The sequence below is a fragment of the Loxodonta africana genome, chromosome 11 (assembly GCF_030014295.1).
Source record: "Loxodonta africana isolate mLoxAfr1 chromosome 11, mLoxAfr1.hap2, whole genome shotgun sequence".
NCBI lineage: Eukaryota > Metazoa > Chordata > Mammalia > Proboscidea > Elephantidae > Loxodonta > Loxodonta africana.
This window is the reverse complement of record NC_087352.1, coordinates 56,482,009-56,553,898: the sequence shown is the minus strand read 5'-3', so window position 1 is coordinate 56,553,898 and position 71,890 is coordinate 56,482,009. Positions and strand designations below refer to the sequence as shown.

General features: G+C 42.6%; 1 protein-coding gene across 1 annotated transcript; it reads right to left on the bottom strand.

The window, feature by feature from the left end:
• Nucleotides 1-35,778: 35,778 nt before the first annotated feature.
• MRO (maestro) lies at nucleotides 35,779-46,610 on the bottom strand. Its single transcript, XM_010586732.3, is given in 5 exon segments — nucleotides 35,779-36,034; nucleotides 38,060-38,215; nucleotides 41,150-41,332; nucleotides 43,586-43,732; nucleotides 46,512-46,610. Coding segments are annotated over 5 exon segments (729 nt in total). The 3' UTR covers nucleotides 35,779-35,890.
• Between the last annotated feature and the right edge of the window lie 25,280 nt (nucleotides 46,611-71,890).

Sequence of the window (71,890 nt, the reverse complement as noted above, 5' to 3'; positions counted from 1 at the left end):
TTATTTTTGAGACCGGCAGCCTGCCCGCCATCTTGAATAGGCAAAGGGTTGTGCCTGCCATCTTCCGTGATACAGGAACTAACTCCCTGTCTTTAAGCTATCTCTGTATTTAGGTATGCTTCCTGTTTCTGGCCAAGATAAGAAAAACAAGAGGCTGGGGTCTGCAGACCACAGAATCAGTTAAGACCAAATCTGGCCCACCTGACATGTGCAGAACCATTAACCCCCATCCTCTGAGTGACCCTGGAATTTTTCTCCCTCTGGACAGAACCCGACTTTAGCGGCCCAAGATTGGGGGAAGATTTTCAAAAGTGAGGAGTCCGAGCCCAAGATCTGGTTTGAGAGACCCGCCCTTTTTAGACTGAGCAAGCGCAGAAGGGCCAGCCTGCCCCTGGAACGCCTTTCGGGCCACAACAATCAGCAACCTGGCCCCATCTAAAGGTGTTCCAGAAACCTCAGACTCAATTTACTTCACCCATATAAACCCCTTGGCCTATTCTGGGAGCCATCTTGGCAACACAAGTTCCGGTTTTTTCCTTTGCCTCCCCAACTAAAGCTTCTTTGGCTTTCACCCGTTTAGTGTCTCTATGGCTGTGCCCAGCAGACCTGGAACAGCCGGGTTACATTTTGTTCCTAAGCAGCAACAAAGCAAGTTGTATCAAGCAATTTTAATCAGGGCTTTGATATGCAAATCTCAAGACACTGAGCAGAGGAGATGATGGTTGGAATAGTGGGAGTAGTATATTTAGGTGTCTCCAGAAGCTAAGACGGCATTGGAAAATACCCACTGGAACCACTGGCAAAGGGGAAGGGTTAGTGGGGAGCAAAGGAGAGGGCCAATTTTCTGGAGGCTGATATGCTGAGAGGGAGCAGAAACGGAAACCCTGTGACTTCAGTCTACGAGATGGAGATTGCGAGGGGCCCCGGTCAGTATCTGTAAAGTCCATAGTGGCTGGAGTCAGGAAGCAAGGCCTGGAGTCTTGTAGTGCAGGACCAGAAGGAGAGCCCTGCACTGAGACCTGACTGAGCCTAGAGCAAGTGAAAAGATGGTATTGCCCTGCTGGTGAGCTAGCCTGCTGGGAAGCGTGGTTTAGAAGTGTCAAAGGGAAAAATTAATAACAGACATTTTACTTGATTTCAAGGTTTTTCTTATCCATAAAACCAAATATTAGCTCTAAAATCTCCTTACCCAAAATTAATCCTGCCATAGGTTCTTTTCACCCAAAGTTGCTAATCTTTCCTATTTGAAGCCAGGTTAACTTAAATTTCAAAAGGTATCATGGCTGCAGGTGGGTGGAGGGCCAGAGACCACCTTGTGACCAGGTATCAGTTGATCTCAGTAAAAGGGGAAGGGCAGAGTTAGATCAATCATGTTAAGATTAGCCAATGGTTGATCTGCTTTTTTCTCTCTCCTCTTCTTACAAACTTCATAGTACCTAGCCTCCCTTAAGCCATTTGCCTTTTTTTTTTTTTGGCATCAGAATGGTCTCCCTTTATGCTTATAGAATAACTGCTCAGAATAAACCTTATGTTTCAAATTCTTTGAGTTTTGATTATTTTTAACAGAAGGGTTGGGGTACACATGTGGTTTAATGAGAAGACCAGCAGGCCAGAAGAGAGTTCTGGGGTCTAGTCTGACCATGGGCCAGTCCTTCCTCTCTGAGCCTTCACCTGCCTATCTGTAACAATGGGAGTATGTATCCTGTCCCGTGTACACGGCAGAATTGAGATGATCAGATGAGATGTGGGGTCCAGAGTGTGACCTATTAGGAAGTCCTACACATGGATTTTTGCTTTCCATGTGTGGAAGACCTGGGTTCAATTCCCAGCCAGTGCACCTCCTGCACAGCCACCACTTGTCTGTCAGCACAGCTGTGCGCGTTGCTTTGATGCTGAACAGGTATCAGTGGAGCTTCCAGACTAAGATGGACTAGGAAGAAAGGCCTGGCAATCTGCTGCCAAAATCAGCCACTGAAAACCCTATGGATCACGATCCACAACTGCGGCATTTTGTTCTATTATCTATGGGGTCGCAATGAATTCGGGGCCAACCAGACAGCAGCTAACAACAATACATATGGATAGTAAAAAGGGTTACTTAAGAAGGAGGCGTTAAGATTGACACACACTTGGGTAGATGGCTCCAGCCACCCACAGTAGGTTTGCTTTGGGCAAGTCTTTGGCCACAAGAGCCGCAAGACCTGACATGGGTTAACACAGCCACACAATGGACCAGGCCCTGTACTTGCAGGTCTGGATGTAACAGAACAAAACAGACCCATCCCTGCCCTTAAACACCTCTCTGCCAGGGTAGGGGAGTCAGAAATGCCTCCGCCACAGCTGTTCCTAGCCTTCCTGCACCCCTAGTCTGACATAGGCTGAGTTCCAAGTCAATCCTTCACTTGAGGATTCTGGTGCCTTCCATCTGCCACTCCTGGGAAGCCTCAGACCCACAATTGGATCAAATGCCTGGTGATAGAATTACCAGGAAGTACAGGGAATATTGGGGCAGGGTGTGGGCAGCGGGCAGGGACAAGGAGAGTGAGGAGAATACAACCAGCAGCAGCTGCAAAGCCTCACAGAAGAGGATAATGAGATTTGTCTGAAAGGCAAAGGGACAAGCTGGAGGAGCACCGTGTCCCTGTGTGCTGGCCACCTGCTCTAGGCTTCAAGGGGCAGTGAGCAGTCCCCACATGCCCAAAACACAGTTCAGACCTGCTTCTGGGCAGAGTCAACCTTATCCCTTCCTTTACTCCCTCCCTCTATGTGTCTGTCATTGTTGCCGTAGAACTCCTTCATAGGGTTTTCTTGGCTGTAATCTTTAACGGAAGCAGATTGACAGGCCTTTTCTTCCTCAGTACTGCTGGGTGAGTTCAAACCACCAACCTCTAGGTTAGCTGTTGAGTGCAATTTGTGCCACCCCCGAAAAAAACAAACCAAACCCATGGACCTTTAAATGCTTCTACTTAGCTGAGTTCTAAATGGGCCAGCCTTATAGATAGGGTCAATAGGATACAATTTTAAGGACTCCAAAATGGACTCAAATACAAAAAGTAGCCCTCACTCACCCACAGAGTGGGGAAGGAAGTTCCACTATTAGAGAACCCCTTGTTTTTAGGGAGGGAGCTTTGAAATTCTTGTCACCTGTCGAAAGGCCAATATAGTCCCCTTGAAAACCAGTAGATTTCAGCCTTATCCATTATTTTCATTTACGCCTTAGTGTTAATGAGTTTGTCTGAGCAGAGGGGAGAGACCCTGAGGACTCTGGTCTCATCAAAATGGCCTTGGGGAAGAAGAGAAGGTGCCCCTAACCAAAGTGAAAGGGTGAGTGAAAAACTAGAAGGCAAGGACACAGGAGGGGCTAGTGGAGAGTGAGGATGGTGGGAGGGTGGATGAAAAGTGAGCAAGAGAGCAAGAAGGGGCTTACCCTGAGATTAAGGGAGTACGGAGAGGCAGGGAGGAAACAAGAAAGAAGGAAACCAGAAGAGGAGAGTGAGGGGGCCCAGAGAGAGAAGCCTTGAATAATCGCCTCATGTTTTTCCACGTGCCTCACCCAGCACAAGCCACCCAGCTGCTTGTTTTCATGTGGATTAGAATATTACTCAATCTCTCTGTGTGCATGAACCCCATGAGCTATTTATCCTAATGAGTGTCTCTGACACACACCCTGCTGGTTTTCCAAGTTCATAGCCTGCCCCTCAGCAGGCCAAGAACAGGCATATATCTGTAGACACGCAGAATGCACCCACCAAGTAGGGAAGCCAGAGGTTTCAGGACCAGGGGAAGATGTGGAGGGAGCCTTTCAGACACCTGCAACCTGGCCCTGCAGGGAGAAGGCTCTGCCCACCACCTCTCAGGTCACACTTTTGTCAGGAGGCCTGTCTCTGCTCTTTGCTGCACAGTGAGGTCAGAAATGTCCACTCTACATTCAAAACCCTGACCCACAGACCCAGCACGTGGAGCCCAACTCCCATCAGAGTCAGGGAAGAAACTAAATGACCAGGAACGGATTGAGTTGAGGAGAAAGAAATGCTGAATGTCTAAACGCTGCGCTCTGTTGCAGCCATGCTTTGAATTTGATCCTCGGACCTTGTTGTCACAGCTGACACGGACAATAAGAAAGGAGGACATCTGGAAGCCAAGAGACAATTAGCAATTGAGCAAGTGTCAGTCCGAAAATGGTTCCAGTCACTCGGAATTTAGGGCATCCTCTCCTCCTCCTGTGCCTCTGTTTTATGACCTACAGAACCAGAACAATTAGAAATCACTTCCGTGATTCCCTCAATGAACAAATATGTATTCGAGGATCCACAATACACCAGGGACTGGGCTGCCAGCTGAGGAAACAGTAAATACAACAGCCCTTGAGGAGCTAAAGACTAAAGCGCCTCCTTTCCAGTAGAGAAGGACCTCAGAGCTTGCAATGCCTGCATCCACTTGTGACCTCTCTATGAGGGAGGCAGGGAAATTCCAAAGGGAAACTCTGGGGGCTGGGGAGCTTCAGCAATCTGCTCCATGCACGACCTCACAGCTGGACCATGGCTGGACTGGTCTATGGACCCCGACCCCCAGGCTGGAGGCTCACATGGCCCAGATGGTTGAGGTTTAGAAAAAATCTGTGGTGAGGGTGGGAGGCTTTGGGGCACTGTGCCTCTGCTTTGTCTCACTTCTTCCTCAGACACCCTATTTTATGCCTTCCTCAATTGTTCAGAGCCTTAGGAGGCACCGACTGGCTAGTGGACTTCCAGTGGTGAAGAGAACGCTGAGCCCTTGGACAGAGGGAACATGCTCCCTGGAACTAAGCACTTGTGGTGGTTGGGGGAGTAGCCCCATTACCCTCAGGACCTTCCCGGTAGTTCCCCATGAATGGTTCTTCCCTGACAAAGCTGGGTAGAGCCACCATGGCTGCTTCCATGTCATGAGTGCTGGGACAAAGTCAGTCATTCAATCGGGAAATGTTGAGCAGCTTCTATACGGGGACATAATGATGAAGAAAGCAAATAAGGGTCCTACCTGCAAGAAACTTATAGTCTAGACCAACGTACCCCCATTTTTTACCTCACGGTCTACCTAGAAAATTACAAGATGTGTAGCACATACCACGGTGAATGGTAAGGCTGCCTTGGCTAGGGCGCACCAACCCAGATCTTCTGGCTGACCCAGATCCCCCCACCCACCTATCCCAAGGGCTGAGGGGATCAATATCATAGTAACCAATGTGAAGAGGCACACTGACCAGAGAATTTGTTACAGAGCTACAAGTTGATTTCCGGTTAATAACTACTGGGACCGTTTAGCATAACAGAGGACCGCAGTGCTACTACTTGGAGTTTAAGGCCTCTGAAGAGTGAAGCTGTGGCTTTTTTTTTTTTTTTAATTGTACTTTAGCTGAAGGTTTATGGACCAAAAAAGCTTCTCATTAAACAAAACATATTGTTTTGTGACATTGGTTACCAACCCCATGACATTGCAACACTCTCCCTTCTTGACCTTGGGATCCCTATTACCAGCTTTCCTGTACCCTCCTGCCTTCTCATCCTTGCCCCTGTGCTGGTATGCCCCTTTAATCTCATTTTGTTCCATGGGCCTGTCTAATCTTTGGCTGAATGGTAAACCGCAGGAGTGACTTCATTACTGAGCTAAAAAGTTATCTAGGGGTCATACTCTCGGGGTTTCTCCAGTCTCTGTCAGGCCAGTAAGTCTGTTCTTTTTTTGAGAGTTAGAATTTTGTTCTACATTTTTCTCCAGCTCTGTCTGGGACCCTCTATTGTGATCCCTGTCAGAGCAGTCAGTGGTGATAGCCAGGCACCATCTAGTTGTGCTGAACTCAGTCTGGTGTAGGCTGTGGTAGATGTGGTCTATTAGTCGTTTGGACTAATCTTTCCCTTGTGTCATTCATTAGTTTTCTCATTCTCCCTTGCTCCCAATGGAGTGAGACCAGCGAAATATCTTAGATGGCTGTTCACAAGCTTTTAAGACCCCAGATGCTACTCACCAAAGTATGTTGTGGCTATTTTAAAACAAGACTGCAAATTCTTGATACTCCTCCCATGAAGAGGTAGGGTAGGCGGGTCCGAGCACCCTCCCCTTAAATCTGGGTAGGTGTGTGACAGCATCAACTAATACGGTACAGCAGAAGCAACTCTATGTGACCTCCAGGGCTGGGTTTACAAAGTAGAAAAGCTTCCATCTTGTTCACTGGAATATGTGTACTTGGAGAACTGAGCCTTCATATAAGGTCAGCTACCCTTAGACCACCATCCCAGAGAGGCCACATGTAGGTGCTCTGGTTGACAGTCCCAGCTGAGCCTGTCCTTCAGACACTCACAGATGTATGAGCAAAGAACCCTTCAGGTGATTCCAGCCCGAGCCATCCAAGACTTCCCAGATGAAATCCCAGACTCCATGGAGCAGAGAAAGCCATTTCCACGGTGCCCTGTCCAAATTCCTGACCCACAGCATCCATGACATAGTAACATGGTGGTTGTTTTACCCCACGAGGTATTGGGGTGGGCATTAGGCAGCAAGAGAAAGACCAGAACAAAGTCAGACCTGGGCTAAGGATGCTAGCAGGCTGGTCCCCGATGGTAAGGGAAGGCTTGATGATGCAGGTCAGCAGAAAGTGGCTTGAGCTGCAGTCATTCTAGTACCAGGAGAGACCAGTGGGAAACTGAGATGCTCTGGTAACACCAAAGAACCTGGAAGGGTGGGAGAAGAAGGGGCAGGGACAGCATATATGACAACCAGCAGCTTCCTTACCCTGAACTTCTCAGCAGTGGCAGCATTCCCTGGGTGGATCAATCTCCTGGTGGTATTCTGCAGCTTGCTCCTCCAGCATTTTCATGGATTTTGTAAGCATCCAATAAACCAAACCAGTTGCCATCGAGTTTGGCATCATCTCATGGCAGCCCCCACCTATGTCAGAATAGAACTGTGCTGCACAGGGTTTTCAATGGCTGTAATCTTATGGACGTAGTCCACCAGGCCCTTCTTCCACAGTGCCTCTGGGTGAATTTGAACTGTCAACCTTCTGGTTTGTAGCCAAGAACAAATGGTTTGCACCACTCAGGGACCTTAACCATCCAATGTCCTGTACTAAATCCTTTTTTGTTGACAAGAGCCAGGGTGGCTTTTGTTGTTTTCCCAGTACGGCTGCTGTCTTTTGTTTGTTTGTTTGTGCTTTTAAGTGCAAGTTTACAATTCAAGTCAGTTTCTCATACAAAAACTTATACACACATTGTTATATGACCCTAGTTGCTCTCCCTACAGTGTGACAGCATACTTCTCCTCTCCACCCTGTATTTCCCATCTCCATTCAGCCAGCTCATGTCCCCCTGTCTTCTCATCTCGCCTCCAGACAGTAGCTGCCCACATAGTCTCATGTGTCTACTTGAGCTAAGAAGCTCACTCCTCACCAGTATCATTTTGTGCCCTATAGTCCAGTCTAATCTTTGTCTGAAGAGTTGGCTTTGAGAATGGTTTTAGTTTTGGGCTAACAGAGAGTCCGGGGGCCATGACCTCTGAGGTCCCTCCAGTCTTAGTCAGACCATTAAGTCTGATCTTCTTCTAGAATTTGAGGCCTGCATCCCATTTTTCTCCTGCTCCATCAGGGATTCTCTGTTGTGTTCCCTGTCAGGGCAGTCATTGGTGGTAGCTGAGCACCAACTAGTTCTACTGGTCTCAGGCTGATGGAGTCTCTCGTTTATGTGGCCCTTCCTTTCTCTTGGGTCAGAGTGGCTTCTGATACCTGCACCTGAACCTGACTGATACAGAGCCCACAGACCTTGCTTAGACTCCCAGAGCAGACTCGAGTCCTGTCCATTTCTGAGATAGGGCCTCAGCCTTTTCACAGATTCTCTGAGCTACCTGTTATCCTTCCTATAAATTCCCTTTGCTTTGCCAAAACTGATTTCTTTTGTTTGCAAAGAACTCCAACTGATAAAAATTTAAGCTGCAAATTAAATGAATATAATTATCCCCCTTTTAAAGAACCTATTTTTCCAATTAACAGTGTAGGAAGAAGGATTACTTCCATAGGATTGAAAGATAAGAAAGTCTTTTTTTTTAGTTTTTAGGGGTGGCATTTTGTTCAGAAAAGAATACTCAAGGGGTCCCTGGGTGGTGGAAATAGTTAACATGCTAGGCTGCTAACTGACAGATTAGAGGTTCAAGTGTGCCCAGAGGCACCTTGGAAGAAAGGCCTGGTGATCTATTTCTGAAAGATCAGCTATAGTAAACCCATGGAGTGCAGTTCTGCTCTGACATATTTGGGTTCACTATGAGTTGGATTCAACTTGATGGCAACTGGTTGTTTTTTACCTTGGTATTTAAAATTAATATTCAAATTATTACCAAAACAAATCCAAAGGCCTGGTTTTCCCTAAGTTTTTAAGTTCAGCTTAGAAAGAAATAATATTCTTTGTATGAGTCTGGCAAATTTCTAATTTTCTGGGAGACCTTTATAACTTAAATCTCTTAAAATATTTTAAACTGTATTCCTAAATCCAACACACTCAATTTCCTTTTTAAAGAAATTCAGTTGTCTAACTAACCAACAACTTTCCCGAAAACTTAAATACTTTTTATAAATCTAATACATTATGTTTAAAAATACGATGATTAAGTTCTTTTAAATGTTCCAAAGCTATTTGCAGACTAAGATTCTCTTGCAGTTTTCAACTTAAAATCTAAATCATTTGCTCAGTACTCCAGTATGCCAAATTCTCCACATATTTTTGGATAACTTTTGTGTCCCACCTCACATCCTCTCAGCCCACCTTTTGCTCTCACCACTGCTGCAGCAACCAGCTCCACACAGGTGAGGCCTGACGCCATTTTTCTCCTGAGTCTCTTGTTTTCTACCCTCGTCTTGATTCTCAGACAGCAAAGGGGGCAAAGGACCCCTAGAGAAATGCTCTGTGTTTCCACATGTACATCAGGAAGTATAAGGGATTTGACACACCATGGAGTCCCTGGATGGTACACGTAGTTACCGCACTCAGCTGCTAAGTGAAAAGTTGAAGGTTCGAGTCCATCCAGAATTGCCTTGGAAGAAAGTCCTGCAGTTAGTCCACTTCTGAAAAATCAGCCACTGAAAACCCTATGGAGCACAGATCTACTCTGACATATGTATTTTGGAATTGACTATATGGCAAGTAGTTGGATTTTTTGTTTGTTTTTGTTTTGGGGCAAAGAAGCCAGTGCATAAATGCTCTCCTCTACCAGTCCTTGGGCAGACAATTCTGAGGAATATTCCATACTCTTTACAGCTGTCCAGCCCTGAGGGGTCTTAGTTGCCCATAGCAACAGCCAACTCAATTATGCACCCTCTTTTATTGTTTTACTCTTCTGTCTCCCCCATTCCTACTCCTTCAGACCCCTTACCCAAATAAACTACCTGCCCACAAGCCCTCATCCCAGCTCCGCTTTCTAGGGGCAATCCAGAGTAAGATAAAAACCAATATGCCCAGATTGTTGCCAAATTTTACACAAAATAATAACACTATGGGTTTGACCTGCTTCATAATCTCTGTTCTCAATTCTAAATCATCCCCAGAGTTAAATGACCCTTACCCACTAAGGTAACAATTAAGTAATTTTAATCAATTTGAAGATTTCCAAGAACACTCTATGGTTGCCTTTCAGCTGGCTGTATTACAAATTGACCAGAGATTCTGACAGGACATGAGACAGGGAACCATGAGTCTCTAAGACAAGGAGAGACAGAGCCATGACAGTCACCATGGCAATGCAAATCTAAGTCTTTGCCTTTCAAATGGGGCTGTAGAAACAGAGATGATAAACTACAAATTCTTTAATTCCAACTTGGCTAGAAAACGTGGTGAGAAGTACAATCTCCAAGCCTCAGTTAATGGTTGCTGAAAAAGAATTCTCATAAAGTGAGAGATTGTTGATACAGTTACTTTGAGAAAACAAATTCTGAGGTAGCCATTAAATCTTATTAGGTACAAAAGGAAAATAATAGTGAATATTTATATACCTGCAAACAAATAACTTAAACTAATTCTATACATATCCAGTCATCAGAGTTGAAATCCTGTCTAGTTTGCTGAAAAATGAAAAGAGCTTTGCTGTAATACTGAATTTTTTTTTTTTCTTTTTCAATTCCAGGGATTTTGACTTGTATCTTGAGACTAATATGTTTGTTTTATGTGGCTATATTTGTGAGAATGTTTGTTGTAGAAAATGGTGTTTGTTCACTTGAAGTTGTAAGCTACATTTGTCATAGGAAGTTTATTTTTCCCAACAATCTTGGAGACAAATTAGCTCACTATGACATCGTTTACCTGGCTCAGATGAACTCAATCCATAGAAAGTTTTTCTTAACATCAGGAACCTAGCTAAAGGCATATTTCTTCTTGCAATATAAGTAAAAGTAGTTTACTATATAAGTACAATGGTTCCAACAGATCAAACTTAAGTACAATTTGACAGGGTAATATTACTGAGCAGGTTGCTTGAATTCAAATTACAAATTACTTCATTCTTAAATTTAATGACCATGACCCCTGCTCCAAACCAGGCTGCTCAGCTACTTGACCCCTGCTCCAAACCAGGCTGCTCAGCTACTTGACCCCTGCTCCAAACCAGGCTGCTCAGCTACTTGATTGGATTTGACTCTATTTATTTGATTCTATTCTGAATTCCTTTCATTTTCTCCCTAAGCTCATAGATTTTTAAGATGACATTTGAGCTGAGGTTCCTTGGGCACAATCAAACACCTTATGGAATATAATTAATTTCTTGGTTTGGAGGTTTAGGGTCATGGTTTCATAGGACATCCCAGTTAATTGGCCTAATAAGATTTTAGTGCTCCTGTTCCACCTCTTAGTTTTTGCACAGTGCCTTGGCTCTGAAAACCTTGCCATTATGCATCCAACAACTGGTCAATATTCACCTGGAACAACAGAAGAAGAAGGAGAGTCAGGAATAGGAGAAGGAAATTGGATGTGTGGCTAACTGCCTCCATAAACAGCTGCTTTCTTTGCCATGAGACCAGAAGAACTAGATGGTACCTAGCTACCATTACTGAGCATTTTGACCACAGATTCTATAGAAGAATCTTGATCAAAAGGAGAAAAGATATGGAAAAGAATTTCAAATTCTCATGGAATCCAGTCTTTCTGGACCCATTGAGGCTGAATGAAGCCCTGTAACTATTACTCTGAGATAATCTTTAAACCTTAAGTCAAAAATATCCCCTGAAGTCTTTAAATCAAACAATAAAAATAGGTTAGCTTAATTAGTAAAGAATGTCTGCCTTGAGCATTGTGCTCTTTTAGAGAACTATATGGGATCAAATTGACAACAGCAACTTGAAAGGTTAGACTGGAAGCTTAGGGACCAGTGAGTTTATATTACAGAAGGAGGAACAATCGAAAAAGGAAGACAAGAATGGTTGCACAACTCGAAGAATGTAATCAATGTCACTGAATTGTACATGTAGAAATTGTTGAATTGGTGTATGTTTACCTGTGTATATTTTCAACAACAACAACAAAAATAAAGATGGCATTTGATGGGGTTCTGCAGATCTCCCTGACTTTGACTAGCTTAATGGTCATAAACACCAAGGTTGTACTAATGACGGGAGAAATATTATGGGATGGTACCTACTTTCATTGTTGCTATAAGAAATATCCAGGTGAAGAATAAGAATTGAGAAGGCTGGTGCTTACAATGAATAATTAATACCCCTTAAAGAAAATCAGTGGATCTTTGTCAAACATTGTGTATTCCAGCTTTAATCACATTCAGAGGAAAACATATATAGAATTATATTAAATATGTCAGAATGCTTTGTTTCTATAACACTTTGCACCAAAGGATTCCTGGTCTTTGAGAAGTAAAGAAGCAAAGAAACTGCATGTTTAGATTCTGAGCAACACAAATGATTGCTAAGTTAGTGTAAATTATCTGGGCTCTTTCACTTGGCCCTCTGACCAAAGTACACCCACTCCTCACTTACCGACATGGTTAAGTTCCAAAGACCAGGTTGTTATGCGACAATAGGCATTATGTGAGAATGGAAGATGACTATACCAGGTCACAAAATGGAGGATAACTACATCATTACATAACTGGCAAATTACATCATTACATAACTGCCAAACCACTGAGACTCATGGCCCAGCCAAGCTGACACATAACCTTAACCCTCATAGCCAGTGTTACTTTCACCTTGCACCTCGGTGTTACTGCCAGGTGTACATGATTAATGCAAAAAATAGATAGTAGATTTTTTACTATTGTTCTAAATGTGAAATGTCAGATAACGAGATAATAGGCATGTGAGGAATGGCAGTGAGTACTGCTGGCGAAGGCCCCCAGCCTTTGTTTTTGTTTCAACAGCAAAACATCTCTTAGTTGCTGACATGAACCTAACTTGCCAAAAGATCAAGCAGGGGGGAAAAGTGGTCACTTCCAAGGCACAGAGAAACCACAAGGAGATGCTCATAGTTGGATGGGGGAGAGTAGAAACTGAGTAGATGGTCAATAAAGACAAATAATCTGGTTGATTTGTTTGGAACTAGGCAGAGTTTAGGAATCCCTAGGTGGTGCAAATGGTTAACATGTCAACTGCTAACTGAAAAGTTGAAGGTTTGAGTCTACCCAGAGGCACCTTGGAAGAAAGGGTTGGCAATTTACTTCCTAAAAATCAGCCATTAAAAACTCTATAAATCACAGTTCTACTCTGACACAGATGGGGTCACCATGAGTCAGAGCCAACTTCAACTGGTAGAGGCAGAGCCTAAACAAACAAACACAAATGAAAGTACAGGGAGGCTGAGAGAGCTGGCATCTACCCGGAGGGTTTTTTTTCTAGCCCGACTCAGTTACTTGCCTCACCTTTTCTCATCCTGTTTTGCCAGTGCCCCTCCCTGTAAGGGCTGTCTGGGGGCCAGGAGTCTGAATTGGGAGACCCCCATGGCTTGGCAGTTGGGAGTGGGGACCACATTCTTGAGTCTGGCCCAGGCCACCTTCCAATTTGGTGGTGTTGGGGGGACAGAAGGAAATTGGATCTGTAAACTTCTCGGAGAACTTAGGCTGCATCCCCAAACCAACCAGAGGCCCTCCAGGCCTTTGGAGTCAGGTAGCACTCAACATTATCTCCCAGCAGGGGAGCACAGCTCTCAGCCACCCAAGACCCCTACTCCTAACCCTTCCCCTTTCTAGTGGAAGTTCTGGACCTAACAGAACTATCACTGTAGCTTCTTGTCACCTCCTACACTGGCTCCTTGCTGCACAACTGAAAATTGTCCCTGCTCTTTCAAATCTACTGTTGCTGCCAGCTGGACATGGGTGGAGGCTAATGCATCATCCACTTCAGGACTCACTCAGTACTTGCTAGGCACCAGTGGCATCACTATGGTTGGTGTCACCCAGTGCTTTAACTCATAGTGTCACCCTTCCCATGGACTTCTTCCTGTAGCAGACCATACAGAATCCTTAGTAATGTACAAGCACTAATGTTACTTGTAAATTGTGATTCCCATATATTACTCCTTTCCCTTTAATTACTACTTCATTCTCAAAAAAAAAGTTATTGATATAGGTTCACAAATGCTAATTACCATAATACCGTAGGTAAAAACCAGAAAATTTGACAAAAATCAGCAACTATAAAAAACCCCAGCCACACTGAAAACAGCAACGCATGCTCGTAGCGCGTGCAGATGAAACCAAGAGATTCAAAGCATCACTGTAATTGGGTAATAATGACAGCTCTGAACAGAGCATATTAGAAGGTTCAGAAAGCAAATTAGCATAGAATTTTAGCCTTGTAGATATACTGACACATGTAAGCTGGGCTTAAGAAAAATGGTTTTGTTGTTACAATTACAGGGATACTTTTATAAAAAATAATAAATTTCTGCTGAAACGCTGCACAAGAATTTTACAGACAGTCCTTTTGGTGTCACCTCCTCTGACGGTGTCACCCAGTGAGATCCACACCCCCCGCCCCCCCCCAGGGACATCGCTGCTAGGCACTGCGGAGGTTACAAGTTGTCACACATTATTCACAGGAGCTTCACCCTCACAGCTTCGGTTCTGCTCTCTAGGTTAACTTGTGCACATTTCCGCGGCCTACAAATGTCAGAATGGGCACTAGAGGATAACACTCAGTTCACCACTGGGGTTGGGGTTCAGCTCTGCCCAACAAATGTGATTCCCTGAGGGATCACATTCTCCTCAAAGCACTTCTCAAGCTTCTGAAATATGAGAAGGGGTGAGTATTAATTCTCTTCATCTGGGGAAATGCTACAAAAGTCATATCCCTGTGAGTTACGATTTAACCATGCTCAGGCATGGCCACAATGTGGAGGAGCTCTCACCCCATTTTTCCCCTGACTGTCTGGGCCCCTGGCTCCCTTCCAGTGAATCATGCTCAGGGAATGGGAAAATAACAACAGTAGCAAGAACCACTGACCACTACTAGCCAACCACTAGGACAACTACTAGGAGCAGGTGAGCATTAGGGTGCCCAAGTGGCAATAGTGGTATGATAAGCCCCTTTATTAACACATTCATGACATCCTACAATAAAAATCGCTATTAATTTATGGAATTTCAAGTAATAATTATAGGCAATATTTACTATTTCCTATGTCTAATACAATTCCACTGCTTTGTCTTGATTTAGCAATTTTCATCATCATCATTCACTGCCATGGAGTCGATTCTGACTCATAGCAACCCTGTAGGACAGAGTAGAACTGCCCCATAGGGTTTCCAAGGAGTGCCTGGTAGATTCGAACTGCCTACCTTTTGGTTAGCAGCCATAGCTCTTAACCACTATGCCACTAGGGTTTCCTTAGCAATTCTAGGCCTTATCTATTGACTTCCTATCATAGTACATATGAATTTGAAATCTTACACCACACCCCTTTCTGTTCCCTCCATCTCAATAAAGCTATGGTTTTGAATCAAGTCCATATTTTAGTATTTATTATGTTCATTACTGAGCTAAGTAATGTCCTTTGATTACATTTCCTTTCTTATGTTTTGTTTTTCCTGGAGTTAATAATTGTCTTTTTTTATTATTATTTAATCATTTTCTTAAACATATGGCTAAGTCTTCCAACAGCCTCCAATGGCTCTGTAAAACACCTCTCAATCAAAATTTCCGTACTGTCATACCTGTCAGATACTTTATGGTTCTGGTTTTTCCCTCGGGGCATCCCTCTTGTAGCTTCTCATTCTCCTTGTTCCACTCAGAGCAGGAGAGTCAGTGTTCCTGACTCCTGGTCCTGCTGGACTGCTACTATTATCAGATATCACCCTCCTGTCTCTTGTGTTGGAACCCAATTTTATGGGAGGATATCTACTTTGTTTTACTTTTTAATTTTGGTGAACATATTCTCTAAAAGCTTCCTGATTATAAAATATATATATATGAGGACCCTAAACTCTTAGTGAATTGAACGATAGAGTTTTATTACTTGCTCCATTAATTGACTGTTGAGGGTCAGCTGGAAGCTCTGGTCCATACCTCCTCACTAAAGAACCCAAGCAAAAGGAAGAGCCAACATCACAAGCATTGTGGGTCACTGAGACAGAGGGAAAGAAAAACATAGTGAAGTTTTCACTGTAAGTATTACACATCACGTCTGCTTATATTTCATAGACCAAAAGAAAGTCAGACATCCACGGTAACTCAAAGGGGTCAGGAAGACCATTCACTGGGGAAAGAATAATCTTTTCAACAAATGGTGCTGGACAACTGAATATTCATATAAAAAAGAATAAAGTTGGACCTCTAGCTCACATCATATACAAAATTTAACTAAAAATGGGTCAATTAAAGGCTAAAACTATAAAACTTTTAGAAGAAAACATAAGAGTTAATCTTCATGACCTTGCAATTTGGCAATAGATTCTTAGATAAATCACCAAAGACATGAGCAACAAAAGAAAAAAAATGAGTAATTGGACTTGGTCAAAATTGGCACTCCACGGAATGGGAAAGAATATTTGCAAATCATATATCTGATAAGGCCTAGTATCCAGAATTTATGAAAAATTTATATGTAGAGGTTCTTTATAGTATATAAAAATATGTATTATACACACACACACACACACACATGCACTGGGGCCCTGGTGGTGCAAATGGTTAACCACTCAGCTGCTAAGTGAAATGTTGATGGTTCGAACCCACTCAGCAGTGTGGAGACAGACCTGGCAATCTGCTTCCGTAAAGATTACAGCCTAGAAAATCCTACGGAGCAGTTCTACTTTGCCAGTCACATGGGATTGTTATGAGTCAGAATTGACTAGATAAGACCTAACAACAGTATGTATATTATTGAATAAATAACTGATAAATGAATAAGTAAACGTGGTATATCTACTCAATAGAATGCCATTCAGCTATAAAAATGATGAAGTGCTGATACATCCTATAACATGGATGGACCTTGAAAATATTATCCTAAGTGAAAAACGCCAAACAGAAAAAAGCCAAACACAGAAGGCTACATTTTGTATGATTCCATTTATATGAAATGTCCAGAATGGACAAATCCATAGAAACGGCAGATCAGTGTTTGCCAGTGACTCAGGGCAAGGAGGATGAGGAGTGGCTGTTTAATGACTACAAGGTCTCTTTTTGGGGTGATAAAAATGCTCTGGAATTGGATAGTGGTGACGGTTATACGAACCACTGAATTGTACGCTTTAATATGACTAACATGGTGAATTTTATGTTATGGGAAATTTACTTCATTTAAAAAAAAAAAAAAACTGAACAGTCCCTGCAAAAATGTAATAGCCTTTTAGTTTATTTATTTCTAGCTAATCCCATGTGGTTAAGAGCTCAGCTGCTAACCAAAAGGTCAGCAGTTCGAATCCACAAGCAGCTACTTGGAAACTCTGTGGAGCAGTTCTACTCTATTCTATAGGGTCGCTATGAGTCAGAATTGAGCTTGGTTTTTAATTCCATGTGCTAGTAACCCAAAACTGAAATTCTTGGCTAGTTTTAAAATTGCGGTCCAGAACTGGACCTGGAAATCTCAGTTTCTTAGCTCTTAACCTCTACCTTAGTGTTCTGTTCATCTGCCTGACCCTCATCTTAATGGCATCCCACTTTGGCCCAAGTCAAACCTGTAGTTGGGATGGCCAGGCAAGGAAATTATGATTCTTACTGCCACGTTGCATCTCACCTATGAATCTCCAGGGTGAAAGAGACTCTATCTTGTGTCAGGTGGTGTATCATTAGCAGAAATTGCTTGGGTGAAGTCTGTGTATTTGAAAGATATAATGGCCTATTTTAATTCAGATGTCCTGGTCTCTTTAAGATGGGACAAGTTTTTCATTAAAAAGGAAACTATGAAACAAATCATTTGGACCTGAAAGTACTTTGTTATTTAGTGTCATAAATCCCTTCTGGAAAAAGAAGTTAGAAGGCAGAGAATATTTACAACCCAGGGAGCCAAACAAAAAAACAATTTGCTTGCTAATTAGATTGACACAGGGTCTCAAGAAACACATTTAATTATGCTCTGTTCAAAAGGCACACATTTCTTGTGTGTTTTCCTGCAATTCCAAGGGAAAAGATAAGAACTCCTGCTAGCAAATTATTTCGTTCCAGAGCCATTGTTTACCCATCTGAAACCTAAGTCTAATATTTTTGTCAATGTCAAGATTTGTAAAACTTGATGTAGGTAATTGTGGAAAATCAAAACCTGTGCATGCAGGGGTAGTGTATTCATTTTCTGTTGCTGTGTTACAAATGACAACAAATTTAGTGGCTTAAAACAACATCCATGGATTATCTCAGTTTCTGCGAGTTCAGGAGTCTGGGTGCTGCTTGTTGTTGTTGTTAGGTGCTGTCGAGTCGGTTCCGATTCATAGCGACCCTATGCACAACAGAACGAAATACTGCCCGGTCCTCTGGCATCCTCACAATCGTTGTTACGCTTAAGCCCATTGTTGCAGCCACTGTGTCAATCTCCATCTTGTTGAGGGTCTTCCTCTTTTCTGCTGACCCTGTACTCTGCCAAGCATGATGTCCTTCTCCAGGGACTGATCCCTCCTGACAACATGTCCAAAGTATGTAAGACGCAGTCTCGCCATCCTTGCTTCTAAGGAGCATTCTGGTTGTACTTCTTCTAAGACAGATTTGTTTGTTCTTTTGGCAGTCCATGGTATAGTCAATATTCTTCGCCAACACAACAATTCAAAGGCGACAATTCTTCTTCGGTCCTCCTTATTCCTTGTCCAGCTTTCACATGCATATGATACGATTGAAAATACCATGACTTGGGTCAGGCGCACCTTAGTCTTCAGGGTAACATCTTTGCTCTTCAACACTTTGAAGAGGTCCTTTGCAGCAGATTTGCCCAATGCAATGCGTCTTTTGATTTCTTGACTGCTGCTTCCATGGCTGTTGATTGTGGATCCAAGTAAAATGAAATCCTTGACAACTTCAACCTTTTCTCTGTTTATCATGATGTTGCTCATTGGTCCAGTTGTGAGAATTTTTGTTTTCTTTATGTTGAGGTGTAATCCATACTGAAGGCTGTGGTCTTTGATCTTCATTAGTAAGTGCTTCAAGTCCTCTTCACTTTCAGCAAGCCAGGTTGTGTCATCTGCATAACTCAGGTTGTTAATGAGTCTTCCTCCAATCCTGATGCCCTGTTTTTCTTCATATAGTCCAGTTTCTCAGATTATTTGTTCAGCATACAGATTAAATAGGTATGGTGAAAGAATACAACCCTAACGCACACCTTTCCTGACTTTAAACCGATCAGTATCCCCTTGTTCTGTCCGAACAACTGCCTCTTGATCTACGTAAAGGTTCCTCATGAGCACAATTAAGTGCTCTGGAATTCCCATTCTTCGCAGTGTTATCCATAGTTTGTTATGATCCACACAGTCGAATGCCTTTGCATAATCAATAAAACACAGGTAAACATCCTTCTGGTATTCTCTGCTTTCAGCCAGGATCCATCTGACATCACCAATGATATCCCTGGTTCCACGTTCTCTTCTGAAACTGGCCTGAATTTCTGGCAGTTCCCTACTGCAGCCGTTTTTGAATGATCTTCAGCAGAATTTTGCTTGCGTGTGATATTAATGATATTGTTCTATAATTTCCACATGCAGTTGGATCACCTTTCTTGGCAATAGGCATAAATATGGATCTCTTCCAATCAGTTGGCCAGGAAGCTGTCTTCCATATTTCTTGGCATAGACGAGTGAGCACCTCCAGGGCTGCATCTGTTTGTTGAAACATCTCAATTGATACTCCATCAATTCCTGGAGCCTTGTTTTTCGCCAATGCCTTCAGAGCAGCTTGAACTTCTTCCTTCAGTGCCATCAGTTCCTGATCGTATGCCACCTCTTGAAATGGTTGAATATCGACTAATTCTTTTTGGTATAATGACTCTGTGTATTCCTTCCATCTTCTTTTGATGCTTCCTGCATCATTTAATATTTCCCCCATGGTGCTGCTTAGCTAGGTTTAATGCTCAGGGTCACAGGGCTGCAATCAAGGTGTCAGCTGGGCTGCTCTCTCATCTGGACGTTTGGCTGGGGAAGAATCTGCTTGCAAGTTCGTTCAGGTTGTTGGCAGAGTTTATTTCCTTGATCTGTGTGACTGAGGCTCTGGCTTTCTGCTTGCTGACAGCATGAGGCTATTCTCAGGTCCTAGACGCCCTCTCACAGTTCCTAGACACTGTCTGCAGTTCCTGGCTTTTGCCACATGCCCACTTACTTCATAAGCCTGAATATCCTTCTTTTTTAAAGCAAGCCTTGTGTCCTGTCTAGACTCAAAGGAAGTGTCATGGATTGAATAGTGTCCCCCCAAAATATGTGTCAACTTGGTTAGGCCATGATTCCCAGTACTGTGTGGTTGTTTTCCATTTTGTGTTTTTGCTATGTGTTATAAATCATAATGTCTGCCTGTGGTTAAAGAAGATTAGGGTGGAATGTAACAACCCTTGCTCAGGTCATATCCCTGATCCATTGTAAAGGGAGCTTCCCTGGGGTGTGGCCTGCACCACCTTTTATCTTACAAGAGATAAAAGGAAAGGGAATCAAGCAGAGAGAGGGGACCTCATACCACCAAGAAAGCAGTGCTGGGCGCAGAACGCATTCTTTGGACCCAAGGTTCCTGCACAGAGAAGTTCCTACACAGAGAAGCTCCTAGTCCAGGGGAAGATTGATGAGAAGGACCTATCTCCAGAGCCAACAGAGACAGAAAGCCTTCCGCTAGAGCTGACGGCCTGAATTTGGAGTTGTAGCCTATTACACTATGAGAGAATAAACTTCTCTTTGTTAAATCCATCCGCTTGTAGTATTTCTGTTATAGCAGCACTAGATGACTAAGACAGGAAGTGTACCTTAGACTGAAAGAATGTGAGGTATTAAAAAAAAAACCCAGAAAAAAGGGATTAGGAGTTAGGAAAACCAGGTTTGAATCCCTGCAAGTAGATGGACCTCTCCTAACCTCCATTTTTGTATCTATAAAATGGGTTAGTTATACTCACGCATTAATTGTGATGTTTTCAATCACAGATAAATGAAGAACCAATTAAAAGTAATAAACAATGAGAGATCCATTTTCTTATAACAAGTTTGGAGATGAAGCAGTTTCAAGGTTAGTTAATCCAGCCTTTCAGTGTCATCAAAGACAGGATTTTACTGGTTTTTTTTTTTTTTTTTTTAATTCTGCTCACTTCAGGTGTTGGGTTTTGTTCTCAGTGGTGTGTCTTCATGGTTACAAGATGGACACAGCAGTTCTCAGCATGCCACCCTTAAGTAAACATTTAAAGACAGGTAAAGGGAATGCTCTTTTTTAAGAGCAAAGAAACCCTCTCCCAGAAGCTCATTGGCCAAATTTGCATCACATATCCACATCTGAGCTAATCAAGGGCAAAGAGGAATGGAATTACCACGATTGATTTATACATTAATATCACCTTAGGGTTTTAAAAACCATAGGTACACTTGAAGCTTAATTGGTCTGGGATAGGACTCAGGCATTAGTATTACTTAAAAATCTACCTACGTGACTCTAATATTTAGACAGTGTTGAGAACAACTGACTTCAATTAATCTAGATTCTCAGTGGCGGCTGAGGACAGGGAGTCCCAGAGATTTGGCCATCTCGAGTGAACACTTGGACCAAATCAAATCTCTGCTAGCAAGGAAAAACGGGGTAAGGTTGGAAATGAATAGGCAAGAAAGTAACAGTGGGTTGTAAAAATGGGGTAATGCCTGGGGCCTGGATGTGGGGTTTAAAACTAAATTTACCCAAAGAATTTGGTCTTTGTCCTTCGTTCCTGAGAGATAAACTAAAACCTTGGAATTTCCGCGGTGATTGAAATGTCTTTGATGAGGTCTTTCAGGCCACATCTGAATGTTTATGCTAATGAAGTGACTCAGGCGGGGGCCAGTCAGGCCAGAAAGACTACCTTATGATATCAGCTGACCTCAGGGAAGGGGGGAGGCATGATTCAATCAATCGTGTCTACGTATCTGTGACGGCTTCGCTCCCATGTCAGTGTCTTAGTGGGGAAAGCTGGAAGGCTGAGCTCAGCGGGAAATCTCTCCCTCTCCTGCCCGTGACAGCAAACGACTTCATGTGTGCATGAATGGAGCTTAGGTTCATTTTTTGCCCTGGGGTTTTTTGGCCCCTGCTGATTTTTTCCAAATTTCCGACTTTAGTTATTTTAAAAGACAAGCCTTTTTGATTAGCAGCATCTTCAGCTGAGGCTTGGAGGGAAGTGCGTGGTGAATGAAAAGAAAGCATCAGGAACAGTAACTAAGAGTAATAAACGAAAACCCACACCCACTGCTGTTGAGTTGATTCAAGAAGAGTAATAAGGACTTGGAAGATAGAAGGCTTAAAAACAAAGGGAAAGGGCTTGGTATGATACTGTAATGGGGAGTCTGGCAGGGTGAGAAGGAATTAGGCAGCCCAAGAAAACAGGAGAGGCACTTTCCAGCAGCGTCAGGAGCTGGGAGACCCAGGTAAAGGTGAGTAGGCAGGGCTGGGGCACCGCAACCATCCAGAGGTATGTTTGTGGCCAGATAGTTGGGAAGGCAGGTTCCAGCTCTGATATAGACAGGCAGGGTGACCCTTAGGGAATTACTAGGTAAACACATAAAAAGGTTTCAACAAATATCTACTTAAGGCTTGGAGACATGAATGAAAAGACTGTCACGCTTTTTCTGTGAGGAGTGGTAACCTGCCCCCTCCCGCAGCAGAACAAAGCCTTTCTTGCTGTGAGAACTCCCAAGTATGGCCTGGAAATCCTAAACTGTTCTTTGGCCTGACCTGAAGGGTGGCTCCTGGAAGGCAAAAGGTAGGGCTGTTGCTGCCCTCCTCTGGTCACTCAGCAGCTTTGTTTTTCTACCTCTGACAGGGAAGTACTGGATGTGGCCCCTTCTCCCCAGCCTCAGGCACTGTCTGACCAGCCTGAGCAGCCAGGAATTGAAAGTGTCCACTTGGGGCTTGTCAGTAGCTGCTGAGACATTCAGGGATGCAGCGAGGGCTCATGTCCCATGGAGCAGAAGCTGGCTGGGCAGTCCCCTAGCTGTGTGTGCAAGACTAGGCATCTGATCACTTCCTATTCACCCTGCTGCTGAAGAAGGGATCCCCAATCCTAAGTAGTATGAAATGGCTGGACACATGACACCTGGCATTGGACAGATGAGAGTGACAGCAGCTCATTTGTCACATATACTCACAGCCCACGGGAGGAAGACACCATGCCATACAGGGCCACATGTGGATTGCACTAGGAATAGAGAGAACCAGCAGGGGCTGAGGGAGCCAACTTTGTAGTAACAAGAGGGTGAGGTGCCCCTAGTTCCCATGGGAAGATGTGATTAGCTTGTTTGAATAATTCCACAGGCAGGGAAGTGAAATTCATTAGGTTGTGGAGGGGTACAGCTGGTCCCATTGACGGAAACTAGCTAGGCTGGGAAGCCTTTAGTACCGAACATGGGCATATCTGAGAGAGAAGGAAAACTCAAAGTTAGGCATTTGGGGCCTGTGAAGCTCAAAGACGTCAGGGCAGCACTTGAAATTTTAGGCCTTACAATACACCAGGGTCTTGAGACGTTGGGCTTTAGGGGATCTGAGGCATCAATGGTTGTGGGGTCTGGCACTTACAGCATCACCCAATGAAAGGAATGAGTCCCTTTTGGTTGGGTTGCAGCCTGCCCTCCTCTCCCAGAGGACCCTGTAAACATCCCCTCCCCTGTTTTCTCACTGCCTGGAAGATGAGTTCACATTCCTTTCTATGTAAGACATTCATTGATCAATCCCTACAGAGACCAAGATAACTGACCTGGGGAAGTTACAAGGCTATAAAGTTCATATAATGTGTCCCATTTACAGTGCCTGACTCTCTCCTTTCTGAGGTGATAAATTGGACTTCTACCCCAGCTTTCACACCTGAAGGTCTCCAACACTCTCTCCTATAATCTGCCCCAGACGTAGTGAGGGCCAGGTGGACTTATCCTCAAGAAGGTTCCTCTTTCCAGGCCCCTGATACAAATCAGACGGGGCAACAGATGTCCCTTTTGTCTCAGGTGCCCTAAGTTAATCTAAGAAGACCTAATGGGATGCTACCCCATTCACCAGACCTTGCCACCCACCTCCTAGATCCGAGATGGCCTAGCCTTTTATGCAGATCAAGAGCTGCTTGCTGAGGTGACTTGAGAGATCTTGAATAGCTTGCTCACTCAAAGATATTTTTCTCGCTAATTTACCACTTTGCCTTTGATGTGTCTTTAAACCACCAAAAAGATGCTCAGCCTCACAATTGGTAAAACCAAAACCAAACCAAACCTGTTGCAATCAAGTTGATTCCAACTCATAACGACCTTATTGGACAGAGCAGAACTGCCCTATAGGGTTTCCAAGGCTGTAATCTTTACAGAAGCAGACCGCTACATTTTTCTCCCATGGAGCAGCTGCTGGGTTCAAAACACTGACCTTTCAGGTAGCAGCCAAGTTCTTAACCACTGCACCACCAGGTCTCCTTATAATTAGTAAAGGAATACAAAATAAAACTGAATGAGATACCATTTTTTACCTTCCAGATTGGCAGTGATCAAAAAGTCTGATAATTCTCCATGGGGGTGAACACTGGGCAAACAGTATCTTCCTATCCATTGCTGATGAAGGTATTGGCACCCAGGTCTGAGTGTCCCTTGTGACCAGCAGTTTCAGAACGAGGAAGTGAGAAGGGGTGTCAGAGGGATGTAGTGAGAAATTAGGAGTCCCTCACACATGTCCTTATCCCCATCCGGCTGAGGCTGGCTCTGCCTGACATAACCATTGGCCATAATTGCACATACAGCTTCTCTCTTCCAAGGAGCACAGACATTAGCTCATGCCAGGCCAGCCATGTAGGCAGAATCTTGCAGGCAGTGCTTCCAAATGGGGGTCTCAGGAAAAGACCAGCAGCTTTTAATACAGAAGGCCTTCTTGAAGAAATATAAAAAAAAAGGGAATGGTTAGCTTGATCTCTAAAGACTCAGAATTCTTGAGAATGTATTTATCTATCTGAGGAAGCTAAATCCCTTGGGTCCAAAAGTTATTTGTCAAATTAAGAGCTGAAAGAAATAAAGGAGGAAGGAAGGGAAAGGGAAGGCAAAAAAGTAACTCTGGCCAGAGCGGGCTATCTGTTGTGGTATAATAAACATGGTTTAATAGCCACGCCATTGAATTTTCAAGCACTCTGAAATACCAGTTAAACCATCCCAAGAAAAGACGGAGATCAAATTTAGCTCTTTGATAAGTAGTTCGTATTTGGGAGAGTCTCTCTCTGCAGAAATATACCTCAAACATATCCTGTACACACACACAGACACACGTACAAAACCTCCAAATTTTGGGACTCAATGCATCCAACGGAGTTGAAAAAACTGAGCAGAGAAATATGCTTGAGTTAGGTAAGAAATAGAAGCCTGGTGGCAGGAGGGGAGCCTACTGCAATCCTAAAAGACCAGGCTTGCCTTCACAGATTCCTGGGCTGTATTTTATACAGCTCAACTGCTAACCAAAAGCTCGGCAGTTCAAATCCACAAGCTACTTACTTCTTGGAAACCCTAAGGAGCAGTTCTATTCAGTCCTATAGAGTCTCTATGAGTTGGAATTGACTCGACAGCAAAGGGTTTTTCATGCTGTTAAATTGTTCTAAAAAGGGCCAGGAATCGTGAGGTACTTGGAGTTCTTCAGGCGCCTTCAAACCTGCTGTACACGGCTATGGACTAGAGTTCATCGTCCAGCAGAAGGGCATTAAGACTAAGCTGAATATAAAAGAGCAGTATTTGCCCAAAAGCAAAGTTCAGAAGGCAGAAAGGGGCAGGAAAGATGGGTGAATGGAAAAGGGGAGCCCAGGAAGGAAGGGAGTAGAGTGCTGTCACATTGAGGTGAATGCAACTAATGTCACACAAAAAAAGCGTACAAATTGTTGAATGGGAAACCAATTTGCTCTGTAAAATTTCACCCAAATGACAATAAAATTTCAAAAAAAAAAAAAAAAACACTAAACTGAATAATAAATGTTCACCTGACAGGTTTTTTTTTTTTTTTTTTGACTGGTTTGCCTCAAGTGGAAGTCATGTGTTAAACAGAATAGGGAAATGTACATGGTAAGGCCCTGGAGGTACCTGTGCTCAAGATGAGGAGAGAGGGGGTAAGTTCTGAGGCCAGAAAGGATTTCCACCACCTCACGTATACCCGGTAGGGATATCCCATTCCTAGACAAACCCTCCCTCATGGGAACCCACCTGTGATGCCCTGTCCACTAACCCTTTCTGCAAGATATCACATATCGCATAAATTGTATTTAGTCCCTGAGTAGTGCCAACAGCTAATGTGCTTAGCTCCCAACCAAAAGGTTGGGTGTTCGAGTATACCCAGAGGTGCCCCAGAAGAAAGGCCTGGTGATTGACTTCTGAAAAAATCAGCCACTAAAAACCCTATGGAGCATACTTCTACTCTGACACACACAGGGTTGTCATGAGTTGGAATCAACTCAACAGTAACTGGCCTTTTTTTAATATACTAGTATTTAGTCTACCCAGTGGAGCCCAGGTACAGCCAGAAGGGGTGCATAGAGGAGTGAGCTACAGGAGAAGCATGACATTTGTGGATCTGTTTGTTTATAGTGATTGCTTTGTGCTCACCATGAAAGAATGTATTTACAGCTGCCATGGAATCAACTTGACGGCAGTGGGTGGGTTTTTCACTGGTTAAGATATCACCATGAGCTGCTCTCTCATGTAAAGAGAGAAATTATTGAAAGTGGAAGAAGCCCTGAAGCTCAACCCCCTGCCACAGACTGTCTGCTGTTTGCTATACCAGAGGCTCCGGCCCCAGAAACACCTAGAAGCCTCCCTAGGAGAGAGTGCCATCCAACCGTGTCCTGTCAGACTCCTCCCCATTCTACAGCCAGAGATAAGAGGTATCTTAACTGGAGTCACACAGCCAGGTGGGGACAGACTTGTATCAATGCTGGGGAAACCAGAAGTTACAGGCCTCAATTTCTCGGGCAGACTTTATTTATTGACATGTGAGTTTAAGTCATACTTAATAAAAAAAAAAAATTGTGAAATCCAGATTGCTGGAGCAGCCATAGTTAGTTTTCTTGGGAAAGATAAGAGCAAGGAGGTAATCAATAGGTAGGTCCATATGTAAACACAGATCCAGGTCAGGGAAAGGGCTTTTTTTAAGATTAAACAGATCAAACTGCATATTCCATTTTCTTAATAATTAAATCCCCTCTCTTTTTTTGCTGATAGTTAATGAGAAGAAGAAAGACTTACAAATAAAACAGTTAACCACCTAAACAAGTAAACTGTATTTAATACAGGAAATTGTATTTGTTTCTTTAAGTCATAAAATTTTCGTGTAGAAATTGAATTTGCTCACTTAAGCTGTAAAAGGAGCTTAAAAAACAAAAAAAAAACCCACTGCTAGCTCTGAATTAATTTAATTGGCCCCTCTGCACATTGTGTAGGTTTTCTTGCTAATCAGAAAATCTCTGATTCCTGGGTTTATTCTCTTTAGATTGGGTTGTTGTTGTTGTTAGGTGCTGTCAAATTGACTCTGACCCATGGCAATCTTATGCACAACAGAACAAAACACTGCCCCGTCCTGTGCCATCCTTACCTAAGGCTGGGGAGTGGTAGTAAATAATTGTGACTATTGTGATTCTAAACCAAACCAAAACCAAAACCAAACCCGTTGCCATGGGCTCAATTCTGACTCATAGTGACCCTATAGGACAGAGTAGAACTGCCTCCTAGGGTTTCCAAGGAGTGGCTGGTGGATTTGAACTGCCGACCTTTTGGTTAACAAATGAGCTTTTAACTCAAAACCCTCAAATCTGTTGCCGACAAGTCAATTCCAACTCATAGATTTAAATCCCGACATATGGTGGCCCTGGCAGCGCAACGGTTAAGTGATAGACTGCTAACCAAAAGGTTGGTGGTTTGAACCCACCCAATAGCACCACTGAAGAAAAGGCCTGGAGATCTGCTTCCATAAAGATTACAGCCAAGAAAACTGTATGGGGCAGTTCTACTCTGTCACATGGGGTTGCTATAAGTCGGAATTGACTCAATAACACCCAACATGTGAAAAACTTCATTTTTCCACAATGGAGTCATGGATAGGTTTTGAGTTAAACTGGATCCCAATAGTGAAGTAATCCAGAGCAATCCAGAGAGTGCCAGGCTTTCTACAAGTTCTGAATATTATTCTTCCTATCATCCCCCAAAAAGTTTGAGTGTCACTAAATTGTATGGAATAGATAAATGTTGAACTTGTAAACTGAATCCTATTTCACAGGTAACAGGGGTGCTTGTTATCCGGAGAAGGATTCTTACAAAAAAATAATGTAGCATATTTAATTTTACTGTTTTTATGATTTTTACATATTGCATTGTTTGTGGAAACCCTGGTGACATAGTGGTTATGAGCTATGGATGATAACCAAAAGGTTGGCAGTTCAAATCCACCTGGCGCTCCTTGGAAACTGTATGGGGCAGCTCTACCCTCTTCTATAGGGTCGCTATGAGTTGGAATCGAATCGACGGCAACAAATTTGGTTTTGGGTTTTTGGATTGTTTGTTGTTTTAAAATTGGAGTCTGTGTTAACATTCTACTGCATTCTTTCCAACCTCCCCCTTGTATAAATAAGGAGCTCTGGTGGTGCAACTGTTAAGCACTCGGCTGCTAACAAAAGGTTGGCAGTTTGAACCCACCAGCGGCTCCTCGGGAGAAAAGACCTGGTGATCTGCTCCCGTAAAGACTACAGCCTAGGAATTCCTCTGGGGCAGTTCTACTCTGTCCTATGGGGTTGCTATGAGTCAGAATTGACTCCACAGCACACAACAACAACAACCTTGTATAAACAGACTCCAGAAATGAGTTGCTACCATGTAAATGAGAACACTTCACTTTGGGTAACATTTTACAGTTTATACAGACGGGTCGCTATGAGTCAGAATCGACTCTAGGGCACTGGGGTTTTTTACAGACTATCTCATCAGAATATCTACACATGAGGAAACTGAGGCTCTGAAAAGTTATGTGACTTGCTCAAGATAACCAGCTAGTAGTTGGGAAAGTCAGGATGCAAACCAGGTCTTCTGACACCATATCTAGTGTCCTTCTGGTACCCGTCACGTCGTCTTGAGACTGGGTTTCTTTCCTTGTCATGGTGGCTACATCTGCGGATGCAGTCAGGATAGGCGCGTTTAGAAGCTTTGGATTTCTAATTGCATGTCTGCTATGGCAGAGGCATGTGCCCCAAGCAGTGTGGCTTAGGAAATGACATTTTAACCCTCTGATCTACATCTCTGAAAAACAAGTTGGTCTTGCAGGGAGACATTTGGGCCATTACCTGGTTAACATTTGTAAATGCTGCAGGAAATTCATTAACTTGAAAGGAACACGATTATAGCAGTCCCATTTGGAAACAGAAGGTGGGGTGTTAATTATTAACAAGAGATCACCCAGAAAATACAATACAGAATCATTAACAGAGCTGTTGGGAATATTAAGATGGAATGAACAGAGACCAATCAAGTCACCTCAACAGCATAAATAGGCACTGCTCCTGCCCTGAGCATTCACAAAACGCCAACAACAGTCCAGTGGAAAAGAACAATTTGCTATTCAGTTATGATTCTCTTTCTTATTAAAATGTGTTGCTCTGGTCCAAAGCCTATCAGGTGACAGATTCATGCTTGGTCAAATTACAATTACAAAGTATTTGTAATTCAAGAAATTCAACCAATCTTTATAGAACACCTGCAGTGGGTAAGGCTCAGAGCTATACTCTTGGCCTGGTGAGGAGTAGGGTGCAAAAGCTGTCCCCTGGATGGCATCATTCAGTGAGGAGGACCAAGATAACACACAAATCCCCATACGGAAAGCCAGAACGGATCTGTCTAAAGACCCAGACAGCTTCAAGAAGAAACAGTATCTGGAGAGGTGATTGGGAACATTTGCTGAGTGCCTGTGTGCCAAGCATTGCATCACATGCTCAGCATTATCTAATTGAATCCTGGAAGCGCAGCAACTCTACAAGTTGGGTTATTATCTCCATTTCACAGATTAGCAAACTGAGGCTTGGTAAGCTGATTTACCCAGGGACACACAGATAACTGGCAGAGTCAGATTCACAGCCGCAGGAACCTGACTCCAGGCCCCCTTTTCCCAGCAGCTGTACTCTATTTCTAAAAAAACAGGACTTTGGAGCCAGCCCTGGGGATAAGAATGATGGACAGAAACAAGGAAACGGAGGGCGGAGCGTTCCAGGCAGTAGGAATTTTGGAAAAGTCAAGAGGAATATTAGGTTAGGGATGTTATTAAGTATCTAAAACATCAGATTGGGGAGACTGTGCTTAATTTAGGCAATAATAGGGATCCTCACCATCCCTTCCTGGTGAATTGGGATGTATTAGGTCTATCTACAACCCAAGATTCTAAGAACTTGATACATAAATGCAGAAACAAAGGAATTACTATACTATGATCAGACTGAAATAATTGTGTAAAGGAATTTTAAAATTTGAGGTACTGAGAAGACCTGAAGTGGCCAGGTTGAGGTTTGAGTGCAACTCCTCTGTGGCTAGTTCCTTTTCCACCCTAGCAACAGCCACTTTTCATACAGGCATAATCGTGAAACCAAGAAAGGCCTGGCAATGATGATGTAACTCCACTGAGAGAGGAATGTCTGTTAAGGATGATGTAACTACCTTGTGACAGCCCCCCAGCCCCCACATACGGTTATGATACATATGTCCTTTTAAGCCAATTGTATTATGAGCTTTCACTACAGGAAGTCCTGCCTTACAGGTTTCTGCCACAGGAAGTCCCGCCTTAAAATGATTTACTACCAGAATGCTCCTTAGACGCAAGGATGGTGAGACTCCCTGTCAAGAACTTTGGACATGTTATCAGGACGGACCAGTCCCTGGAGAAGGACATCATGCTTGATAAAGTAGAAGGTCAGTGAAAAAGAGGAAGACCCTCAATGAGATGGACTGACACAGTGGCTGCAACAATGGGCTCAAGCATAACAAGGATTGTGAGGATGGTGCAGGACCAAGCAGTGTTTCTTTTTGTTGTACATGGGGTTGGTATGAGTTGGAACAGACTCAAGGCACCTGACAACACCACCACCAACTGAGTAATGTCATTTGATGATCTAAGCCTGTAATTATCAATCAAGGGTTGTCTTTCAATGATCTAAGTTTGTAAACACTAATCGAGTACTGTACTTCATGTCTTTTGTTTCCCCCTTATAAAATGTCACTGCTGAGCCACCAATTTGGATTATTCCACTGCATGGAGTTCAGTCTATCCCCAGGTTGAGCTATATCTCTTTACTTTCAATCAGTCTTTCAATTTTATATTTTCAGAGTACAGATATTGTTGTTGTTAGGTGCCGTTGAGTCGGTTCCGACTCATAGCGACTCTATGCACAACAGAACGAAACACTGCCCGGTCCTGCGCCATCCGTACAATCTCTATAACAAAATGCAGATTTAGTAACATAAACTGATGGTCAACCATAACCCATTTTCCTTTTAAAAAATCATCTATATTAGATCAAGTGGTCAACAATTATTTTAAAACAAAGATGAGAATGTAAGGGGGCAGGGAAACTAGACTAATGGGAACAGAACAACCAGAACAGAATGAGAATGTTCGTGCATTCTGAAGAATATAACCAATATCACTGAAGAATTTGTGTCAAAATTATGAAATGGGAACCTAAACTGCTGTGTAAACCTTCACCGAAAACAATAAAATATTATTTAAAAAAACCATATGCCATTTTATTTGTTCCTTCTCCACAGGTTAAAACAGAGATGTCACAACCTTAAGGACAAAGGCAAACGCATGAACGGTAACCACCCAGCCTTTCCATTTCTTTTTCATTATTTTTTAAAGGGCATTTCTTGCATGTGTTTTGCATAATCATACAATTATAAAAGTAATACATGCTTACTGCAGAAAACTTGGAAAATACAGAAAAGGACAAATATGTATCTGCCTTAGTTACAATACCAGCTGCTAGATATTCTATGCACCCACGTTTTTCTCTTTGTAAAACACTCAAGTGTGTTTTATATAACATGTGACACCTTCTCCTACTAATTTCTCCACTCACTAGAATTCCACAGAATTTTGTTCACGCTGATAACCAACAGTGGCCACACCTGTAGGTTCTCAACCTCCCCCTTCTTTGCCTTTTTCTTCTCCTTTCTCCTTTTCTTAAAGAAAGTCTAATCTCATGAGGAAACCTAACAGCAGCGGTCAAGCTTTCTGCGTATCTGTACTTCGCACAGAAACACTTGAACATTCTTTTTTCTTTCATTTGTTCAACTGCCCTAATGTTGGAAAACAAGAAATGTCAAAGCATTGCATTTAGGTTGGCATTCAAACTAACAGACATCTTATGGGATAAGAGAAACCTCAAAATACGTAAGCATGAAAGTAACCTGTAGATCAGTTATAAGGAGTGAAATTTATCAAAATGGGCTCCTCCCAGGAAGGAGTAACAGCTTCAGATGACTTGTTCATTTTTTCCCCCAATCAGCATCAACTACTAAGCACCTTTAAGGTCATATGGGAGGTACAAAGATATACAAGATACAGTCCTGCTTTCAGCAGCTTACAATTTAACAGGAAAAAAAAAAAATGTAGATAAAAAAAACTTTCAGATGAGATAAAACATATTATGTGGCATAAAAATGCTAGGAAGTTAGGCATTTGACCTGAGCCTTGGAGTTTGGACAAGGGATGCATGTGAAATGTGTCTGCGTGTGGGCGTGAGTGTGCGTGGGTGGGTCGGGGAGGCGATTAGAAACGGAACAGGCTGACCAGAGACTTGGGAGTGCAAGAGACTGAGAAGTGATTGGGGAAGAGAGAGGAGCCAACTTGGCTGAAGCAAAGAGAGAAACAGAAGGGAGAGCTGGAAAGGAAGGGTGTGGGCCCATAGTTAAGAGCACAGAATGTCAGGGTAGAGTGGGGACTTTATTCAGTCTACAATTAGGAACCATCCAGCATTCGGCAAATGTTTCTTAATCATGTGCTATGTGCTAGGCCTTGGAATAGATGTTAAAAAAAAAAAAACCAAACCCGTCACCATGGAGTCAATTCTGACTCGTAGTGACCCTAGAGGACAGAGTAGAACTGCCTCATAGGGTTTCCAAGGAGTGGCTGGTAGATTCAAACTGCTGACCTTTTGGTTAGCAGCTGAGCTCTTAACCACTGTACCACCAGGGCTCCTGGGATAGACATAGTGAGATATAAAAAGAAAAACAAGGCATGGTCCCTTGCTCTCACCACTGAATTCCATGATAACATAACTTTCTGGAAGTATAGTTTAAACTCAAAGAGGAATTATGAAGGAGAAAACAAAACTAGTCAAAACAGCAAAATTAACAATAAGGAACCCGTTTTGATTACTTATTGCTGTGTGACAAACTACCCCAAAAGTTGGTGATGTAAAACAATCATTTGATTACTTCCTCACAATTCTTCAATTTGGGAAAGGCTTGGTGGAGACCACTGGTTTCTTTTCATGTGGTGTCAGCTGGGGTAGCTTGGATGACAGGAGCCTGGCTAGAACGAACAGTTTGTGTCACATGTCTGGGGGCTTGGTCCTCACTCCGGGTTGGGTTTCTGAGTTCTCTACATGGCTTCTCCATGAGATTAGCTTGGTCTTCCTTCCAGCATGGTGACCTCAGACATTCTCCTTGTTCCTGGTAGTCCAAATTTTTCCATGGCAGCTGGCTTCCCCCAGAGTTCAAAAGACGAAGCTGCCAGGGCTCTTCAAGCATAGGCCAGAACTGGCACTGAGGTACTTCTGCCACATTCTAATGGTTGAAGCAGGTTACAGGGCCAGCCCAGAGTCAAAAGGAGCAGAAGATGCAAAGGTATGAATATCAGGAGGCCTGACTCATTGAGGGGCACCAAAATAACAGCCTACCATGGAATTTGAAAGTCAAATAATCCAACAGTAACTCCAAGTTTGGGGAAGGGACATTAAGTGCATAGATTTTTCTGTTCTAGAGTGTGTTGGCCTCCCCACACTTTGAATGCTAATAAAATGCAGTCATTTCTCACAGCCACTCACTAATTATTTAACAGAACTGCATCAGATTCTAAACCATAGTTTAGAATATAGTTTGGAACACAGTTTCAAACAGGACAACACCTGGGAGGGAGGAGAACCATCCTACCTGCTCCAGAGTCTGTGTTACTCCTGAAAACCCCTGCTGTCCTGCACCCCACCTTCAAAACCAGAATAAAGAAAACTCATTAATGCCGGGCTACTGTTGCCCCTTCTGCCATCTCCTACATCCTTGGGCCCTCCTGTGATACACCGCAACCCCTCTTGTGTATTACACATTTTGACCCTATTTATGGACAGCTAATAGGGTTAAAAAAAAAAAAAATTTTTTTTTTTTTTTTAGGGTTGGCACTGGGTAGGGCAGAAGTTCCCACTATCCCTGGTCCTCAGAATGACATTTAAGATCTCCCCGTAGCTTTTATGTCCTTCTTGCGTTTTCAATCCTTGGTGATCCTTCCATTTCCTTAACTGGGATCAGTGGTCCAGGTGTGACCTGGACCGTACCAAGTTCAGTGGCGGCCATCTGAATTTCTACAGAAGAAGCTTGGGAAGCAATCTGGTTGGAAGGAGGTTAGCAGGGACTAAGAGACTTTTCTTGAAACTTTTTATAAGAATTATGTGATCCCTTATATAACTAGAATTGAATGTAAAAATATTGACATAATAACCATATATGATTAATAAAAATATATACTTAGCTTACATAAATTACATTATTAAACATGTACACTTAGTCCACATGAAAGCAAAAGTTAACTAAATTTTGTACAAGAAAGAAGCTGGAATTTTTTTAGCCTTTCTAACCATCCACCAGGTATTCCATAAAAAGGCAATGTAGCCTGGTGGTTGAATGTGGTTTCTAGCTGTCAGACCATAAAAGTTTCAATTATGGCCCTACCATTTACTGTGTTCTCTTGGGCAAGCACTTAACCTCCTTGTGCCTTAGTTTCCTCATCTATAAAAAATAAAATAGTACCCATCCCACGGGCTTGTTGTATTAAATAATATTTACAAAGCAGACAGTGCCCAATAAATTGTAAACATACTGAATGAATGCTACTTATCATTATTATTCTCTAAATTACCATCAGCCTGAGCATTTCAACACATGCTTTATAGTTTTTTTTCCTTTTTAGTAATTCTTGTTTGAGTTGACCGTGGAGGTGACTGTTGAACACCATGAGGAGCTAAAGATACCCCTCCAAACCACCTTCTTGGTACTTTGGCTAACTTTAATAATGAAAATGGGTCTTGGCAAGAAAAGAAAACAATTTGCAATCAATAGCAGATTAACAAAAAAAACTTAAGGTAGTAATTATTCTCTTAATCCTCAGAAATTGGATATTTAAAATAACAGATAAGAGACAGATGAACTGAGGAAGGAAAGCGCTGAGAAATAAGGGCTGAATCTACAAATATTTTAAACGTATTAAAGAAAGTGTGTATCTTCTCATCGAAATAGCATGAAGAGAAAATGAGATATGCAAAAGCAATTCATAATTTTACCTGGGATGCACTTCCACAGTATATTTGTGTCATCAATTGTTCTCCTAATATCCACTTTTCTATCATAACTACAAAAGGCAAGCAGACGAGGCCTCCAGTGAATTAAAGGAGAAGGAATACAAGGCCCCCAGCAATGAGCCCACGTGGACCCATATCCCTGCTGCCCTGTATTCACAGAATTTTATTTGCGTAGAAGAACTGCAGGAGCTCTGGATGGTAGTGGCTCTGAAACAAATTAGCAAAGGTACATGTGAGGGAAGGACTCCATAAAACTCCTTGACTATATAACTAGTAGATAGATGTCAGATCCAAAGCATAAGGATAAACCATCAGTTTAGTCTTCTGACAAATGAGAAATGGCAGCATCGTGACCTGCTCTCACCTAATAATCTGAACTGGAACTGCCAATACAGTTTGTGCATCACCCTCCATTTACATTGCATTATGGGTCAATTAGAATTGGAATATAATTGGCCCGAGTCAGAGTCATTTTGTGGGGTAACTCCCTGATGTGCTAATGTGTTCCATGTAAATCACTCAGGAGGACCCAAAACCAAATCAATCCCAGTGTCGTGGAGTCGATTCTGACTCACAGAGACCCTATAGGACAGAGTAAAATGGCCCCATAGAGTTTCCAAGGAACACCTGGTAGATTTGAACTGCTGACCCATTGGTGAGCAGCCGTAGCACTTAACCACTACACCACCAGGGTTTCCCTCAGGAGCACAGGGCACTCAAGAAAGAATCCTCTCCTTCTCTTGCTCACTTACCAGCTGCCGGCAGAGTTTAGGGTTCCTTTGTTCTTCTTCGCTCTGGAAGCTGTACTCCCTCCTTAGTCTCAGGTATGGGGAACAAACTCGAAAAGTTGTTTTGCAAGCCTGGGAAAAATAATGCTACCATCTTATTGTCAAAAATATTAGAGAGTTCTATAATCCCAAGCAAGGAACCCTGCTGGTACAGTGGTTAAGCTCTTGGCTGCTAACCAAAGGTCAGCAATCCAAACTTACCAACTATTCCTTGGGGGAAGAAGACCTGGCAGTCTGCTTCCATAAAGATTACAGCCTAGGAAACTTTATGGGGCAGTTCTATTTCATCCTGTAGGGTCACTACAAGTCAGTATCGACTTGCTAGCATACAACAACTCAACAACACAATCCTGAGCAAGGAAGGCTATCCCAGAGCATTACACCCAACCTGTGGGCTGGGAGCCATGGAAGATGTGAAAGGAACTTCCAGGTACGTCCAAGGACATATGCTTATAAAATGGCCATGTCTATAATTTAGAGGCTGGCAGGGAGGGCATAACTTTATAGTTTACCACATCCCTTGTTATTAATTATTATTGTTACAGATGGAGTCCCTGGGTGGTACAAAACAGTTAACATGCTTGGCTGCTAACCCAGAGGCACCTTAGAAGAAAGGCCTGGTGATCTACTTCCCAAAACATCAGCCACTGAAAACCCTACGAAGCACAGTTCTACTGTGACACACGTGGTCGCCATAAGCTGGGATTGACTGGATATTAGTTGGTTGGTTTTTGTTATTATCTCACGAAAATTAGCACTGGACTCCTATAGTTCAACCTCTCTCTCTGCTTTTTCTCCCTCCCTTCCTTTCTTCACGCTAACTTAAAGAAAACAAGTGGTTTGGTGAAATCCTTTGCACCCAATGAAACAAAGAATGTATTTAAAGAGCTTAAGCCTTGGTTTTGAAGCACTCACCCCATCCCACTCCAAAGCAGGCCTGAGTTTGATCTAACACTGGTAGGATAAATTTTCTCTAAAAATAAAACAAAAACTCCATAGGGATTTGAAAAGCCAGGGGCGGGAAATCTATACTTGGCACTGTGACAAAAGCTAATTGGGCATGAATAAATATCCTCATTACATGGGCTCCTTCTCCAAATTAAACCTGTACCTCTCTGCCCCCGAGGAGCCCTGGTGGCACAGTGGCTAAAGCTCTCAGTAGTTGGAACCCATCACCTGCTCCTCGGTAGAAAGATGTGGCAGTTTGCTTCCATAAAGATTACAGCCTGGGAAACCACATGGAGCAGTTCTCTGTCCTATAGGGTCACTTACAAAAAAAAAAAAAAAAAAAACCTGTTGCCGTTGAGTCGATCCTGACTCACAGTGACCCTACAGAACAAAGAAGAACTGCCCCATAGAGTTTCCAAGGAGCGCCTGGTGGATTCAAACCGCCGACTTCTTTGATTCACTGCCTTAGCACTTAACCACTACCCACCACGGTTTCCACAGGGTCACTAAACCCACTGTCGTCTAGTCGATTCTGACTCGTAGCGGCCCTGTAGGACAGAGTAGAGCTGCCCCATAGAGTTTCCAAGGAATGCCTGGCGGATTCGAACTGCCGACCTCTTGGTTAGCAGCTGTAGCTACCAGGGTTTCCATAGGGTCACTAAAAACTAGGAGTCATTAAACCCACTGCCATCGAATCTCTTCCAACTCATAGTGACCCTATAGGACAGAGTAGAACTGCCCCACAGGGTTTCCAAGGAGCGGCTGGTGGATTCTAACTGCTGACCTTTTGGTTAGCAGCCAAGCTCTTAACCACTGTGCCACCAGGGCTCCAGGAGTCACGACAAGTTTGGGGTTTTTTGTTTGTTTGTTTTGTTGGTTTCTCTCTGGTCTCACCATCCACTAACCTGAGCTTATCTAGCTCTGCTGGGACTGGAACAAATGGAAGATAACACTCTCGGTCAGAGAAAGTTTACACTTCAAGGAGGTGCCTTTTGCAGGATTCGCATGAATACACCACGTCTAGAACCGTCCTGGCAGGAATCTGAAGGATTTGGATCCCCGCTCTACATGGCTGCACCACAGGCCCCTTTATGGATAGCATGGAGATTCCATGCAGTGGCTTGGTGAGTCATGGTCAAGGGGTCTTACCTTGGCAACCTGAGGATTTCTATCCCGTAAATGGATCAGGAAGGAATCTCGTGTCTGCTTAACCTGAGTGGTGAAAAATTTCTTCCATTTCCTCCCAGCAAAGGCAGCCAATTGTCCAAACAAAACAAAGGCCGAATATCTCAGGCTGTCGTTCTCCTGTGGGTCCCCCGTCAACAAAACACAGCAAAACCTAGGTCATTACCAAAGGCAATTGTACCAGAGGACATCACACCCAAATGTTCTTTGTTATATATTACAAGATGAGCCATCAGGCCCTCTAGATCCCTGAGCTGTGGGGGGAGCTGGCAGAGGGGAGAGGGGCTAAATTGTTTAATGAACCTCTTCCCCAGCACACAAAGAGATTCCCCGCTTTTTGTTCATTATTTAATGTTTGGTGGACATAATATTTATATGGTTCAAAACTCAGAAGAATCAAAAGGGTTTAAAGAAAAAGTTAAGTCTCCTTCCTACACCTCTTCACTTGTTACCAAATTTTCCTCCCTACAAAGTAGTGAGTTTTGTGTGTATCCCTCCCAAAAACTAAGAAGAAAAAAATATATATATTATATATATTACATATACCTTTTCCACTTTTTTACATAAATGGAAGCATTCCACACCCCTTTAAGGACCTTGATTTTTCCATCAATCTATTTTGGAGCTCTGTCCATGTCAACACATAAAGAGAGCTTTCATTGTTTTTCTCTTCTTTCTTTTTTTTTTCTTCTGCATCATAATTCATTCGACCAGCCCCCTGGTTATCGCTCCCAGCATTTTCACCGGGTCATCTCTTTTAACTTTTGGTCTGAGTTTCTCCTATCTGTAGTGGAAGTAATAATTATGTTTCTTCCCTCAACACCCTCCCAGCTGTCCCTCTTTTCATCTGCTTGGCTGGTTTGTCCCTGAGCACATGTCAGTAGGCTGAGGACTTTCTCCCTCTTCAAGGCGAGCTGTCTGGTCCAAATATCTCCCTTTCCAGGTGAGGAGACTGAGGACCCAGGGCATTTAAGTGACTTGCCCAGAGTCACACTGCCAGAGAACCAGGTGAGTAACCCAGTTTTTTGGCTTTTGGTCCAGAGATTTTTATATCAATGTTTCCTGGTCCTATCCATTCCAGGTAAACCTGAGGGAAGGTGATAATTGTGCCACAGAATCACCACTGCCCCTTTTGTTATCTATACAAAAAAAAAAAAAAAAAACCAAACCCATTGCCATCAAGTGGATTCTGACTCATAGCGACCCTATAGGACAGAGCAGAACTACCCCATCTGGTTTCCAAGGAGTGCCTGGTGGATTCAAACTGCCGACCTTTTGGGTAGCAGCCATAGCTCTTAACCACTATGCCACCAGGGCTTCCTTGTTACTATGGCATATCTAATTCCCACAGTCATATGGGAGGCTGTTTAGTTCTTTGTTTTGCTGTGTAGTTCTTTGTTTTTTGTGCTAATTACACATTAAGTGAACTGTAAAAGTACTTTTGGTCATTTGAAATATGTTAAGCAATCCTTTTAATAGATCACAGGGCCCATTTAAGTATAGCAGCTATGCTTAATTTTATATTTACAAAAGTTCCTAATTTTATATTTTATTTCCTAATTTTCTCGTGTGTGTATATGTATGCTTATATATACATATACATATATGCTGCCTATATATGTGTGTGTGTGTGTGTATACATATATATAAAGACCCTGGTAGTGTACTGGTTAAGAGCTGCAGCTGCTAACCAAAGGGTCAGCCGTTCGAATCCACCACGCACTCCTTGGAAACTCTATGGGGCAATTCTACTCTGTCTTATAGGGTCATTATGAGTTGGAATCAACTCGATGGCAATATATATATATAGCTGTGGCAGGCTAACTTCTTAGCTTGCCATTAGGGTCTCTCAGAGTCTTCACAGTTTCAGTCTGAACAACATATCAATGCACTTTTTGCCCAGGCCATTCATTTCCTCTAATGTGAATTCTCTCTCCATTCCGTCTATTTACTGAACTCCTACCTATCTTTCAATGCTGTGTGAGAACTACAACCTCTCCAAGAAGCCTTTCCTCCACTTTATCTAGAAATAATCCCTCCTTCACCTGAGCCCCTTTTGCCCTTTATCTGTAACCTACTTAGCCTGAGGAGTCCTGGTTGCTCAGTGGTTAAGTGCTTGAATCTGCTAACCAAAAGGTTGGCGGTTCAAACCCACCAGCTGCTCCGTGGGAGAAAGATGTGGCAGTCTGCTTCCACAAAGATTTACAGCCTTGGAAATCCTATGGGGAAGTTCTATTCTGTCCTATAGGATCACTATTATTCGGAATCGAGTCAAGTGCAGTGGGTACTTAGCCTGTCTAGTCACCTGGTAGTTAAGACGGCAGACCCTATAGTCAGAGGGCCTAGTTTCATATCCACTTACTTGCCCTGTGAATCTGGGACAAGTTACCTAAACCTTCTGTGCCTTGGTTTCCTCATCTATAAAGTGAGGACACAATAGAGCCTACCTCACAGGGTTGTTGTGAGGATTATCGTATTTTACACAAATAATTCAGGCCTTCCATGTTTGTTTGCCAAACGCACCCTCCCCCCACAAAGTATTTTCATAAGCTTCATTATGCCAATTTTCTTTTACATGTTGCTGTAAAAAAAACTAGCACACTTACAAAACCATCTCATGGGGGGAGGGCATGGTTGGCAAACAATTGTAGAAGGCACACGTTATTTGCATAAAAATATTGTATATGAGACAATCCATCCATGTGAGTTACCTAGCATCATACCTGGTATACAGTAAGTACTCATTGAATGTTAACTATTATTATTGTTATAAGAGAGCATTGACTACACACTGGCGTCATCATTATCGTAAGTGTACACGTATTCACTTCTCTCTTAAAATGAAAACTCCTTGAGGGGTAGTGATGAAATCCTATACATCTTCATATGTCTTTGATGACGCCCAGCACTGTAGAACCCCCTCAATGAGATTCTTTAATAAATAAATGAATAATACAAACCTTGTTCCCTGAGTGATGCACCACCCAGGGCTCACGTTTCTAACCCCACTTTGATATCAACAACCCAGAATTTTTCCAGGTTGTTCTCACTTACATCATCTAAGAAAGTCCTGGTCTGAAGGATGATGTCAATGAAGAAGGAGCCCAGATCTTTCCCCTGGATCTTGCCCAGGATGATGCTCAGTGTCTTCATACTCTCGTGGATGACTTCAGAACTCACAGGGTCATATAACCCATGCACCAGCAGGTCCAGGATAATTTTCTTATATTTTCTCACCTGTTATTAAGGTTTGAAAAGCATTAGTAGCATCGAAAAGTATTACTACACAGGGGTCGAAAAACAATTCCACTTCTAATTTCCCAATAACTTAGGATATGGACTAAGAGACTGTCTTAGTCATCTAGTGCTGCTATAACAGAAATACCACAAGTGGATGGTCTTATCAAAGACAAGTTTATTCTCTCACAGTCCGGTAGATCTGAATTCAGGGTGCTGGCTCCAGGGGAAGGCTTTCTCTCTCTGTTGGCTCTGAACGAAAGTCCTTGTCATCAGTCTTCCCTTGGTCTGGGAGCATCTCAGTGCAGGAACCTCAGGTCCAAAGGGTGTGCTCTGCTCTCAGCACCGATTTCTTGGTGCTATGAAGTCTCCATGTCTCTCTGCTCAGTTCTCTCTTTTATACCTCAACAGAGATTGACTTAAGACACTACCTAACCTTGTAAACCTCATCAATATAACTGCCACTAATCCATCTTATTACATCATAATGATAGGATTTACAACACATAGGGAAATCACATCAGAAGATAAAATGGTAGACAATCATATAAGGGAGTCATGTCCTAGCCAAGTCGACAGATATTTTCAGGGGACACAATTCAATCCATGACAGAGACCATGCTTTCTTTGGGATCTGCCACAACAATTCTCATTAAAATACAAGTGCTTCCATTCATCTACAGGGTCTTGTCTTGCCAGAGTCCAACTCAGTGTTATGGAGGGAGAAGAGAAAGAACAGTCTGAAGTGTGGCCTCTGGGTGGGAGGCCGGGCAGGGGCACTTCAAGCCTGAATGATCTACGGACCTGAGCAGTACTGGGTACATTTATAGTGAGGAAGAGATGAAATGGTCACTGAAGTTGACAGATGCTTAAGGAGGAAGTGAGAAAACCGTCTTTTACCGTTGTTGTTAGGTGTCGTCAAATTGGTTCTGACTCACAGAAACCCTATGAACAACAGAAAGAAACACTGTCCAGTCCTGCGCTATCCGCACAATCACCGTTATGCTTGAACGCATTGTTGCAGCCACTGTGTCAATCCATCTCCTTGAGGGGCTTCCTTTTTTTCACTACCCCCCACTTTACCAAGCATGATGTCCTTCTCCAGGGACTGGTCCCTCATGATAACATGTTCAAAGTACACGAGATGAAGTCTCGCCATCCTTGCTTCTGAGGAGCATTTTGGCTGTACTTCTTCCAAGACAGATTTGTTCATTCTTATGGCAGTCCATGGTATATTCAATATTCTTCACCAACACCATAATTCAAAGGCATAATTCTTCTTTGGTCTTCCTTATTCACTGTCCAGTTTTCACATGCATATGAAATGATTGAAAATATCATGGCTTGGATTAAGCGCACCTTAGTCCTCAAAGTGACATCTTTGTTTTTTAACAGTTTAAATGTATATTATTTTTATACTAAATAAGCTTAAATCATTAGAAACTCACTTAAATTCACCAAGAAGGGCAATGGCCAGCTGTGTGTTAATCCTTCCTGCAGCTCTGATTCCTATGGCGGGTCAGTGATGCTGGGGTGTTATGACCCTAAGATGCTATGCTTCCATTCATCTACAGGGTCTTGTCTTGCAAGAGAAATGCTGATGAGCCATTCATGGAAGATGACCCTAAGGTGACCTCCGATGAGTCACAACCTTGTATAATCTCCTCCCTTTGAATGTGGATGGGACCTGTGACTTGCTTCTAGTCTATAGAACATGACAAAGGTGGTGAGGTGTCACGATTTTTCAGTAAACCTAAAACTGCCTCTGTCTTGACAGGAGTGAGAGGCACACTCCCGCTGGCCATGAAGAAGTACCTGCCTTGTTGCAAGTGGGTCTGTGAGGGGCCACAGGCCATAAAGCAGGGAGCTGTGGTAATCTCTAGGCTCAGAGCAGCCCCTGGCTGATAGCCAGCAAGGAACAAGGACCTCAGTCCTACAACTGGAGGGAACTAAATTCTGCCAACAAACATGTGAGCCTGGAAAAGGACCTCCGGTTTCAGAAAGAAATGGAGCCCAGCCAAGACCTGAATTGCAACCTTGTGAGACCTTGAGCAGAGAACCCAACTAAGCCATGCCTGGACCCCTGACCCACGGAAACTGGGGGATAATAAATATATGTTGCTTTAATCTGCTAAATTTACAGTAATTTGTCATGAAGCGATAGATAGCTAGTACGTGCAATATCTAATCCCAGCCCTGGGGATGGCACACCTTGAAGGTTAGAGAAACTGTCAAAGGTACTGTCTTTCCTACCTTGTCTGGGGCTTCACAGGCCAGGGTGCCCAGCCCTTTCATTGCCATGTGACGCTTTTTAGCACTAGAGTCCTGGGCTCTTTCTGCCAAGATGAAAAACATGTTCTTCAGAGGCTCCCGCTTCTGGAACCTTAGTTTCCCAGATACCTATATGGTGGGTCAAAAATGCATTGATTTGGGGGTCTTCAGAGTCACGCTCAACCCCAAGCCAAATCCCTCCCTCTAAAGAAAATCCTGTGATTGCCTGCTCCATTTTACTCCTTCTTTCTCCACCTAAAGATGCTGATTTTGTTGGAAATATATTGGTCTGATCTACATAATGAAGAAATTGATGGTTTGGGGGAATTATGAAGAGAGATGCTTCGGAGCAGCTATGGGTGTGATAGATGTTGAAAGGAAGAGGTGGGTTATAGGTTGAATTGTGTCCCCCAAAAAAGATACACGGAAGTCCTAACCCCTGGTACCTGTGAATTTGGCCTTGTTTGGAAACAGGGTCTTTAAAGATGTTTTAGTTAAACTGACATGAGGTCATGCTGGAGTAAGGGTGGGCACTAATTCAATATGACTTGTATCCTTATAGGAAACCCTGGTGGTGTAGTGGTTAAGAGCTACAGCTGCTAACCAAAAGGTCAGCAGTTTGAATCCACCAGGCACTCCTTGAAACTCTATGGGGCAGTTCTACTCTGTTCTGTGGGGTCACTATGAGTCAGAATCGACTTGATGGCAATGGGTTTGGTTTTTTTGGTTTCTTGTATCCTTGTAAGAGCAGGAGAGACACAGAAAGAAGGCCACGTGATGAAGGAGGCAGAAATTGAAGTGATTCATCTACAAGCCAAGAAACACCAAGGATTGCCAGGAACCACCAAAAGCTAGCAAGAAGCATAGAAGTATCTTCCCCTAGAGGCTTCAGAGAGAACACGGCCCTGCCGACACCTTGATTTCAGACTTCTAGCTCCCAAAACTGTGAGATAATACATTTCTCGGCTTTTTTTGTTTATCCGTTTTTAAGCTACCCAGTTTATGAGACTTTGTTAAGGCAGCCCAGATCAGGGTTGTTGTTTTTCTAAGTGTTAATATGAAGTGAGAATATGAATCTCTTCCACAGTTAGAGATATGCTGTTACCCTTGACCCTTCTTCCTCCTCCAGTTCCTCCCCAAATTTCTGCTCTACTTGGTAGCTAAAAGAATAAACAAAAAAACAAACTAATTGCTGTCGAGTCAGTTCCAACTCACAGTGATCCTATAGGACAGAGTGGAACTGTCCCATAGGATTTCCAAGGAGTGACTGGTGGATTAGAACTGCTGACCTTTTGGCTAAGCACCTTGAAAAAATTGTCTATACTTGTTTTCTCCACTTTCTGTCCTCTCATTCTCTCTCGAATCTTCTGCAATCAGGTGAATGTCCCCCCACCCCCACCCCATCAAGTGGCTAAACCCAAGGGTCAGTTAATAAGACTCATTTGATCGACCCCTCAACATTGGATGCAATGAGCACAGCACATCCATAAACATTTCAAGGCGTTTGATGAAGGACCCAACTCCAGAATGCAGAAATCTGAGAAATTAGTCTGAGGAAAAGAAATGCAAAGATAATGGAAATTGAGATAATGGAAACTGTGTGTCTGATGCAGAAATCCGTACTTCAAGAACTAAACTCTAAGTAACCACAGGGCAAGGGTCGGATTACTCACTGTAGTGAGCACCTGAACACTAAGACCAGGAAGGCCCTGGTGCTCTGCAGACACAGGATATGGCAGCATGTGCTAGAATCAAAAGGAGCCCTGTTGGCACAGTGGTTAAGCACTCGGCTGTTAACAAAAAGGTTGGCAGTTCGAGCCCACCAGCCACTCCGCAGGAGAAAGATGTGTCAGTCTGCTTCCATAAAGATTACAGCTTTGGAAACCCTGTGGGGCAGCTCTACTTTACCCCATAGGGTTGCTATGAGTCGGAATGACTCAGTGGCAGGGGGTACTAGAGTCAGAACTAAGGCCATGAGAGCTCAGAGCAGAACAAAGTTCTCAGCTTCATAAACCATGTGCTTAGTAAGTGGAGGGGCTGGAGACTGGACCCAGATCTCTCTCTCTACAGCCCTATGAGGAGTTTTGGTGACTACCAAGCCTCATGATTATTTCTGAATATTAATTGCCATTTATTCTGTATCTTTATTATTAAGTTAGGGGCAAATTAAATTCCTTTCAACTAATCTTGTTATACTATAAACATTTTATCCGAGTTAAAAGAACTAGGATAAAACATAGCAAAAAGATCAGTGGTTGCCAGGGAATGGGGGAGGGGGTGAGGGATGAACGGGTGGGACCCAGAGCATTTTCGGGGTGGTGAAACGATTGTGTATGATACTGTAATGGCGGATATGTGACATTATGTGTTTGTGAAGATCCATAAGACTGTACGAGCTATGGCTGCCAACCAAAAGGTTAGCAGTTCGAATCTACCAGGCGCTCCTTGGAAACTCTATGGGGAAGTTCTACTCTGTCCTATAGGGTCGCTATGAGACAGAATTGACTCGATAGCAATGTTTTTTTTTACAAGACTGTACAACATAAAGAGTGAACCTTAATGGAAACTATGGACTTTAGTTATTAATAACGTAGTGGTACTGGTTCATCAATTATAACGAACGTGCCACACCACTGCAAAGTGTTAGCAACAAGAGAAAAGGTGTGCAGTGGGGAAAGGGGAGTATATGGCAACTCTCTGTATTTCCTGCACAATTTTTCAGCCATCCTAAAAAACTGCTTTAAAAAATAAAGCGTGTTTTTAAAAGAATGAATAGATAAAACTTAAAAAATTTTCAGAAGAAGGAATCTCAGAGGAGTGGGCCTAACTAATCAGAGACCAGACAAGCCCACAGCTTATAAAATGGCTGCTAGAAAGGGACATTTGTCCACAATATTTTGAATCAAACCTTGGAAAAAAAAGACATCATTGGTGTCCTTTTCTTCTTGGGCTGGGAGGTGAGGATGGGAAGGGGTTGGTCCAGGATTCTCCTCTATATTTGGTCCATGGAACTAAAAAAAAACCAAAATCATCACATGAGCCCACAAACACACTCCCAAATTATTGCCATCAGCAAATGTTATTGTACAAAGCACAGTGCCAGGGCAGAAATGGAAAGAAGCAGAATTCCTGAGGACTTTCTTTAAGGAGACTTTCACCTTGGTAAGGACCCACCCACTGCCGTCGAGTCTATTCCAACTCATAGTAACCCTATAGGACAGAGTAGAACTGCCCGATAGAGTTTCCAAGGAGTGCCTGGCGGATTCGAACTGCCAACCTTTTGGTTATCAGCCATAGTACTTAACCACTACACCACCGGGGTTTTCTTGGTAAGGACATGGGAAAAGATAAACAGCATTTCAAGGCAGCCCAAGAAGAGTACCAACTTGGGGGAGGGGGGTTCTTGCCCTCTGGTTCCTCAGTACCATTCTACAAATTTCCAGTATCAGAATCACCAAAGAAATCAAATATAGATTCCTAAAGACTGGCAGTTTGAACCCACCCGGCAATGCCATGGAAGAAAGACCTGGTGATCTGCTTCCATAAAGACTACAGCCAAGAAAACCTTATGGAGCAAGGATATGGGGAATTTGGAACTTTTTCCATTGTTTTGAGAATGCAAAATGGTATAGCCATTGTAGAAAACACCGTGGCAGTTCCTCAAAAAACTAAAAATACAACTACATAGGACCCAGGGATTTCACCCCTAAGTATATACCCAAAAGACTTGAAAGCAGAGACTTGTTCACCAGTGTTCATTGCAGCACTATTCACAGTAGCCAAAAAGTGGAAACAACCTAAATGCCCATCAACAGATGAATGGATAAACAAAATGTGGTACATTTATACACGGGAGAAATGCAGTCTTGACACGTGCAACAGTATGGATGGAGCTTGAAGACATCATGCTGAGTAAATTAAGTCAATCACAAAATGACAAACATTGCATGGCCTGACTTATGTAAAAAGACAAGGTAAATGTATAGAGGCCAAAGTTTATAAGTGGCTACTAGGGGTGGGGGAGGGGAAGGGGATTAACAGTGATGGAAAAATCGCATTGATTAAGGGTAGTGTTGTACAGCTGATTAAGGTAATTGCTGTCAATAGGTTGCCCAGCTGAAAAAAGTTGAATTGGCAAAAGTTGTGCGATAGATACATTTACAACAACGACAAGGAAAAAGTAGCTGCTGAGGCTGCTTAGGTACAAACACTTCATGGGATTTGGTTCTTTGGTTTGGAGTTTTAGGGTCATGGTTTCATGGGACACCCCAGTTAATTTGCCTAATAACATGTCTAGTGCTTCTGTTCTACCTCCTGGTTCATTCTGTAGAAGCTGGAGTCTTAAAAGCTTGTAAGCAGCCATTCAAGGCACAACCATTGGTCTCTATTGGCCTGGAGCGACAGAGGAAGAAGGAGAGTCAGGAACAGGAAAAGGAAGTGGAATATGTGGCTAACTGCATCCATGAACAACTGCCTCTTTTGTCATGAGACCAGAAGAACTGGTTGGTGCCCAGCTACCATTATTCAACATTTTGATCAAAAATTCTATAGAAGAATCTTGATCAAAAGGGGAAAAATATAGAACAGAATTTCAGATTCTCATAATTTCAGACTTCCTGGAGCCATGGAGGGTGGATAAGCCGCTTAAACTATTGCCCTGAGATCATCTTTAAATGTTAAACCACGGGAAAGACAACACACAATACAGGAGAGGTCAGCACAACTGGACTAAACCAAAAGCAAAGAAGTTTCCTGAATAAACTGAACGCTTCGAAGGCCAAAGTAGCAGGGGTGGGGGTTTGGGGACCATGGTTTCAGGGGACATCTAGGTCAATTGGCATAATAAAATCTATTAAGAAAACATCCTGCATCCCGCTTTGGTGAGTGGCATCTGGGATCTTAAATGCTAGCAAGTGGCCATCTAAGATGCAACAATTGGTCTCGGCCTACCTAGAGCAAAGGATAATGAAGAACACTAAAAACATAAGGCAATTATGAGCCCAAGAGACAGAAAGAGCCTCATAAATCAGAGACTACATCAGCCTGAGACCAGAAGAATAAGATGGTGCCCAGCTACAACTGATGGCTGCCCTGACAGGGAACACGACAGAGAATCCTTGATGGAAGGAGAGTAGTGGGATGCAGACCTCAAATTCTCGTAAAAAGACCAGACTTAATGGTCTGACTGTGATTAGAAGGGCCTGGGAGGTCATGGTCCCCAGACTTTCTGTTAGCCCAAGACTGGAACCAGGGATTGGGCTGGACTAAAAGATAGAAAATGATACTGGTAAGGAGTGAGCTTCTTGACTCAAATAGACACATGAGACTATGTGTGCAGCTCCTGTCTGGAGGGGGGATGAGAAGGCAGAGAGGGACAGAAGCTTGCTGCATGGACATGGGGAATACAGGGTGGAGTATGCTGTCTTATTAGGGGGAGAGCAACTAGGAGTATATAGCAAGATGTATATAAATTTTTGTATGAGAGACTGACTTGATTTGTAAACTTTCACTTAAAACACAATTAAAAAAAAATGTAAACCAGAACTCTCCCCTGAAATCTTAAAGCCAAACAATAGTTTAACTTAACTAGTAGAAATCATCTGCCTTAAGCATTATGCTCCTTTAAAAACTATCTATATGGGATCAAATTAACAACAGCAACTTGAAAGATTAGACAGGACCTTAGGGGGCAGTAAGTTTATGTTAATGGGGGAAGAACAACTCAGAGAAGGAGGGTAAGAACAGCTGCGCAACTAGAAGGATGTAATCGATGTCGCTGCATCGTACATGTAGAAACTGTTGAATGCGTGTATGTTTTGCTGTATATATTCTCAACAACAACAATAGAAATAAAATTATTAAAAATAAAAAACACGATTGAGTCATACTACTCAGTGACACATGGGGTCACACCATGAGTCAGAATCGACTCTATGACAACAGGTTTGGTTTGGTTTGGTTTTGGGGCCCCACCTACAGAGATTCTCCTGAGTTGAATAGAGAATAGCCTGAAATTTTGTGTTTTTAAGTCTCCCCAGGAATGTATATAGATACTACTTTTTGGAGAAGGCTTTGGTATTACCTCTCATAATTTTAAAATGCATATATGCCACCACTCAACAATTCTTTCATCCTGCAAATACATTAGCACATTATATGCTTAAAGACACACCTGAAGAATGGTCACGGTAGCACTGGAATGCACAACACGTTGGTCTTTAGTAACTGTAATATAAATAAGTTCTATGCATGTTACAACTATAGAATAACTACTATGAAGTCATTAAAAAGAGTATCAACCAGGTCTACAGTGCTAACATGATCTCCAAAATATACTGTTGAGTGAAAAAAACAAACATTGTGTCCAGTACGGTACCATTTGTGCAAAAATAAAATTAAGGAGAGAAATACAAATGTATATATATGCTGGCATATGCATAGGACAGAGGAGAATACACAAGAAAGTTTAACAAAGATTGCCCCTGAGGTGGAAAACTGAGGGTGTGAGAAAGGAGGGAGACTTACTTTTCTCAGTTTTTAAAGATATATATTTTCTGATTTTAGCATGTGCAAGTATTACTTAAAGTATTGTATTATAAATAAATGTAGCTCCCCAAGTGATTCTGATCCACGGCCTGATTTGGGACCCACAATTGAAGGCCCTGCGTGGTATAAACCATTAACACGTTCAGCTGCTAATCAAAAAGTTTAAGTCCACTAAGAGATGCCTCGGAAGAAAGGCCTGGCAATCAACTTCCAAAAATTCAGCCACTGAAAACTCCGCGGAGCACAAATCTACTCTGACACACGTGGGGTCGCGTGAGTTGGAATCAACTTGATGGCAACTGGTTTTCATCTTAGTTCAGAAGCACCCCTTATCTGAAAGGGTCCATGAAGACATCTCCTCACTCTACTCCCCAGCCCCTATTCCTCCTTCCACTCGGACCAACAGACCTCCCCTTATTACTTCATGGGGGTGGGGGCAAAATAAAAACTCAAAATTGCACCCTCGCCAATTAGCAAGAGCTTCTCTTTCCATCAGTTACCTGACTTCACCAAAATTCTCTTGCTTGTTTGAAGTCATTCCCATAGGCTTTCCCATTAATCACTTCAGTATTGGAATCACCTGGAGGACTCATCAAACCAGTCTCTTAAGCCCAATACCCAGAGCTTCTGATTTTGTACAACGGGGGCAGAGGCCAATAATTTGCATCCCTAACAAGCTCCCAGGTGATACCGGGATGCTGCTGGTCCAGGGACCACACTTTGAAAACCTTGTAGGCAGAGAAAGAAACCACAGCATTACTTTGTCATTTCTCTCCAGAATAAAGGGATTTAAAAATTCACATCGAGGCAAAAAACATGCTTGGCTGTTTCTCTCTGGGAGTTTTCTTCACACAACCTCTTTCCATGGGACTTGTCGCTCCTCGGGGTGAGTGCGCTGGATCCCAGCTGACAGGTGCCTGACAACTGGCACAGGAAGTTTAGAAGAAGCAAAGCTCCTCCAGCTGGGGCTGCTCACCAAGGAGGGCACAGGCCTCACTAGAAAACAGCTAGTGCCTGTGTTCCGAGGCTTAAGAGAATCATGCCTGAAGCCTCTCTCCATTGGGAAGGAAAACAACCCCGCTACTCTGCTCTTGAAGCCTGGCTTCTCTGGCAATATTAGCATAGCAGCTTTAGGCTTTAGCCGTCCAAGGCACTTCCCCAGGCTAAAGAAGCCAAGCCTCCAACCTAGTCACTTCCTAGTAAGGTCAATCTAGAACTAAATGTCACAGAGGGTTCTCCAGCAGGGCAAAGTAAATGAGAGCTCAGTGGCTCTGCGTGGAAGATTCAGGAAGCACGTGGCCAGAGAAAGACACACAGGGCCCCGCCTCTATCTAGCTCACCACTTCTGAGTTTCCAGCCTGCTGGCCTGCCCTGTGGATTTTGGACCTGCCAATTCCCACGATCGAATGAACCAACTCCTTAAAATAGATATTGATATAGATACATACACATGTATCTCTTGGTATATCGATGGCACTGGGTGGGTGTTTGGATATACACACACACACATACACGCATATCTTATTCTATTTTTCTAGAGAACCCTGACGGATACATTTTGAATGCTGACATTATAATGATATAATATTAATAAACCAACCAACTGCCACCATGTCAATTCCAACTCCTGGCGACCCCATGTGCAACAAGTTAGAACTGTACTCCATATGATTTTCAGTGGCTGGTTTTTCAGAAATACATCATCAGGCCTTTCTTCTGAGGCGCCTCTCGGAGACTCAAATCTTTGGGTTAGCAGTCAAGTGCGTTAACCATTGCACCACCCAAGAGACGCCAATGATATTAATTACCATTTATTAGACACTTTTGTTAGGTAGGCACTATGTTAAACACTACGCACACTGCTGGAGACGCTGTTTTCACTGGCCTCTACTGAACCAACTTGCCAGGTTAGCCGTGGCTCTCTAGGCCCTCTGTGAAAAATGCCGCTGACACCATCCTTTCCTACTTCTGGCCCGCCACTGATCTATACACTTATCTTGTATGCTTATGCACAATAATTTTAAGTAGGTCTGATTATTCCCCATTTTACAGAAGAAAAAACTAGGTTTTAGAGTCATGTTAAACGACTCGCCCAAAGACACATGAAGATCCCTGGGTGGCGCAAAGTTTGCCCTGAACTATTAACCTAAAGGCTGGTGGTCTGAACCCACCCAGCAGTGCTCCAAAGGAACGTCTGGTGATCCACATCCATAAAGTTTACAGCCAAGAAAGGCCTACAGAGCACAGTTCCACTCTGTAACGCATGAGTCAGAATTGACTGGACAGCAGTGGGTTTTATTTTGTTTAGACGTATAACTAGTAGTGGCAGACCAAGGTTCGAGAACACAAATTCTATACTTTGAATCACTAGGTTAAACCCCACAAAAACTAAATCCGTTGTCCTCTAGTCGATACCGACTCACAGCAATTTATAGGACAGAGTAGAACAGTCCCACAGGATTTCCAAGGCTGTAATCTTTATGGAAGCAGACCGTCACATCTTTCTCCCGAGGAACCGCTGGTGGGTTCCGGTGGACCGCGGACTAACCACTTCGCCGCCAGGACCCCTATAATCACTATGTTATCAGCTTTATATCCAGTTCCTAGACAACAGTTTGCATGCTGTACCAAGTCAGGAAAGACTGCGTAAAGAGTCTGAAGGACCAACATCTTACCTTCAGTCCCCTCCCATCTGACTTTTTGCTGACTTAATGAATTAAAAAAAAATAGACACCTATTAATGTATTAAACGTAGTTTGCGAAAAAGACAAAAGTAAAAAAGTGGGCTTCATGATCCACGCTGCCCACTTCAGTTTGACAAAGAGAACATCACCAGGTAACTACACTCTTAGACAGGATTCGACTCCCTCAGATACCAGTGCCCTAAGCGACATTCCAGGAGGGATTTGGGAATCCCAGGCCGACCGACCGTGGGCTTCTCCGCTGCACCTGCGCCTTACCTGCGGCTCCGCCGGTGGCTGTCACGTGGTGAGCGGCGGCCCGCGGGGCTCCAGGTCCCGGAGACTCCGGGTGGCAGCCAAATGTGATGACTCGGCTGAATTTCCCTAGCCCTGTACTCCTTTTTTTTTTGTACTCCTAACATAGAAGAAGGGCAATCAGAAAGTGAAGCAGGGTCCGTTCAGGATAGAGTGTTGGAAAGCGAGAATCATATGAGAAAAAATCCAGTTTGTATGGTACTGAGGTGGGGGAGGGAATGACCTTCGAACGGTACTGACAAGGTTGCTCTAGGTGGCCACAAGCATCCTTTGTGCCCTTTACTTCCGCAGGCTGTGCTGAGGTGTTTTTCCTGCCCCCGGCTCCCCGTACTCTGCTTTCCCCCATTCTCTCCTCCTTTCCAGAGTCTCACCCGCACTTTCCAAGGACCGCGACCCTGGGGCTCTTTCCGTGCACCAAAAGGAAATGGCCGTGCCCAGCACCGTTCCCTCGAGCTGCCACTAGATGGCGGCACCACCCAGTGGACGCATTCCAGGAGTCCGTGCGCCCAGCTGTAGCTGCTTCCTGCCATAAACCTGTTAGAGCAGCTTTTCATCTGACGGGACACCGTGTTCTGTGCCGAGCTGCCTCGTTGTGACTGATTGTTGCACCAACAACTAGGGCTTTAACGGTTCCCGCCCCTTCCTGCTCAAAAAACACTGTATGTACTGAAAGGAACAATTTAAGTTCTCAACATTTTAGGTGATTTATTGATTAAAAAATAAAAAACCTGGGTATTTCATCACTTGCAAAATTTGAAAGCCTCCCATCCCCGCTCCCCCCATCATTCGTCCTTCCCCGGGGCCCTCCACCCACATGATCTGTTTATTAACAATTATTTACTGTTCAGGGGTCCCTGGGTGGCACAAATTTTTCACACTCCACTACTAACAGAAAGGTTGAGGGTTCAAATCCACCCAGAACAGTTGTACTCTGTAATACATGAGGTTGCCATGAGCCGGAAGCAACTCCATGGCAATGGATTTAGTTCTGGGATTTATTTACTGTCTGGCCCTGTGTTGCATAATGTGGGTAATAGGTCTTTCAGAGAAAAAAAGTTTTCAAAGATCTATGAGCTTATTGTTATGGTAATAAAAAAAATTTTTTATATGGTAATAGATAGCATTTATTGAAGATTTCTATGTGCCAAACACTGTGGCCAATATTACATAGATAATCTTGTTCAGTTCTTAGGACAAACATGTGCTAAGTACTCTTATTATGATCACCGTTTTAAGCATGAGAAAACGGAAGCATGGAGAGATGACCTTGGGAAAGGTCATGCAGTTAATTAGTGGAACAGTTAGAATTCCGCAGGCCAGGGTCAAAGCTTAGGCTCTTAGCTATGCAATGAACAACTTTAGGAAATCCAATTAGGACACCAAATGAAAAACCCAATGCCATTGAGTCAATTCCGACTCACAGAAACCCCATAGGACAGAGTAGAACTATCCCCATAGAGGTTCCAAGGTGGTAAATCTTTATGGAAGGAGACTGTCATGTCTTTCTCACACAGAGCAGCTGATGGGTTCAAACTGCCGACCTTTCAGTTAGCAACTGAGTGCTTAACCGCTGCACCACTGGGGCTCCTTCCAATTAGGATCCAGGTGGACAAACATAAGCCTAAGAAGAACCCAAGGGAGAGGTAGATCAGAGAGAAGGGTTGAAAGACAATGGGAGTGGGTGAGGATGAAGGGAGAGAAAACTGAGAAAATAAGATGAGGCAAAAAGAAGTGGGAGAAAAAAACCCCTCTTTGGATTTGGCTAGAACTGCGCTTGGGTGACCGCTGAGAATGCAACTTCAATGGGGTGGTGGCAAAAGGAATCCAGATTCGAAAGCTAAGGGTGGTTGTGGAAAAAAGGAAATCGAGATGTTTTACTGCAAAAGGATGGCAATAATAGACTAGAAGAGGCAGCAAGGTCAAGCAAAGGTGGCTGGGTGTTCTTGTGTACTTTTCAAAACAGAGAAAACATCTGGGCTTGCTGGAAAGCAGGTGAGAGGGAGGCCTAGGATGTGGGCGGAGAAGTAGTGAAAGGTGGAATAGGAAGAGGGGAAGGGAGGTACCAGGGGGCCCACGGGCCAGGGTTGGCTTGAGAGAGGAGGAAGAGAGATACCCCGTCTTTGTCTGCAACTGGGAGACCATCAGAGATGCAGATAAGTCAGCACAAATATGAGAGAAAGAGCAAGTCCAATTCTCCAAAATTACCTTAATCTCTTCAGTAAAACCAGAGATAGGCTATCTGCCAGGAGTGGGCATAAGAGTTGGGAGGACATAATCCACGTACTGAACTAATCCAGTGCTTAGAATGACTAAAAAGCAGATAAATGAACCTGGGCCACAGGGGAGGCTGGGGAAGAAAAACGTGTACTGTGATTATAAGGATTCTCTGCAAAATCTCACTCGTGACCCAGAACTGAAATTTACCTCCACTGCTTGGATAGAAACATGAAAGACGCACTTTTTTTTTTTTTTATTTTGAGGAGTTCAGTGACATATGTGGATATAGATATATATAAATGGTGCTTTAGTTGAGAGTTTACAGCTCAAGTTAATTTCTCATTCAAAAATTCATACACAAATTGTGACAGCACTCATCCTCTTTCTACCCCAGGTTCTCTGTGTCCATTCATCCTGTTCCTATCCCTTCCTGCCTTCTCGTCTTGCTTTTGGGCAGAAGTTGCCCATTTGGTGTCGTATATTTGAACTAAGAAGCACATTCCTCACATGTGTTATTATTTGTTTTATAGGCCTGTCTAATTTTTGTATGAAAAGTGGGCTACAGGAGTGGCTTCATTTCTGAATTAGCGAAGTATACAGGGGCTGTAGTCTTAGGACTCCTTCCATTCTCTGTCAGACCAGTAAGTTTGATCTTTTTTCTTCTGCGATCTATCCTTAACCCTCCATTGTGATTCCTGTCAGAGCAGTCGGTGGTGGTAGCTGGGGACCATCTAGTTCTTCTGTGCTCAGGCTGGTGGAGGCTCTGAACAGACATGCTATTAATGGCCCTTATGTCTAAAGTATCTTTTTATTTAGGTTTTAAGACATTTGATGAAGACATAGTGTTTTCCCCATTTGCCAAATGGTAATACTAAGGTTCAGAGACTTTTTCCCATTTGGTTTAAAGCCACAAAAAAAACCAGGGGCAGGACCAGAATTGGTACCAGGAGCCTCTCTCATACCTGCTGTGGCCCGACTTCAACTCTATTCACCACTTCTCACAGAGGACATGGACATAGCTGGTGGCCCCAGACAAGTCCCAGACACAGCACAAACTTGGGGAGAATCCAAATCAGGATGTAATGCCCAAGACAATCCAAGATTCTCCTTGCGTCGTCTCAGGCCACAACCCAGTTCTCCCGGCAATTAGAGGGGAATTTTCTTTGATAACTTGGTTGGAACATATAGGTATACTGATGACATGGTGTCCTTAAAATAATACACCATAGTTATTTAATTATTTAACGACTCTGTTTTCATTCTCAATTAACATTTCCTTATTGCCCAAAGTCTGCTGGGGCCAATGCCACTGGCAAAAATCAGCATTACTGACGAGAAGGGCAACAGGAACAACCAAATCAATCAGCAATTCACTTTCGATTTAAACTTGGGAAATAAGGACAAGTGATCGTCACCGATCAAAATTGGTTTAGTTTCAGGCTTCTCAGAAGAGCCTCCTTTTGTGATTGTGCATTGTCTACCTGGGTAACTAGTATAAACCTGCTGCTGACAAGTCGATTCTGACTCACAGCAACCCTATAGGACAGAGCAGAACTGCCCCATAGGGTTTCCAAGGAGCACCTTGTGGATTTGAACTGCCGACCTTTTGGTTAGCAGTCATAGCTTTTAACCACTACACCACCAGGGTTTCCAACTAGTGTAAAACGGATGGTTTTTCATTTCTTTCCTTCCATCTGCTTACAGAAAATATTCCCAAGCCTGGCCAAATCTTCTCTTGATTTTCATTTCCAAAAAGAAATAAAATTTGCTGCCTCCTCTGCCACAGAGCAGGCCTACCAACTTCTCGTTCACTCACTAGCCATTCTTCAAATGTTTATTGAAATTCTCCTTTGGACAGGAGTTGCTGGGTGGTGCAAACGGTTAACGTGCTGTGGTTAACGTCCTGAGTATCCACTAGTTACATTACATGGTATTTTCTGCTGTCCAGATAGGCTATTTATAGAATAGACATCTTTCTAGATACAATTGAGTTCAAATGGTGGGGTAGAACTAGACGATTTCTATAATTTCATCTAGGTTTAAAATTCTATTGCTAATGAAATGCTCTCGAATGCAACATCTACTAGTTTTGAATATGCACATACTTATTAGATCAACACAGAATGTATCACCAGAATTATTTTGGAAATAACTTTAATAAAACTGACTATAGTAATTGTTTATTAGTAAGAAAGAATTGAGGAACCCTGGTGGCAAAGGGGTTAAATGCTCGGTTGCTAAATGAAAGCCTTGAAGTCATTTTGGTCTTCTAGGTAGTTGTATACTTGGCCTGAAAATTGTTTATTAAATTGCTTAGTAAGCCACTTCTTCAAAAAAGATGGTGTTTACTCTCGTACTTACACAAATGAGTAACATTTTAAATAATCCCAAAGAAGGGGAATCCAAACAAATCATGTCTGCTGCAGTTTCAAACCTACGCTTTCCATTTTAGGGTTTCTGAAAAAGTCAGGGTTCCCTCCTCCTTGATGGTGCCGTTTCCCCACCATGCACGGCAGGGTGGTGTGATGGAATTAGCACTGGAACCTGCCATGACCCAGCTGGACGATCCCCGATGAGCCATGTAAACCTGTGCTCCTCAAACTCTTCCATAAACCACCTGTACCCCAGAGCTGACATCCTTGGGGAGGCTCTTATCAAACCTCACGCCAAGTTTGCTTCCCACTCTACTATATATGTGGGTTTGCTTTAATATAAAGGAATGGCCTTTTTGCTCCAAATCTTTGAATGAAATAGATGCCACAGGAAGAAGCTGCAGGTACCCTCTGGCACAGGGAAGTGAGAGCCTCTTACTGTGGCCCTGGCCTCCTCACGTCCAGCAGTTTTTTTAATCCAACTCACTGTCTGGGTGTCCTGCCCTGGGTTTTCCTGACCTTACTACTTGACAGACATTATTAGTGCCAGAATGCAAAAACAAGTTCAAGCTTGGACATGTTTCCTACCTGAGACATTAAATATCACCACACCATCACCCATACCCCTACTTCCGAAAAATAAACATGAACTTCTGGAAATATCTTTTAGCCCATTTCATTAAACCTATGGCAAACAATCAACTGTGTTGAACTACAACAATCTGTTGAATCCAGAGAAAGTTCTGTGCTCCTTACCTGAGCTAGGCAAGGAGGAGTGCAGAGCGGCTGACTTCTGCTTCGGTGCTCACCCCGGTGCAAAGGGAATGTAACTGATTCCAGGAACATCTCCGTCCTTTAAACAAGCTTGGGGCTGACAGTAAACTGCGTTTTGTCCTTGGAGATGAAACATAGAACAATTAGACATTTATCACAGAGGGAACTATGTAATAAGACCTTTTTAGGTTATCTGCCCTTGATAATTGCTAGAGACATTACAGGCTGTTCAGTTTTGCAAACTTTTCAGAGTCTCCTGTTAGTTTGCTGTTGCTGCAAGGGCCCAGCGAGAAAGCCATGCCTGCTTTGGTGTTGAGAAGAATTGGATTAGTTAATAGCACCATGAGAACCTGCCTCAACCGCACAGACACGACCTCATGTAACTGTGTCTGTGCTTTTAACATCCCAAAGTGTTCTTATGCCTTTTGTGATTCTATCCTCCCATTCCTGTGGCGAAGGATCCCTGGTGGTGCAGCTGCTAACCAAAAGGTTGGCGGTTCGAGCCCACCAGCTGCTCTGCAAGAGAAAAGACCTGGCAATCTGCTCCCCGAAAGATTACAGCCTTGGAAACCCTGTGGGGCAGTTCTACTCTGTCTTATAGGGTTGCAATGAGTCGAACGCGACTGGATGGCACACAACAATAACGCTGTATGTGTGCCCGTGGGGGGACGTCATTTTCTGCCTCTGTGACAAGTAGGGAAACTGAGGGGTGGAGAGAGGAGGGGACTTGCTCAAAGTTTCAAAGCTAATTAATAAGGTAGCCACCAGAGTTGTTCTATAGATTCGTCACTTGCCTCTAAAAGTAGTTCTTATTCACTATGACCTTCCTTTTCACCTTTCTCACTTTGTTTTCTTGTTGAGCTCACCTTTCTTCTTTGTATGTTAAGTTTGCTGTAGACGTTAACATATTCCTTCCGCTTAAACCAGTCTCTGGATTGCATTTGCTTTTCCTCCAATTTTATATTTAGGGTAGAATCCGGTAGAATACTACTCGAAGACATTTTATACTGCAGTGAGAGAGATGTCAGTCATAATCTGACCAATGCAATAGTAAACCCATGTCCCAAAGTGCTTTACAATGTGTGCTGTCATCATGAACAATTCAGTCTATTATTGGAGCAGTTGACTCTTCCTGAGAGATTGGAGAAGACTATAATGGCAGGACATTCAACAATTCCACTTTGACCTCATAATACCAGCCTCACACCAACATCATCACAGCGTTACTACATCTTTCCCCGCTGGTTCATTTAATTCCTCTAGAGGAAGAAAAAAGGCAATTTTATCCACAGATACTTGTTCGGGAACCAACTATCCAAGTTTTAGATGCCCTCAGCCTAGAGCAGCTTCTTTTCTCTCTTGCTGAATAAACACTCAAGAAATCATTAACACGGGTCTCGGAGTAATCGGGTGAAGAAGGAAGTGTTTAGTTCGAATGCATACTTTTCTGTATTATTTGAATTTTCCTTCCAAAAGCATTTATTACTTTCAATTTAAAAAATCAGCAAGGATTAACTGAATGGAAGAATTATGGGTCTTTTTTGTTTTCTTTTCCTTATACTTTTTAGCATTAAAAAAAAGAAGAAAAAACTCTAAGAATTTTTGTGTGCGTGCTTTAGGTGAAAGTTTACAGCTCAAGTTAATTTCTCATACAAAAATTTATACACCTATTCTTATGTGACATTAGTTGTAATCCCTACAACATGACAGCACACTTCCTGCTTCAGCCCAAGGTTTCTTGTGTCCATTCAACCTGTTCCTGTCCCTTCCTGCCTTCTCTTCCTGCCTCTGGACAGGAGCCACCCATTTGGTCTCATGTATTTGATTGAACTAAGAAGCACCCTCTTCACAAGTATTATTTTACGTTTTATAGTCCAGTCTGGTCTTTGTCTGAAGAGTAGGCTTCGGGAATGGTTTTAGTTCTGGGTTAACAGAGCATCCGGGGGCCATAGTTTTGGGGGTTCCTCCAGTCTCTGTCAGACCAGTAAGTCTGGTCTTTTTACCTGAATTTGAGCTCTGCTCTGCACTTTTCTCTCGCTCTGTCCAGGGCTCTCTGTTGTGTTCCCTGTTGGGGTTGTCATTGGTGGTAGCCAGGCACCACCTAGTTCTTCTAAGAAGTATTTTTAACTGCTATGCTCATCCCCCTACAGAACACACTAAAAATTAGGCTGCAGCTTTTTATAGCCATGGGGCTAAGGAAGGGAAGAAGGAAAAGCTTAAAGCTGGGTGGTGGGAGAGAGGAGGTAGACCTTTCTCTGCACCTCTGTTCCATTAGGACATTTTCACCTCTTAGTTCTTGTTTCTGAAAACAACCAAAATTTTTTAAAAAAAGGTTACAGTGGAGTCAATTTCAATTCATGGCAGCCCCATGTACCACAGAGTAGGCTGAGCTCCATAAGGTTTTCTTGGCTGTAATATTTACCGAAGCAGCTCTCCAGACCTTTCTTCCATGGTGCCGGGGGGTGCGTTTAAGCTGCCAAACTTTTAGTGAGTAGCTGAGAACAAACTGTTTGCACCACCCAGAGAATTTCTGAAAACAAATGCCAAATCCATTTATCTATTAGACAATTGATATATTTAATCATAGAACAAGAGCAGCATTAAGCTCAATCTTTTATTGAGTTCTGGTTGCTTGTAAGATGTCCTGGTGACTTAGCGGTTAAGTGCTTGGCTGCTAACTGAAAGGTAGGTAGTTCAAACATACCAGCGGCTTCACAAGCAGGGCCTGGCAATGAGCTCCCATAAAGATGACAGCCTGGGAAACCCTATGGGGACAGTTCTACTCTGTCCTATAGGATCACTGTAGGATCGCTAGGAGTCAGAATTGACTTGTCGGCAACGGGTTTGGTTTTTTGGGTTGGTTGCTTGTAAACTCAGTCCTTCCAGAGTTGCCCATCAATTAAAACCACAGGAAGCTGTTAGAAAGCTCATAATCCCGTGCTTCCTTCATGTTCCTGTACTGAGTAGGCACAGAATGAGATCAGCTGTCTCTCTCAGTTTGATTTCCATCCCTAGAGAAAAGAAAATTCTAGCTTTCTATTCGTTTCTGAAACTTAAACCACTTTTTGAATAAAAGTAAAGCTGAATTCATTATTACAAATTTTATGCTAAGAATTCACTCCCCCAATGAATATTTATTTAAGCTACACATACATTATTCCCAAAAAAAGAAAATGAAAAGAAAGTTTTTCTTTGATGAGCAGAAATTATAGTTAGTATAATTAAGTAACCTAGCAACCCCGAATCTAATAATAGAGTGACATTTATATTTCGTTTTCTTAAAAAAAGATGAAGCATTTGTATTAAAGGCTGTTTTTTAATTCCCTGCAGGGATGGATGTAGGAGGAGAACAGTCTGAATGCTATAAATTTTAGAGAACATCATTTTTCTACTTCGGACTTTTGCATTCTGAATGGTGTATTTGTTCTACTGTCTCTGCACTCAAGGGCATCCGACCTTGATTCTGATTACAAGTTATTCACATTTTGATTATAAGTTACACCGTGGAGGGGGCAGTCCTCCTGCAGCCTGCCGCCTTACCCTGTGACCTACGAATGAATCTTGTGTTTAGAACCAAACGCGTCAGCCTGGTTTCTCAGATAAGATGTAAATGTGGGATGCCTTTCTTTTGGGACATCTTGACCCAAAACACATCCCATAGCAGCTGGTGGGCTATCAGCATACCCCCCACCTTTTGCCCTGAGCACAAGTCCATATATCAAGGAACCACTTAGCTAAGCACGTGCTTTCCACAGCACCTTGTCAGCCCCACTGCTATACCTGTTCCCAGAGAGAAGGGAAGAGGGTCCTCCTCCTGTGGCACAAGAGAGGTGTGTGCTTCCTTTATTGGCTGCAGAGCAAAACCCACTGGCCATGGGGGACCTATGAAAAAAAAAACAACCCAGTGCTGTCGAGTCGATTCCAACTCATAGTGACCCTATAAAAAAAAAAAAAAAAAGACCCTATACCCACTATTAAAGCTGACCTTACTCTGACTCTTCTCTGTGTGGATAAAGTGTTATTCCATCCATTACCTGTGTGAGTCCTATCTTTCCTGGCAATCCAACACCTCCAAACTATGGAGTGGATTACATCCCCATGTGATGGGATTTATCCTCTGGACGTGGTAACAGGTGTCACTTCCTCGGTATATATATTTGCCTTCCATTCTTTTGCACATTTGAAAATAGGTTTTTAAATACTAAGCTCTCATTCTAGGTCAAGGTGTTCTTTTGACACATTAAAGTAACAAATACTTTTTTATACTTTGCTGTATTTTTGATTACCCGAACCCAAACCTATTGCCATCAGGCCAATTCAATTCATAGTGACCCTACAGGACAGGGTAGAACTGTCCCACAAGGTTTCCAAAGCTGTAAATGCTCATAGAAGCAGACTACCACATCTTTTTCCTGCAGAGTGGCTGGTGGGTTCAAATCACTGACCTTTTGGTTAGCAGCCAAGTGCTTAACCACCGCACCGCCAGGACTTCAAACTTTTTATTGGAGATTGATTATTTAGAGCCCAGTATTTATTTGCTCACTACATTTACCTTGGTTGCCCTGACTGCGTCATTAGACAAATATTTATTTATTCAATAAACATTTATTGAAAGTCTCCTAGGTGCCAGGCTCTCTGCCCAGCACTAGGGCACAGAAGATACAAAGATAAATATAAAATAAAAACTATTAGTCCCTGCCCTCAAAGAGGTGATAAGTGGCAGGCCATGGGCTCTTCCATCCAATGTCCGTTATGATATTTAGTCCATACAATCAGGTCTGGGACGAAGGTGAGGGAAAAAAGACACCTGGAGTGCAAAAATTTTAAGAGATGCTTACTCTCAGGGTCATGTAAGTGCAGGGCTGGCACCTGGGAGTGAACGCCCCCCTAAATTTTGTGTTCTGAGGTTCCTAGCTTCACCCTAACCCTGGCTCTGAACCCAATAACTTTCACTGGCAAGCAAAGCAAGATCACTTGGTGTCATTTTACATATGACAGGGGAGGCTCAGAGAGGTTAAGTTACTTGCATAGGGCTACATAGATATTAAGCGGTACCAGTGGGACCTAAATCTGAGGGATTGGCTTCCAGCTTCTTTGGTGATGGCGCACAATGTGTCAGTACATTCATCATGTATTTTGAGGGCAATCATTCTTTTTTTTTTTAAATTGTGCTTTTAAGTGAAAGTTTACAATTCAAGTCAGTTTCTCATATAAAAAGTCATATACACACCGTCACGTAACCCTATTTGCTCTCCCCACAATATGACAGCGCACTCCTTCTCTCCACCCTATATTGCCCATATCCGTTCAACCAGCTCCTGTCCCCCTGTGCCCTCCATTTCGCCTGCAGACAGGAGCCACCCACAGTCTTCTGTGTCTATTTGAGCTAAGGAGAGGACAATCATTCTTAGCTGTTCATCTTTGCATGCTGATTTCAGCTTTTCCCCTTTCATCATGATTTAGGCCTGTTCCCCTCTCCAGTTCGCTGCCCCATTCCAGGCCCTTCTAAGATCCCTGCAGAAGCTTCCTAACTGGTCTCCCTGCCTCTGTTTCCAATCCTTCCAAAACGTTACTTCTGGAGTCATTTTCCAGGAGCACCAAGACCATTGTGCCACTTCAGTGGCTTCCCATGACGAACAGAATAAATACAGCCAGGTCAGTACTCCAGGCTGGCCAGTGTTCTAACCCAGCCACCTGGCTGCCTGACGACCCCACCTGGCCTCCTCTTTCCCTTGCTTCGTTTCTCATAACACACACACGTTCACATTCTCATCACCAGCAGCTACTGTCACTTTGAGAAAATGTCACCATTCAGTGAGTTCTCCCCTAGGAGTCTGCAACCCTCTCTTCATTCCTTGGAGTCCCTCCTCCCCCACCCGCACCATTTCACCATTTCTTCCAGATGTTCAAACCCCACTGAAAGACCTCCCTAGATGTAACAGCCTGACCAGTTTCTCCCCCTGCACTTTGTACTGCTACGATGGTATTTATCACTAACTGATTTGTGGTAAAACTATTACATGGGAATCTATCTCCCTGACCCTGGCTTGTGAGCCTGTGCAAAGCAAGGTGTGTGTTCTATTCTTTGTGGACGCCCACTCCAAACCTGTGGCACCAAGCACAGTGATATTCACAGGGTAGGCTTTTAGCAAATGATTCTCGCATTTCTTTGAATCTTCAGCATATTTTTAGTGTTTCTTTTCTTACTAACAGAAGCAAATGTTGGCTTAAGACATTCACAACACTTGAATTCTATAGAAGCCAGATAGAAATTATAATGAGTGAGCTTACTAAAAAATAAATGCATTTTCTTGTTTCCCAGCAGCTAATTAAATGCAGTTGCTTGTTGAAGCAAATAGACATTTTGTTTAATACTAATTTCTTGTGTGTATGTGTGTCAGGTGGGGGGGAGGGTGGGAAACTTATTTATGACAATAAGTTTTCTCTTTATTGTATAAAAAATAATCACTGGTGAAGGTCTCCACAGCCACTTCTCCGGATAACACCATTTTGAATGTCTGCTAATAAAAAATTACATTGGTGACCCTCTTTACATTGGGCAGCTCCCAACAAAACAATATATCTCCTCTTACTGTTGATGAGGATGTGGTATGGGATGGAATTAGATGTAGCCAATGCTATAACTAATGTTCTCTTTCAATTACTGAGGCACATCCCTTCACTGACACAGGAACTTGTAACCTCCCCGGCCCACACACACCCCCCCATACAGCAGGAGCCCTGGTGGTGCAACAGTTAAGCACGCAGCTGTTAACCAAAAGATCGATAGTTAGAACCCACCCAGTGGCCCCACGGGAGAAAGACCTGCCGATCTGCTCCCATAAAGATTGCTGCCCAGAAAATCTTATGGGGCGGTTCTACTCTATCATATGTGGTCACTATGGGTCGGAATCGACTCTGGCACTCAACAATAACAACCACACGTATACACCCCTAATGGTCTTCTAAGTGTGCAATTAGATAGTTCTTGAAATGGTGTTCTGGAGGGGCTAAAGTCCTGGAACCCTTTGCATAACTTTACTAATGGCCTTATAGCCATGAAGGGTATTAGTCTACCACAATTTTCCTGGCGTCCACCCCACCCTAGGCATTTGTGAAGTCTACTCTGGAATCAACTTGGTGGCCAAAACTTGAATTTGGCCAATCTTTGGAACTAGATAGTAACCATTTCCCTCTCCCTTTTTTTCTAATCCATATTGCTGCTTCCTTTCAGAACTTGCTATTGAGATATTTGTTTTCATAGCGTGACTTGACAACACAGCTTACAGTTATAGCAGTTTTGTTAAAATATTTTGGGCAAGCGAATTAAGTTTACTAAATGGAAAACCCTTATCCTTCTAAGAAGATCTTAACTAAAGCCCCTGTGACTTGCTTTTTCTCCTCCCTCCTGGTCATCTCTCTTCTTCCACTTAAAATGTGTAATAATTAAACTAAAAATGAGCACCACATGCTACATGTGAGACACAGTGGGGGTTTTCTAATCCGTGGGGACGTTATTGCAATCAGACTAGGCATTGTCAACCGGAAGAGCTTCAAAACTTGAAAGTTCCAGAACACACACAGGAGATGTGCCTTGAAATGTAGCTAGATAGCCACCAGGGGATTGGTAAAGAGAAATTCACACTGTTCAACGAATCAGCTACTGGAAAGATGTGTCAAGACTGAAATCCTGTAAAATCGATGAGATTTTAAAATTATATGATTGGGAGGAGATTGTTTTAAAGGGAATGTGAATGAAGAGTAATCTTCAGTTTATCTGCTTTCAAGTTTTGAGTTTTGGGCTCTCAAAAAGTAGCCAGTTCTTTGAGGATCGGGTTCTGTGACTTATAAAACCAAACCATTGCCATCGAATAGATTCTGACTCATAGCAACCCTACTGGACAGAGTAGAACTGCCTCATAGGATTTCCAAGGAGCAGCTGGTGGATTGACCTACCACTCTTTTGGTTTGCAGCAGTAGCTCTTAACCACTGTGCCACGAGGGCTCCAAAAGAAAGACGATACTCAGTACCAAGTGCTCTGGGGCCACACCATACACTTGAATTGGTAATGGAGAGAAGACAAACAACTTGCCTCTGATTTCCATGTTGTCTCTGCCAGTGCACGCTCTATTACTCTCTGCCTTGGTGGATAAAGAATCCAAATTTGGGGTTATCATGAAATCACCAGATTAAGAGTGACTGCCAGGTATAGACTGCCACGAAGCAGCCCATCCCAATCGTTGCTAAATTATTCTCAGAGATTGTTATGAATTGAATTGTGTCCCCCCAAAAATTATGTGTTGTAAATCCTCTCTTATACCTGTGGATGCAATCCCATTGGGATTAGGGATTTTTTTGTTAATGAGGCCAAGTCAGTATAAGGTATGTTTTAAACCAACCACTTTTATTTATTTATTTAAATTAATTTTTATTAAGCTTCAAGTGAACATTTACCATTCCAATCAGTCTGTCACATGTAGGTTTACATACATCTTACTCCCTTCTCCCACTTGCTCTCCCCCTATTGAGTCAGCCCTTTCAGTCTCTCGTTTTGTGCCAATTGTGCCATCTTCCCTCTCTCTCTATCTTCCCATCCCCCCTCCAGTCAAGAGTTGCCTACACACTCTCCCGTGTCCACCTGATTTAATTAGCTCACTCTTCATCAGCATCTCTCTCCCCCCCACTGACCAGTCCTTTTGATGCCTGATGATTTGTCTTCGGGGATGGTTCCTGTCCTGTGCCATCAGAAGTTCTGGGGAGCATTGTCTCTGAGATTCCTCTAGTGGCAGTCATACCATTATTTTGCCCATTGACTTAGAAGTCCCCTCAAACCATGTTCCCCAGACCCCAGCCCCTGCTCCACTGACCTTTGAAGCTTTCATTTTATCCCGGAAACCTCTTTGCTTTTAGTCCAGTCCAATTAGGCTGACCTTCCTTGTATTGAGTGTTGTCTTTCCCTTCACCCAAAGCAGTTCTTATCTACAGATTGATCAATAAAAAGCCCTCTCCCTCCCTCCCTCCCTCCCCCCTTTGTAACCACAAAAGTATGTATTCTTCTCCGTTTTTTCTATTTCTCAAGATCTTATAATAGTGGTCTTATACAATATTTGTCCTTTTGCCTCTGACTCATTTCGCTCAGCATAATGCCTTCCAGATTCCTCCACGTTATGAAATGTTTCAGAGACTGGTCACTGTTCTTTATCGATGCGTAGTATTCCATTGTGTGAATATACCACAATTTATTTACCCGTTCATCCGTTGACGGACATCTTGGTTGCTTCCAGCTTTTTGCTGTTGTAAACAGAGCTGCAATAAACATGGGTATGCATATATCTGTTTGTGTGAAGGCTCTTGTATCTCTAGGGTATATTCCGAGGAGTGGGATTTCTGGGTTGTATGGTAGTTCTATTTCTAACTGTTTAAGATAACGCCAGATGGATTTCCAAAGTGGTTGTACCATTTTACATTCCCACCAGCAGTGTATGAGAGTTCCAATCTCTCCACAGCCTCTCCAACATTTATTATTTTGTGTTTTTTGGATTAATGCCAGTCTAGTTGGTGTGAGATGGAATCTCATCGTAGTTTTAATTTGCATTTCTCTAATGGCTAATGATCGAGAGCATTTTCTCATGTATCTGTTGGCTGCCTGAATATCTTCTTTAGTGAAATGTGTGTTCATATCCTTTGCCCACTTCTTGATTGGGTTGCTTGTCTTTTTGTGGTTGAGTTTTGACAGAATCATGTAGATTTTAGAGATCAGGCACTGGTCTGAGATGTCATAGCTAAATATTCTTTCCCAGTCTGTAGGTGGTCTTTTTACTCTTTTGGTGAAGTCTTTAGATGAGCATAGGTGTTTGATTTTTAGGAGCTCCCAGTTATCTGGTTTCTCTTCATCATTTTTGGTAATGTTTTGTATTCTGTTTATGCCTTGTATTAGGGCTCCTAGGGTTGTCCCTATTTTTTCTTCCATGATCTTTATCGTTTTAGTCTTTATGTTTAGGTCTTTGATCCACTTGGAGTTAGTTTTTGTGCATGGTGTGAGGTATGGGTCCTGTTTCATTCTTTTGCAAATGGATATCCAGTTATGCCAGCACCATTTGTTAAAAAGACTGTCATTTCCCCAATTGACTGACACTGGTCCTTTGTCAAATATCAGCTGCTCATACGTGGATGGATTTATATCTGGGTTCTCAATTCTGTTCCATTGGTCTATGTGCCTGTTGTTGTACCAGTACCAGGCTGTTTTGACTACTGTGGCTGTATAATAGGTTCTGAAATCAGGTAGAGTGAGGCCTCCCACTTTCTTCTTCTTTTTCAGTAATGCTTTGCTTATCCGAGGGTTCTTTCCCTTCCATACGAAATTAGTGATTTGTTTCTCTATCCCCTTAAAATATGACATTGGTATTTGGATTGGAAGTGCATTATATGTATAGATGGCTTTTGGCAGAATAGACATTTTTACTATGTTAAGTCTTCCTATCCATGAACAGGGTATGTTTTTCCACTTAAGTATGTCCTTTTGAATTTCTTGTAGCAGAGTTTTATAGTTTTCTTTGTATAGGTCTTTTACATCCTTGGTAAGATTTATTCCTAAGTATTTTATCTTCTTGGGGGCCACTGTGAATGGTATTGATTTGGTTATTTCCTCTTCGGTGTTCTTTTTGTTGATGTAGAGGAATCCAAGTGATTTTTGTATGTTTATTTTATAACCTGAGACTCTTCCAAACTCTTCTATTAGTTTCAGTAGTTTTCTGGAGGATTCCTTAGGGTTTTCCATGTATATGATCATGTCATCTGCAAATAGTGATAGCTTTACTTCCTCCTTGCCAATCTGGATACCCTTTATTTCTTTGTCTAGCCTAATTGCCCTGGCTAGGACTTCAAGTATGATGTTGAATAAGAGCGGTGATAAAGGGCATCCTTGTCTGGTTCCCATTCTCAAGGGAAATGCTTTCAGGTTCTCTCCATTTAGAGTGATATTGGCTGTTGGCTTTGCATAGATGCCCTTTATTATGTTGAGGAATTTTCCTTCAATTCCTATTTTGGTAAGAGTTTTTATCATAAATGGATGTTGAACTTTGTCGAATGCCTTTTCTGCATCTATTGATAAGATCATGTGGTTTTTATCTTTTGTTTTATTTATGTGATGGATTACATTAATGGTTTTTCTGATATTAAACCAGCCTTGCATACCTGGTATAAATCCCACTTGATCAGGGTGAATTATTTTTTTGATACGTTGTTGGATTCTATTGGCTAGAATTTTGTTGAGGATTTTTGCATCTATGTTCATGAGGGATATAGGTCTATAATTTTCTTTTTTTGTAATGTCTTTACCTGGTTTTGGTATCAGGGAGACGGTAGCTTCATAGAATGAGTTGGGTAGTATTCCATCTTTTTCTATGCTTTGAAATACCTTCAGTAGTAATGGTGTTAAGTCTTCTCTGAAGGTTTGGTAGAACTCTGCAGTGAAGCCATCTGGGCCAGGACTTTTTTTTGTTGGAAGTTTTTTGATTACCGTTTCAATCTCTTTTTTTGTTATGGGTCTATTTAGTTGTTCTACTTCTGAATGTGTTAGTTTAGGTGGGTAGTATTTTTCCAAGAATTTATCCATTTCTTCTAGGTTTTCAAATTTGTTAGAGTACAATTTTATGTAGTAATCTGAAATGATTCTTTTAATTTCATTTGGCTCTGTTGTGATGTGGTCCTTCTCGTTTCTTATTCGGGTTATTTGTTTCCTTTCCTGTTTTTCTTTAGTCAGTCTAGCTAATGGTTTATCAATTTTGTTAAGTTTTTCAAAGAACCAGCTTTTGGCTTTGTTAGCTCTTTCAATTGTTTTTCTGTTCTCTAATTCATTTAGTTCACCTCTAATTTTTATTATTTGTTTTCTTCTGGTGCCTGATGGGTTCTTTTGTTGCTCACTTTCTATTTGTTCAAGTTGTAGGGACAGTTCTCTGATTTTAGCTCTTTCTTCTTTTTGTATGTGTGCATTTATCGATATAAATTGGCCTCTGAGCACTGCTTTTGCTGTGTCCCAGAGGTTTTGATAGGAAGTATTTTCATTCTCGTTGCTTTCTAAGAATTTCCTTATTCCCTCCTTGATGTCTTCTATAACCCAGTCTTTTTTCAGGAGGGTATTGTTCATTTTCCAAGTATTTGATTTCTTTTCCCTAATTTTTCTGTTATTGATTTCTAGCTTCATTGCCTTGTGGTCTGAGAAGATGCTTTGTAATATTTCGATGTTTTGGATTCTGCAAAGATTTGTTTTATGACCTAATATGTGGTCTATTCTAGAGAATGTTCCATGTGCACTAGAAAAAAAAGTATATTTTGCAGCAGTTGGATGGAGAGTTCTGTATAAGTCAATGAGGTCAAGTTGGTTGATTGTTGTAAGTAGGTCTTCCGTGTCTCTGTTGAGCTTCTTACTGGATGTCCTGTCCTTCTCCGAAAGTGGTGTGTTGAAGTCTCCTACTATAAATGTGGAGGTGTCTATCTCACTTTTCAATTCTGTTAAAATTTGATTTATGTATCTTGCAGCCCTGTCATTGGGTGCATAAATATTTAATATGGTTATGTCTTCCTGATCAATTGTCCCTTTTATCATTATATAGTGTCCTTCTTTATCCTTTGTGGCGGATTTAAGTCTAAAGTCTATTTTGTCAGAAATTAATATTGCTACTCCTCTTCTTTTTTGCTTATTAGTTGCTTGATATATTTTTTTCCATCCTTTGAGTTTTAGTTTGTTTGTGTCTCTAAGTCTAAGGTGTGTCTCTTGTAGGCAGCATATAGATGGATCGTGTTTCTTTATCCAGTCCATGACTCTCTGTCTCTTTATTGGTGCATTTAGTCCATTTACATTCAGCGTAATTATAGATAAATAAGTTTTTAGTGCTGTCATTTTGATGCCTTTTCATGTGTGTTGTTGGCCATTTCATTTTTCCACCTACTTTTTTGTGCTGAGACGTTTTTCTTAGTAGCTTGTGAGATCCTCATTTTCATAATGTTTAACTTTATGTTTGTTGAGTCGTTACTTTTTTCTTGAGTTATGAAATTGATATTCCTTTTTGTGGTTACCTTATTATTTACCCCTATTTCTCTAAGTAAAAACCTAACTTGTATCGTTCTATATCGCCTTGTATCACTCTACATCTGGCAGTTCAATGCCTCCTATATTTAGTCCCTCTTTTTCATTATTGTGATCGTTTATCTATTGATTTCCATGATTTCCTGTTATGTGAATTATTTTGTTTATTTATTTATTTATTTTTTAGAATTAATCTTAATTTGTTTGTTTTTGTGCTTTCCCTATTTGAGTTGCGTTGATATCAGGACGGTCTGTTTTGTGACCTTGTATTGTGCTGGTACCTGATATTATTGGTCA